We start from the raw sequence: 72,089 nt of genomic DNA on the forward strand, positions 1-72,089 counted from the left end.
TTCACTCCTATTGTACACAATCCCAATGGAACCAAACCCCTTCCCATCCACTCCCATTGTACACAATCCCAATGGACCCAAACCCCTTCTCATTCACTCCCCTTGTACACAATCCCAATGGACACAAACCACTTCCTATTCACTCTCATTGTACACATTCCCAATGGACACAAGACTCTTCCCTTTGACGCCCTTTGAGCACAGATCCAATGGAGCCTATCCCCTTCCCATTCACCCCCATTTTACACAATCCCAATGGATCCAAATCCGTTCCCATTCACTCCCATTGTACACAATCCCAATGGACCCAAAGCCTTTCCCATTCACTCTGATTGTACACAATCACAATGGAACCAAACTCCTTCCCATTCACTACCATTGTACACTATCCCAATGCACCCAAAGCCCTTCCCATTCAATCCCATTGTACACAATCCCAATGGACCCAAACCCCTTCTCATTCACTCTCATTGTACACAATCCCAATGGACCTAAGACCATTCCCATTGACTCCCATTGAGAACACACCTAATGGACCCAAAACCCTACCCATTCACTCTCATTGTACAGAATCCCAATGGGCCCAAACCCCTTCCCATTCACTCTCATTGTACACAATCCCAATGGACACAAGACCTTCCCATTCACTCCCATTGTGTACAAACCCAATGGAGCAAAACCCTTCTCTTTCACTCTCATTGTACACAATCCAAATGGGCCCAAGGCCCTTCCCATTGACACCCATTTTACACCAGCCCAACGGGCCCAAACCCCATCGGAATCACTCCCGTTGTACACAATCCCAATGGACCCAAACCCCTTCCCAATCACTCCCATTGTAAACAATTCCAATGGACCCAAAAACGTTCCCATTCACTCTTACTGTACACAATCCCAATGGAACCAAACCCCTTCCCATCCACTCCCATTGTACACAATCCCAATGGACCCAAACCACTTCCCATTCACTCGCCTTGTGCACAATCCCGATGGATCAAACCCCATCTCATTCACTCCCAATGTACCCAATCCCAGTTGACCCAGGCCCGTTCCCATTCACTCTCGTTGTATACAATCCCAAGAGAAGCAACCCCCTACCCATTCACTCTCATTGTACCCAATCCCAATGGAGCCATACCTCTTCCCTTTCACTCTCATTGTACACAATCCCAATGGAGCCAAACCCCTTCCCATTAACTCCCAGTGTTCCCACTCCCAATGGACCCAATCCCCTTCCCATTCACTCCCATTGTACACAATCCCAATGTACCCAAACCCCTTCCCATTCGCTCTCATGAACACAATCCAAATGGATCAAACCAATTCCCATGGACTCCCATTGTATAAACTCCCAATGAATCAAATCATCATCACATTTCCCATCCATTGTGCACAATCCGAGTGGAATGAAACCCCTTCCCATTCACTGCAGTTTTATACAACCCCTATGGACCAAACCCTTTAGCCTTTTCTGCAGAAGCACAGAATCTCAATGGAGCAAAGCCCTTCCCATTCATTCCCGTTGTACACAATCCCAATGTACCCAAACACCTTCCCAATCACTGCCTTGTAAACAATCCCAATGGACCCAAAAACGTTCCCATTCACTCTTATTGTACACAATCCCAATGGAACCAAACCCCTTCCCATCCACTCCCATTGTACACAATCCCAATGGACCCAAACCCCTTCTCATTCACTCCCCTTGTACACAATCCCAATGGACACAAACCACTTCCTATTCACTCTCAATGTAAACATTCCGAATGGACACAAAACCCTTCCCTTTGATGCCCTTTGAGCACAGATCCAATGGAGCCTATCCCCTTCCCATTCACCCCCATTTTACACAATCCCAATGGATCCAAATCCGTTCCCATTCACTCCCATTGTACACAATCCCAATGGACCCAAAACCATTCCCATTCACTCTGATTGTACGCAATCCCAATGGAACCAAACCCCTTCCCATTCACTACCATTTTACACAATCCCAATGGACCCAAGACCATTCCCATTGACTCCCATTGAGCACACACATAATGGACCCAAAACCCTACCCATTCACTCTCATTGTACAGAATCCCAATGAACCCAAACCCTTTCCCATTCACTCTCATTGTACACAATCCCAATGGACACAAGACCTTCCCATTCACTCCCATTGTGTACAAACCCAATGGAGCCCAACCCTTCCCATTCACTCTCATTGTACAAAATCCAAATGGACCCAAGGCCCTTCCCATTGACACCCATTTTACACCAGCCCAATGGACCCAAACCACTTCCCATTCACTCCCGTTGTACACAATCCCAATGGACCCAAACCCCTTCCCAATCACTCCCATTGTAAACAATTCCAATGGACCCAAAAACGTTCCCATTCACTCTTATTGTACACAATCCCAATGGAACCAAACCAATTCCCATCCACTCCCATTGTACACAATCTAAATGGACCCAAACCCCTTCTCATTCACTCCCATTGCACACAATCCCAATGGACCCAAACCGCTTCCCATTCACTCCCCTTGCACACAATCCCGATGGATCAAACCCCATCTCATTCAATCCCAATGCACCCAATCCCAGTGCACACAGGCCCTTTCCCATTCACTCTCGTTGTATACAATCCCAAGAGAAGCAACCCCCTACCCATTCACTCTCATTGTACCCAATCCCAATGGAGCCATACCTCTTCACATTCACTCTCATTGTACACAATCCCAATGGACCCAAACCCCTTCCCATTAACTCCCAGTGTTCCCACTCCCAATGGACCCAAACCCCTTCCCATTCACTCCCATTGTACACAATACCTTTGTACCCAAACCCCTTCCCATTCGCTCTCATGAACACAATCCAAATGGTTCAAACCAATTCCCATTGACTCCCATTGTATAAACTCCCAATGGATCAAATCATCATCACATTTCCCATCCATTGTGCACAATCCGAGTGGAATGAAACCCCTTCCCATTCACTGCAGTTTTATACAACCCCTATGGACCAAACCCTTTAGCCTTTTCTGCAGAAGCACAGAATCCCAATGGAGCAAAGCCCTTCCCATTCACTCCCGTTGTACACAATCCCAATGGACCCAAACCACTTCCCATTCACTGCCTTGTAAACAATCCCAATGGACCCAAAAACGTTCCCATTCACTCTTATTGTACACAATCCCAATGGAACCAAACCCCTTCCCATCCACTCCCATTGTACACAATGCCAATGGACCCAAACCCCTTCTCATTCACTCCCATTGCACACAATCCCAATGGACCCAAACCGCTTCCCATTCACTCCCATTGTACACAATCCCAATGGATCAAAACCCATCGCATTCACTCCCAATGTACCCAATCCCAATGGACCCAGACGTGTTTCCTTTCACTCTCGTTGTATACAATCCCAAGTGAATCAAACCCCTACCCATTCACTCTCATTGTACCCAATCCCAGTGGAGCCAAACCTGATCCCATTCACTCTCATTGTACACAATCCCATGCACCCAAACCGCTTCCCATTAACTCACATTGTTGCCACTCCCAATGGACCCAATCCTCTTCCCATTCAGTTCCATTGTACACAATCCCAACGGACCCAAGCCGCTTGCCATTCGCTCTCATGTACACAATCCAAATGGATCAAACCAATTGCCATTGACTCCCATTGTATTATCTCCCAATGGATCAAATCATCATCCCATTTCCCATCCACTGTGCACAATCCGAGTGGAATGTAACCCCTTCCCATTCACTGCAGTTTTATACAACCCCAATGTACCAAAGCCTTTATCCTTCACTGCAGAAGTACAGAATCCCAATGGAGCAAAGCCCTTCCCATTCACTCCCGTTGTACACAATCCCAATGGACCCAAACCCCTTCCCAATCACTGCCTTGTAAATAATCCCAATGGACCCAAAAACGTTCCCATTCACTCTTATTGTACACAATCCCAATGGAACCAAACCCCTTCCCATCCACTCCCATTGTACACAATCCCAATGGATCAAACCCCATCTCAGTCACTCCCATTGTACCCCATCCCAATGGACCCAGACCCGTTCCCATTCACTCTCGTTGTATACAATCCCAAGAGAACCAAAGCCCTACCCATTCACTCTCATTGTACCCAATCCCAATGGAGCCAAACCTCTTCCCCTTCACTCCCATTGTACACAATCCCAATGGACCCAAACCCCTTCCCATTCTCTCCATGTGATCCCACAGCCAATGGATCCAAACCCCTTCCCATTCACTACCCTTGTACACAAACGCAATGGAAAAAAAACACTTCCTATTCACTCCGATTGTACACAATCCCAATAGACCATATCCCATTCCATTTCAATCCCATTGTACACAATCTAAATGGATCATACCATGCCTCATTGACACCGATTGTACATAATCCCAATGGAATAAAGCCAACCCCATTCACTCCCATTGTGCACCATCCAAATGGATCAAACTCATTCCCATCTACCCCAATTGCACACAATCACCATGGATCCAAACTCCTCTCCACACACTACCATTGTGCACGATGCCTCAGGGATAGAAGCAGTTCACATTCATTCCCATTGTACAGAACCCCAATGGATCAAACACTTTTCATTTAGCACCATTGTACACAACCCCAAAACAGCCAATACCCTTCCCATTCACTCTCATTGTACGCAATCCCAATTGACCTAAACACCTTCCCATTCACTCCCCTTGTACACAATCCCAATGGAACCAAACCCTTTCTTATTCACTCCGATTGTACACAATCCCAATAGACCAAAGCCCATTCCCATTCACTCTCATTGTACACAATCTAATTGGATCAAACCATGGCCCATTGACTCAGAGTGTACATGATCCCAATGGACCAAACCCAGTCCCATTTGCTCCCATTGTACACAATCCAAATGGAACCAAACCCCTTCCCATTCACTCCCATAGTACACAGACCCAATGTATCTGGACTCCTTCCCATCCACGACCATTGTACACAATCCCAAAGGATCAAATCCCTTCCCATTTACTCCCATTGTGCACAATCCCAATGGATCAAAGACCTTCCCCTTCACTCCCATTGCACACTGTCCCAATAATTCCAAACACATTCCCATTCACTCCCATTGTACACAGTCCCAATGGATCTAAACTCATTCCCATCCACTATCGTTGCAAAAAATCCCAATGGATCCACGCCCTTCCCATTCACTTGCATTGTACACAATCCCAATGGATCCAAACCCCTTCCCATTCACTCCACTTGTACACAATCCCAAAGCACCCAAACCCCTTCCCATTAACTCTCATGTACACAGTCCAAATGGAACAAACCACTTCCCTTTGACTCCCATTGTACACACTCTCATTGTACACACTCCCAATGGATCAGATCCTCATCCCATTTCAAATCCATTGTGCAAAATCCCAGTGGAGCCAAACCCCTTCACATTCACTCCAGTTTTATACAACCCCAATGGATCAATACCCTTTGCCTACACTCCCGAAATACACAATCCCAAAAGAGCCAATGCCCTTCCCATTCACTCCCATGGTGCACAACCCCAATGGACCCAAACCCCTTACCATTTGCTCCCATTGAACAAAATCCAAATGGACCCAAACTCCATTCCCATTCACTCCCATTGTACACAATCCCAATGGAGCTAATCCCTTTCCCATTCACTCCCATTGTGCACAACGCCAATGGACCCAAACCCCTCCCATTCACTCCCATTGTACACAATCCCAATGGACCCAAACCCCTACCCATTAACTCTCATTGTACCCAATCCCAATGGACCCAAACCTCTTCCCTTTCACTCTCATTGTACACAATCCCAATGGACCCAAACCCCTACAAATTACTCCCAGTGTACCCAATCCCAATAGACCCAAACCCCTTCCCATTCAGTCCCCTTGTACACAATCCCAATGGACACAAACCGCTTCCTATTCACTCCCATTGTACACACTCCCAATGGACACAAGACCCTTCCCTTTGACGCCCTTTGAGCACAGATCCAATGGAGCCAATCCCCTTCCCATTCACCCCCATTTTACACAATCCCAATGGATCCAAAACCGTTCCCATTCACTCCCATTGTACACAATCCCAATAGACCCAAAACCATTCCCATTCAATCTGATTGTACACAATCCCAATGGAACCAAACCCCTTCCCATTCACTCCCATTGTACACTATCCCAATGCACCCAAAGCCCTTCCCATTCAATCCCATTGTACACAATCCCAATGGACCCAAACCCCTTCTCATTCACTCTCATTGTACACAATCCCAATGGACCCAAGACCATTCCCATTGACTCCCATTGAGCACACACCTAATGGACCCAAAGCCCTACCCATTCACTCTCATTGTACAGAATCCCAATGTACCCAAACCCCTTCCCATTCACTCTCATTGTACACAATCCCAATGGACACAAGACCTTCCCATTCACTCCCATTGTGTACAAACCCAATGGAGCCAAACCCTTCCCTTTCACTCTCATTGTACACAATCCAAATGGACCCAAGGCCCTTCCCATTGACACCCAAATTACACCAGCCCAATTGGACCCAAACCCCTTCCCATTCACTCCCGCTGTACACAATCCCAATGGACCCAAACCCCTTCCCAATCACTCCCATTGTAAACAATTCCAATGGACCCAAAAACGTTCCCATTCACTCTTATTGTACACAATCCCAATGGAACCAAACCCCGTCCCATCCACTCCCATTGTACACAATCCCAATGGACCCACACCCCTTCTCATTCACTCCCATTGCACACAATCCCAATGGACACAAACCGCTTCCCATTCACTCCCCTTGGACACAATCCCGATGGATCAAACCCCATCTCATTCATTCCCAATGTACCCAATCCCAATGGACCCAGGCCCTTTCCCATTCACTCTCGTTGTATACAATACCAAGAGAACCAAACCCCTACCCATTCACTCTCATTGTACCCAATCCCAATGGAGCCATACCTTTTCCCATTCACTCTCATTGTACACAATCCCAATGGACCCAAACCCCTTCCCATTAACTCCCAGTGTTCCCACTCCCAATGGACCCAAACCCCTTCCCATTCACTCTCATTGTACCCAATCGCAATGGCCAAACCCCTCCAATTTACTCCCAGTGTACCCACTCCCAATAGACCCAAACCCCTTCTCATTCACTCCCCTTGTACACAATCCCAATGGACACAAACCACTTCCTATTCACTCTCATTGTACACATTCCCAATGGACACAAGACTCTTCCCTTTGACGCCCTTTGAGCACAGATCCAATGGAGCCTATCCCCTTCCCATTCACCCCCATTTTACACAATCCCAATGGATCCAAATCCGTTCCCATTCACTCCCATTGTACACAATCCCAATGGACCCAAAACCTTTCCCATTCACTCTGATTGTACACAATCACAATGGAACCAAACTCCTTCCCATTCACTACCATTGTACACTATCCCAATGCACCCAAAGCCCTTCCCATTCAATCCCATTGTACACAATCCCAATGGACCCAAACCCCTTCTCATTCACTCTCATTGTACACAATCCCAATGGACCTAAGACCATTCCCATTGACTCCCATTGAGAACACACCTAATGGACCCAAAACCCTACCCATTCACTCCCATTGTACAGAATCCCAATGGGCCCAAACCCCTTCCCATTCACTCTCATTGTACACAATCCCAATGGACACAAGACCTTCCCATTCACTCCCATTGTGTACAAACCCAATGGAGCAAAACCCTTCTCTTTCACTCTCATTGTACACAATCCAAATGGGCCCAAGGCCCTTCCCATTGACACCCATTTTACACCAGCCCAACGGGCCCAAACCCCATCGGAATCACTCCCGTTGTACACAATCCCAATGGACCCAAACCCCTTCCCAATCACTCCCATTGTAAACAATTCCAATGGACCCAAAAACGTTCCCATTCACTCTTACTGTACACAATCCCAATGGAACCAAACCCCTTCCCATCCACTCCCATTGTACACAATCCCAATGGACCCAAACCACTTCCCATTCACTCGCCTTGTGCACAATCCCGATGGATCAAACCCCATCTCATTCACTCCCAATGTACCCAATCCCAGTTGACCCAGGCCCGTTCCCATTCACTCTCGTTGTATACAATCCCAAGAGAACCAAACCCCTACCCATTCACTCTCATTGTACCCAATCCCAATGGAGCCATACCTCTTCCCTTTCACTCTCATTGTACACAATCCCAATGGAGCCAAACCCCTTCCCATTAACTCCCAGTGTTCCCACTCCCAATGGACCCAATCCCCTTCCCATTCACTCCCATTGTACACAATCCCAATGTACCCAAACCCCTTCCCATTCGCTCTCATGAACACAATCCAAATGGATCAAACCAATTCCCATGGACTCCCATTGTATAAACTCCCAATGAATCAAATCATCATCACATTTCCCATCCATTGTGCACAATCCGAGTGGAATGAAACCCCTTCCCATTCACTGCAGTTTTATACAACCCCTATGGACCAAACCCTTTAGCCTTTTCTGCAGAAGCACAGAATCTCAATGGAGCAAAGCCCTTCCCATTCATTCCCGTTGTACACAATCCCAATGTACCCAAACACCTTCCCAATCACTGCCTTGTAAACAATCCCAATGGACCCAAAAACGTTCCCATTCACTCTTATTGTACACAATCCCAATGGAACCAAACCCCTTCCCATCCACTCCCATTGTACACAATCCCAATGGACCCAAACCCCTTCTCATTCACTCCCCTTGTACACAATCCCAATGGACACAAACCACTTCCTATTCACTCTCAATGTAAACATTCCGAATGGACACAAAACCCTTCCCTTTGATGCCCTTTGAGCACAGATCCAATGGAGCCTATCCCCTTCCCATTCACCCCCATTTTACACAATCCCAATGGATCCAAATCCGTTCCCATTCACTCCCATTGTACACAATCCCAATGGACCCAAAACCATTCCCATTCACTCTGATTGTACGCAATCCCAATGGAACCAAACCCCTTCCCATTCACTACCATTTTACACAATCCCAATGGACCCAAGACCATTCCCATTGACTCCCATTGAGCACACACATAATGGACCCAAAACCCTACTCATTCACTCTCATTGTACAGAATCCCAATGAACCCAAACCCTTTCCCATTCACTCTCATTGTACACAATCCCAATGGACACAAGACCTTCCCATTCACTCCCATTGTGTACAAACCCAATGGAGCCCAACCCTTCCCATTCACTCTCATTGTACAAAATCCAAATGGACCCAAGGCCCTTCCCATTGACACCCATTTTACACCAGCCCAATGGACCCAAACCACTTCCCATTCACTCCCGTTGTACACAATCCCAATGGACCCAAACCCCTTCCCAATCACTCCCATTGTAAACAATTCCAATGGACCCAAAAACGTTCCCATTCACTCTTATTGTACACAATCCCAATGGAACCAAACCAATTCCCATCCACTCCCATTGTACACAATCTAAATGGACCCAAACCCCTTCTCATTCACTCCCATTGCACACAATCCCAATGGACCCAAACCGCTTCCCATTCACTCCCCTTGCACACAATCCCGATGGATCAAACCCCATCTCATTCAATCCCAATGCACCCAATCCCAGTGCACACAGGCCCTTTCCCATTCACTCTCGTTGTATACAATCCCAAGAGAAGCAACCCCCTACCCATTCACTCTCATTGTACCCAATCCCAATGGAGCCATACCTCTTCACATTCACTCTCATTGTACACAATCCCAATGGACCCAAACCCCTTCCCATTAACTCCCAGTGTTCCCACTCCCAATGGACCCAAACCCCTTCCCATTCACTCCCATTGTACACAATACCTTTGTACCCAAACCCCTTCCCATTCGCTCTCATGAACACAATCCAAATGGTTCAAACCAATTCCCATTGACTCCCATTGTATAAACTCCCAATGGATCAAATCATCATCACATTTCCCATCCATTGTGCACAATCCGAGTGGAATGAAACCCCTTCCCATTCACTGCAGTTTTATACAACCCCTATGGACCAAACCCTTTAGCCTTTTCTGCAGAAGCACAGAATCCCAATGGAGCAAAGCCCTTCCCATTCACTCCCGTTGTACACAATCCCAATGGACCCAAACCACTTCCCATTCACTGCCTTGTAAACAATCCCAATGGACCCAAAAACGTTCCCATTCACTCTTATTGTACACAATCCCAATGGAACCAAACCCCTTCCCATCCACTCCCATTGTACACAATGCCAATGGACCCAAACCCCTTCTCATTCACTCCCATTGCACACAATCCCAATGGACCCAAACCGCTTCCCATTCACTCCCATTGTACACAATCCCAATGGATCAAAACCCATCGCATTCACTCCCAATGTACCCAATCCCAATGGACCCAGACGTGTTTCCTTTCACTCTCGTTGTATACAATCCCAAGTGAATCAAACCCCTACCCATTCACTCTCATTGTACCCAATCCCAGTGGAGCCAAACCTGATCCCATTCACTCTCATTGTACACAATCCCATGCACCCAAACCGATTCCCATTAACTCACATTGTTGCCACTCCCAATGGACCCAATCCTCTTCCCATTCAGTTCCATTGTACACAATCCCAACGGACCCAAGCCGCTTGCCATTCGCTCTCATGTACACAATCCAAATGGATCAAACCAATTGCCATTGACTCCCATTGTATTATCTCCCAATGGATCAAATCATCATCCCATTTCCCATCCACTGTGCACAATCCGAGTGGAATGTAACCCCTTCCCATTCACTGCAGTTTTATACAACCCCAATGTACCAAAGCCTTTATCCTTCACTGCAGAAGTACAGAATCCCAATGGAGCAAAGCCCTTCCCATTCACTCCCGTTGTACACAATCCCAATGGACCCAAACCCCTTCCCAATCACTGCCTTGTAAATAATCCCAATGGACCCAAAAACGTTCCCATTCACTCTTATTGTACACAATCCCAATGGAACCAAACCCCTTCCCATCCACTCCCATTGTACACAATCCCAATGGATCAAACCCCATCTCAGTCACTCCCATTGTACCCCATCCCAATGGACCCAGACCCGTTCCCATTCACTCTCGTTGTATACAATCCCAAGAGAACCAAAGCCCTACCCATTCACTCTCATTGTACCCAATCCCAATGGAGCCAAACCTCTTCCCCTTCACTCCCATTGTACACAATCCCAATGGACCCAAACCCCTTCCCATTCTCTCCATGTGATCCCACAGCCAATGGATCCAAACCCCTTCCCATTCACTACCCTTGTACACAAACGCAATGGAAAAAAAACACTTCCTATTCACTCCGATTGTACACAATCCCAATAGACCATATCCCATTCCATTTCAATCCCATTGTACACAATCTAAATGGATCATACCATGCCTCATTGACACCGATTGTACATAATCCCAATGGAATAAAGCCAACCCCATTCACTCCCATTGTGCACCATCCAAATGGATCAAACTCATTCCCATCTACCCCAATTGCACACAATCACCATGGATCCAAACTCCTCTCCACACACTACCATTGTGCACGATGCCTCAGGGATAGAAGCAGTTCACATTCATTCCCATTGTACAGAACCCCAATGGATCAAACACTTTTCATTTAGCACCATTGTACACAACCCCAAAACAGCCAATACCCTTCCCATTCACTCTCATTGTACGCAATCCCAATTGACCTAAACACCTTCCCATTCACTCCCCTTGTACACAATCCCAATGGAACCAAACCCTTTCTTATTCACTCCGATTGTACACAATCCCAATAGACCAAAGCCCATTCCCATTCACTCTCATTGTACACAATCTAATTGGATCAAACCATGGCCCATTGACTCAGAGTGTACATGATCCCAATGGACCAAACCCAGTCCCATTTGCTCCCATTGTACACAATCCAAATGGAACCAAACCCCTTCCCATTCACTCCCATAGTACACAGACCCAATGTATCTGGACTCCTTCCCATCCACGACCATTGTACACAATCCCAAAGGATCAAATCCCTTCCCATTTACTCCCATTGTGCACAATCCCAATGGATCAAAGACCTTCCCCTTCACTCCCATTGCACACTGTCCCAATAATTCCAAACACATTCCCATTCACTCCCATTGTACACAGTCCCAATGGATCTAAACTCATTCCCATCCACTATCGTTGCAAAAAATCCCAATGGATCCACGCCCTTCCCATTCACTTGCATTGTACACAATCCCAATGGATCCAAACCCCTTCCCATTCACTCCACTTGTACACAATCCCAAAGCACCCAAACCCCTTCCCATTAACTCTCATGTACACAGTCCAAATGGAACAAACCACTTCCCTTTGACTCCCATTGTACACACTCTCATTGTACACACTCCCAATGGATCAGATCCTCATCCCATTTCAAATCCATTGTGCAAAATCCCAGTGGAGCCAAACCCCTTCACATTCACTCCAGTTTTATACAACCCCAATGGATCAATACCCTTTGCCTACACTCCCGAAATACACAATCCCAAAAGAGCCAATGCCCTTCCCATTCACTCCCATGGTGCACAACCCCAATGGACCCAAACCCCTTACCATTTGCTCCCATTGAACAAAATCCAAATGGACCCAAACTCCATTCCCATTCACTCCCATTGTACACAATCCCAATGGAGCTAATCCCTTTCCCATTCACTCCCATTGTGCACAACGCCAATGGACCCAAACCCCTCCCATTCACTCCCATTGTACACAATCCCAATGGACCCAAACCCCTACCCATTAACTCTCATTGTACCCAATCCCAATGGACCCAAACCTCTTCCCTTTCACTCTCATTGTACACAATCCCAATGGACCCAAACCCCTACAAATTACTCCCAGTGTACCCAATCCCAATAGACCCAAACCCCTTCCCATTCAGTCCCCTTGTACACAATCCCAATGGACACAAACCGCTTCCTATTCACTCCCATTGTACACACTCCCAATGGACACAAGACCCTTCCCTTTGACGCCCTTTGAGCACAGATCCAATGGAGCCAATCCCCTTCCCATTCACCCCCATTTTACACAATCCCAATGGATCCAAAACCGTTCCCATTCACTCCCATTGTACACAATCCCAATAGACCCAAAACCATTCCCATTCAATCTGATTGTACACAATCCCAATGGAACCAAACCCCTTCCCATTCACTCCCATTGTACACTATCCCAATGCACCCAAAGCCCTTCCCATTCAATCCCATTGTACACAATCCCAATGGACCCAAACCCCTTCTCATTCACTCTCATTGTACACAATCCCAATGGACCCAAGACCATTCCCATTGACTCCCATTGAGCACACACCTAATGGACCCAAAGCCCTACCCATTCACTCTCATTGTACAGAATCCCAATGTACCCAAACCCCTTCCCATTCACTCTCATTGTACACAATCCCAATGGACACAAGACCTTCCCATTCACTCCCATTGTGTACAAACCCAATGGAGCCAAACCCTTCCCTTTCACTCTCATTGTACACAATCCAAATGGACCCAAGGCCCTTCCCATTGACACCCAAATTACACCAGCCCAATTGGACCCAAACCCCTTCCCATTCACTCCCGCTGTACACAATCCCAATGGACCCAAACCCCTTCCCAATCACTCCCATTGTAAACAATTCCAATGGACCCAAAAACGTTCCCATTCACTCTTATTGTACACAATCCCAATGGAACCAAACCCCGTCCCATCCACTCCCATTGTACACAATCCCAATGGACCCACACCCCTTCTCATTCACTCCCATTGCACACAATCCCAATGGACACAAACCGCTTCCCATTCACTCCCCTTGGACACAATCCCGATGGATCAAACCCCATCTCATTCATTCCCAATGTACCCAATCCCAATGGACCCAGGCCCTTTCCCATTCACTCTCGTTGTATACAATACCAAGAGAACCAAACCCCTACCCATTCACTCTCATTGTACCCAATCCCAATGGAGCCATACCTTTTCCCATTCACTCTCATTGTACACAATCCCAATGGACCCAAACCCCTTCCCATTAACTCCCAGTGTTCCCACTCCCAATGGACCCAAACCCCTTCCCATTCACTCTCATTGTACCCAATCGCAATGGCCAAACCCCTCCAATTTACTCCCAGTGTACCCACTCCCAATAGACCCAAACCCCTTCTCATTCACTCCCCTTGTACACAATCCCAATGGACACAAACCACTTCCTATTCACTCTCATTGTACACATTCCCAATGGACACAAGACTCTTCCCTTTGACGCCCTTTGAGCACAGATCCAATGGAGCCTATCCCCTTCCCATTCACCCCCATTTTACACAATCCCAATGGATCCAAATCCGTTCCCATTCACTCCCATTGTACACAATCCCAATGGACCCAAAACCTTTCCCATTCACTCTGATTGTACACAATCACAATGGAACCAAACTCCTTCCCATTCACTACCATTGTACACTATCCCAATGCACCCAAAGCCCTTCCCATTCAATCCCATTGTACACAATCCCAATGGACCCAAACCCCTTCTCATTCACTCTCATTGTACACAATCCCAATGGACCTAAGACCATTCCCATTGACTCCCATTGAGAACACACCTAATGGACCCAAAACCCTACCCATTCACTCTCATTGTACAGAATCCCAATGGGCCCAAACCCCTTCCCATTCACTCTCATTGTACACAATCCCAATGGACACAAGACCTTCCCATTCACTCCCATTGTGTACAAACCCAATGGAGCAAAACCCTTCTCTTTCACTCTCATTGTACACAATCCAAATGGGCCCAAGGCCCTTCCCATTGACACCCATTTTACACCAGCCCAACGGGCCCAAACCCCATCGGAATCACTCCCGTTGTACACAATCCCAATGGACCCAAACCCCTTCCCAATCACTCCCATTGTAAACAATTCCAATGGACCCAAAAACGTTCCCATTCACTCTTACTGTACACAATCCCAATGGAACCAAACCCCTTCCCATCCACTCCCATTGTACACAATCCCAATGGACCCAAACCACTTCCCATTCACTCGCCTTGTGCACAATCCCGATGGATCAAACCCCATCTCATTCACTCCCAATGTACCCAATCCCAGTTGACCCAGGCCCGTTCCCATTCACTCTCGTTGTATACAATCCCAAGAGAACCAAACCCCTACCCATTCACTCTTATTGTACCCAATCCCAATGGAGCCATACCTCTTCCCTTTCACTCTCATTGTACACAATCCCAATGGAGCCAAACCCCTTCCCATTAACTCCCAGTGTTCCCACTCCCAATGGACCCAATCCCCTTCCCATTCACTCCCATTGTACACAATCCCAATGTACCCAAACCCCTTCCCATTCGCTCTCATGAACACAATCCAAATGGATCAAACCAATTCCCATGGACTCCCATTGTATAAACTCCCAATGAATCAAATCATCATCACATTTCCCATCCATTGTGCACAATCCGAGTGGAATGAAACCCCTTCCCATTCACTGCAGTTTTATACAACCCCTATGGACCAAACCCTTTAGCCTTTTCTGCAGAAGCACAGAATCTCAATGGAGCAAAGCCCTTCCCATTCATTCCCGTTGTACACAATCCCAATGTACCCAAACACCTTCCCAATCACTGCCTTGTAAACAATCCCAATGGACCCAAAAACGTTCCCATTCACTCTTATTGTACACAATCCCAATGGAACCAAACCCCTTCCCATCCACTCCCATTGTACACAATCCCAATGGACCCAAACCCCTTCTCATTCACTCCCCTTGTACACAATCCCAATGGACACAAACCACTTCCTATTCACTCTCAATGTAAACATTCCGAATGGACACAAAACCCTTCCCTTTGATGCCCTTTGAGCACAGATCCAATGGAGCCTATCCCCTTCCCATTCACCCCCATTTTACACAATCCCAATGGATCCAAATCCGTTCCCATTCACTCCCATTGTACACAATCCCAATGGACCCAAAACCATTCCCATTCACTCTGATTGTACGCAATCCCAATGGAACCAAACCCCTTCCCATTCACTACCATTTTACACAATCCCAATGGACCCAAGACCATTCCCATTGACTCCCATTGAGCACACACATAATGGACCCAAAACCCTACCCATTCACTCTCATTGTACAGAATCCCAATGAACCCAAACCCTTTCCCATTCACTCTCATTGTACACAATCCCAATGGACACAAGACCTTCCCATTCACTCGCATTGTGTACAAACCCAATGGAGCCAAACCCTTCCCATTCACTCTCATTGTACAAAATCCAAATGGACCCAAGGCCCTTCCCATTGACACCCATTTTACACCAGCCCAATGGACCCAAACCACTTCCCATTCACTCCCGTTGTACACAATCCCAATGGACCCAAACCCCTTCCCAATCACTCCCATTGTAAACAATTCCAATGGACCCAAAAACGTTCCCATTCACTCTTATTGTACACAATCCCAATGGAACCAAACCAATTCCCATCCACTCCCATTGTACACAATCTAAATGGACCCAAACCCCTTCTCATTCACTCCCATTGCACACAATCCCAATGGACCCAAACCGCTTCCCATTCACTCCCCTTGCACACAATCCCGATGGATCAAACCCCATCTCATTCAATCCCAATGCACCCAATCCCAGTGCACACAGGCCCTTTCCCATTCACTCTCGTTGTATACAATCCCAAGAGAAGCAACCCCCTACCCATTCACTCTCATTGTACCCAATCCCAATGGAGCCATACCTCTTCACATTCACTCTCATTGTACACAATCCCAATGGACCCAAACCCCTTCCCATTAACTCCCAGTGTTCCCACTCCCAATGGACCCAAACCCCTTCCCATTCACTCCCATTGTACACAATACCTTTGTACCCAAACCCCTTCCCATTCGCTCTCATGAACACAATCCAAATGGATCAAACCAATTGCCATTGACTCCCATTGTATTATCTCCCAATGGATCAAATCATCATCCCATTTCCCATCCACTGTGCACAATCCGAGTGGAATGTAACCCCTTCCCATTCACTGCAGTTTTATACAACCCCAATGTACCAAAGCCTTTATCCTTCACTGCAGAAGTACAGAATCCCAATGGAGCAAAGCCCTTCCCATTCACTCCCGTTGTACACAATCCCAATGGACCCAAACCCCTTCCCAATCACTGCCTTGTAAATAATCCCAATGGACCCAAAAACGTTCCCATTCACTCTTATTGTACACAATCCCAATGGAACCAAACCCCTTCCCATCCACTCCCATTGTACACAATCCCAATGGATCAAACCCCATCTCAGTCACTCCCATTGTACCCCATCCCAATGGACCCAGACCCGTTCCCATTCACTCTCGTTGTATACAATCCCAAGAGAACCAAAGCCCTACCCATTCACTCTCATTGTACCCAATCCCAATGGAGCCAAACCTCTTCCCCTTCACTCCCATTGTACACAATCCCAATGGACCCAAACCCCTTCCCATTCTCTCCATGTGATCCCACAGCCAATGGATCCAAACCCCTTCCCATTCACTACCCTTGTACACAAACGCAATGGAAAAAAAACACTTCCTATTCACTCCGATTGTACACAATCCCAATAGACCATATCCCATTCCATTTCAATCCCATTGTACACAATCTAAATGGATCATACCATGCCTCATTGACACCGATTGTACATAATCCCAATGGAATAAAGCCAACCCCATTCACTCCCATTGTGCACCATCCAAATGGATCAAACTCATTCCCATCTACCCCAATTGCACACAATCACCATGGATCCAAACTCCTCTCCACACACTACCATTGTGCACGATGCCTCAGGGATAGAAGCAGTTCACATTCATTCCCATTGTACAGAACCCCAATGGATCAAACACTTTTCATTTAGCACCATTGTACACAACCCCAAAACAGCCAATACCCTTCCCATTCACTCTCATTGTACGCAATCCCAATTGACCTAAACACCTTCCCATTCACTCCCCTTGTACACAATCCCAATGGAACCAAACCCTTTCTTATTCACTCCGATTGTACACAATCCCAATAGACCAAAGCCCATTCCCATTCACTCTCATTGTACACAATCTAATTGGATCAAACCATGGCCCATTGACTCAGAGTGTACATGATCCCAATGGACCAAACCCAGTCCCATTTGCTCCCATTGTACACAATCCAAATGGAACCAAACCCCTTCCCATTCACTCCCATAGTACACAGACCCAATGTATCTGGACTCCTTCCCATCCACGACCATTGTACACAATCCCAAAGGATCAAATCCCTTCCCATTTACTCCCATTGTGCACAATCCCAATGGATCAAAGACCTTCCCCTTCACTCCCATTGCACACTGTCCCAATAATTCCAAACACATTCCCATTCACTCCCATTGTACACAGTCCCAATGGATCTAAACTCATTCCCATCCACTATCGTTGCAAAAAAATCCCAATGGATCCACGCCCTTCCCATTCACTTGCATTGTACACAATCCCAATGGATCCAAACCCCTTCCCATTCACTCCACTTGTACACAATCCCAAAGCACCCAAACCCCTTCCCATTAACTCTCATGTACACAGTCCAAATGGAACAAACCACTTCCCTTTGACTCCCATTGTACACACTCTCATTGTACACACTCCCAATGGATCAGATCCTCATCCCATTTCAAATCCATTGTGCAAAATCCCAGTGGAGCCAAACCCCTTCACATTCACTCCAGTTTTATACAACCCCAATGGATCAATACCCTTTGCCTACACTCCCGAAATACACAATCCCAAAAGAGCCAATGCCCTTCCCATTCACTCCCATGGTGCACAACCCCAATGGACCCAAACCCCTTACCATTTGCTCCCATTGAACAAAATCCAAATGGACCCAAACTCCATTCCCATTCACTCCCATTGTACACAATCCCAATGGAGCTAATCCCTTTCCCATTCACTCCCATTGTGCACAACGCCAATGGACCCAAACCCCTCCCATTCACTCCCATTGTACACAATCCCAATGGACCCAAACCCCTACCCATTAACTCTCATTGTACCCAATCCCAATGGACCCAAACCTCTTCCCTTTCACTCTCATTGTACACAATCCCAATGGACCCAAACCCCTACAAATTACTCCCAGTGTACCCAATCCCAATAGACCCAAACCCCTTCCCATTCAGTCCCCTTGTACACAATCCCAATGGACACAAACCGCTTCCTATTCACTCCCATTGTACACACTCCCAATGGACACAAGACCCTTCCCTTTGACGCCCTTTGAGCACAGATCCAATGGAGCCAATCCCCTTCCCATTCACCCCCATTTTACACAATCCCAATGGATCCAAAACCGTTCCCATTCACTCCCATTGTACACAATCCCAATAGACCCAAAACCATTCCCATTCAATCTGATTGTACACAATCCCAATGGAACCAAACCCCTTCCCATTCACTCCATTGTACACTATCCCAATGCACCCAAAGCCCTTCCCATTCAATCCCATTGTACACAATCCCAATGGACCCAAACCCCTTCTCATTCACTCTCATTGTACACAATCCCAATGGACCCAAGACCATTCCCATTGACTCCCATTGAGCACACACCTAATGGACCCAAAGCCCTACCCATTCACTCTCATTGTACAGAATCCCAATGTACCCAAACCCCTTCCCATTCACTCTCATTGTACACAATCCCAATGGACACAAGACCTTCCCATTCACTCCCATTGTGTACAAACCCAATGGAGCCAAACCCTTCCCATTCACTCTCATTGTACACAATCCAAATGGACCCAAGGCCCTTCCCATTGACACCCAAATTACACCAGCCCAATTGGACCCAAACCCCTTCCCATTCACTCCCGCTGTACACAATCCCAATGGACCCAAACCCCTTCCCAATCACTCCCATTGTAAACAATTCCAATGGACCCAAAAACGTTCCCATTCACTCTTATTGTACACAATCCCAATGGAACCAAACCCCGTCCCATCCACTCCCATTGTACACAATCCCAATGGACCCACACCCCTTCTCATTCACTCCCATTGCACACAATCCCAATGGACACAAACCGCTTCCCATTCACTCCCCTTGGACACAATCCCGATGGATCAAACCCCATCTCATTCATTCCCAATGTACCCAATCCCAATGGACCCAGGCCCTTTCCCATTCACTCTCGTTGTATACAATACCAAGAGAACCAAACCCCTACCCATTCACTCTCATTGTACCCAATCCCAATGGAGCCATACCTTTTCCCATTCACTCTCATTGTACACAATCCCAATGGACCCAAACCCCTTCCCATTAACTCCCAGTGTTCCCACTCCCAATGGACCCAAACCCCTTCCCATTCACTCCCATTGTACACAATCCCAATGTCCCCAAACACCTTCCCATTCGCTCTCATGTACACAATCCAAATGGATCAAACCAATTCCCATTGACTCCCATTGTATAAACTCCCAATGGATCAAATCATCATCACATTTCCCATCCATTGTGCACAATCCGAGTGGAATGAAACCCCTTCCCATTCACTGCAGTTTTATACAACCCCTATGGACCAAACCCTTTAGCCTTTTCTGCAGAAGCACAGAAACCTAAAGGAGCAAAGCCCTTCCCATTCACTCCCGTTGTACACCATCCTAATGGACCCAAACACCTTCCCAATCACTGCCTTGTAAATAATCCCAATGGACCCAAAAACGTTCCCATTCACTCTTATTGTACACAATCCCAATGGAACCAAACCCCTTCCTATCCACTCCCATTGTACACAATCCCAATGGACCCATAACCCTTCTCATTCACTCCCCTTGTACACAATCCCAATGCACACAAACCACTTCCTATTCACTCTCATTGTACACATTCCCAATGGACACAAGACCCTTCCCTTTGACGCCCTTTGAGCACAGATCCAATGGAGCCTATCCCCTTCCCATTAACCCCCATTTTACACAATCCCAATGGATCCAAACCACTTCCCATTCACTCCCATTGTACACTATCCCAATGGACACAAAGCCCTTCCCATTCAATCACATTGTACACAATCCCAATGGACCAAAACCCCTTCCCATTCACTCTCATTGTACACAATCCCAATGGACCCAAGACCATTCCCATTGACTCCCATTGAGCTCACACCTAATGGACCCAAATCCCTACCCATTCACTCTCATTGTACAGAATCCCAATGGACCCAAACCCCTTCCCATTCACTCTCATTGTACACAGTCCCAATATACACAGGACCTTCCCATTCACTCCCATTGTGTACAAACCCAATGGAGCCAAACCCTTCCCATTCACTCTCATTGTACACAATACAAATGGACCCAAGGCCCTTACCATTGACACCCATTTTACACCAGCCCAATGGACCCAAACCCCTTCCCATTCACTCCCGTTGTACACAATCCCAATGGACCCATAACCCTTCCCAATCACTCCCATTGTAAACAATTCCAATGGAACCAAAAACGTTCCCATTCACTCTTATTGTACACAATCGCAATGGAACCAAACCCCTTCCCATCCACTCCCATTGTACACAATCCCAATGGACCCAAACCCCTTCTCATTCACTCCCATTGCACACAATCCCAATGGACCCAAACCGCTTCCCATTCACTCCCCTTGTACACAATCCGTATGGATCAAACCCCATCTCATTCACTCCCAATGTACCCAATCCCAATGAACGCAGGCCTTTTCCCATTCACTCTCGTTGTATACAATCCCAAGAGAACCAAACCCCTACCCATTCACTCTCATTGTACCCAATCCCAATGGAGCCATACCTCTTCCCATTCACTCCCATTGTACACAATCCCAATGGACCCAAACCCCTTCCCAATAACTCCCAGTGTTCCCACTCCCAATAGACCCAATCCCCTTCCCATTCACTCCCATTGTACACAATCCCAATGTCCCCAAACCCCTTCCCATTCGCTCTCATGTTCACAATCCAAATTGATCAAACCAATTCCCATTGACTCCAATTGTATAAACTCCCAATGGATCAAATCATCATCACATTTCCCATCCATTGTGCACAATCCGAGTGGAATGAAACCCCTTCCCATTCACTGCAGTTTTATATTTCCCCTATGGACCAAACCCTATAGCCTTTTCTGCAGAAGCACAGAATCCCAATGGAGCAAAGCCCTTCCCATTCACTCCCGTTGTACACAATCCCAATGGACCCAAACACCTTCCCAATCACTGCCTTGTACATAATCCCAATGGAACCAAACCCCTGCCCTTCCACTCCCATTGTACACAATCCCAATGGACCCAAACCCCTTCTCATTCACTCCCCTTGTACACAATCCCAATGGACACAAACCACGTCCTATCCACTCTCATTGTACACATTCCCAATGGATACAAGACCCTTCCCTTTGACGCCCTTTGAGCACAGATCCAATGGAGCCTATCCCCTTCCCATTCACCCCCATTTTAAACAATCCCAATGGATCCAAATCCGTTCCCTTTCACTCGCATTGTACACAATCCCAATGGACCCAAAACCATTCCCATTCACTCTGATTGTACACAATCCCAATGGAACCAAACCCCTTCCCATTCCCTCCCATTGTAAACTATCCCAATGCACCCAAAGCCCTTCCCATTCAATCCCATTGTACACAATACCAATGGACCCAAACCCCTTCTCATTCACTCTCATTGTACAAAATCCCAATGGACCTAAGACCATTCCCATTGACTCCCATTGAGCACACACCTAATGGACCCAAAACCCTACCCATTCAATCTCATCGTACAGAATCCCAATGGACCCAAACCCCTTCCCATTCACTCTCATTGTACACAATCCCAATGGACAAAAGACCTTCCCATTCACTCCCATTGCACACAATCCCAATGGACCCAAACCGCTTCCCATTCACTCCCCTTGTACACAATCCCGATGGATAAAAACCCCATCTCATTCACTCCCAATGTACCCAATCCTAATGGACTCAGGCCCGTTCCCATTCTCTCTCGTTGTATACAATCCCAAGAGAACCAAACCCCTACCCATTCACTCTCATTGTACCCAATCCCAATGGATCCATACCTCTTCCCATTCAATCTCATTGTACACAATCCCAATGGACCCAAACCCCTTCCCATTAACTCCCAGTGTTCCCACTCCCAATGGATCCAATCCCATTCCCATTCACTCCCATTGTACACAATCCCAATGTCCCCAAACCCCTTCCCATTCGCTCTCATGTACACAATCCAAATGGATCAAACCAATTCCCATTGACTCCCATTGTATAAACTCCCAATGGATCATATCATCATCACATTTCCCATCCATTGTGCACAATCCGAGTGGAATGAAACCCCTTACCATTCACTGCAGTTTTATATTTCCCCTATGGACCAAACCCTTTAGCCTTTTCTGCAGAAGCACAGAATCCCAATGGAGCAAAGCCCTTCCCATTCACTCCCGTTGTACACAATCCCAATGGACCCAAACACCTTCCCAATCACTGCCTTGTAAACAATCCCAATGGACCCAAAAACGTTCCCATTCACTCTTATTGTACACAATCCCAATGGAACCAAACCCCTTCCCATCCACTCCCTTTGTACACAATCCCAATGGACCCAAACCCCTTCTCATTCACTCCCCTTGTACACAATCCCAATGGACACAAACCACTTCCTATTCACTCTCATTGTACACATTCCCAATGGACACAGGACCCTTCGCTTTGACGCCCTTTGAGCACAGATCCAATGGAGCCTATCCCCTTCCCTTTCACCCCCATTTTACACAATCCCAATGTATCCAAATCCGTTCCCATTCACTCCCATTGTACACAATCCCAATGGACCCAAAACCATTCCCATTCACTCTGATTGTACACAATCCCAATGGAACCAATCCCCTTCATATTCACTCCCATTGTACACTATCCCAATGCAACCAAAGCAGTTCTCATTCACTCTCATTGTACACAATCCCAATGGACCCAAGACCATTCCCATTGACTCCCATTGAGCACACACCTAATGGACCCAAAACCCTACCCATTCACTCTCATTGTACAGAATCCCAGTGGACCCAAACCCCTTCCCATTCACTCACATTGTACACAATCCCAATGGATAAAGGACCTTCCCATTCACTCCCATTGTGTACAAACCCAATGGAGCCAAACCCTTCCCATTCACTCTCATTGTACACAATCCAAATGGACCCAAGGCCCTTCCTATTGACACCCATTTTACAGCAGCCCAATGGACCCAAACCCCTTCCCATTCACTCCCGTTGTACACAATCCCAATGGACCCAAACCCCTTCCCAATCACTCCCATTGTAAACAATTCCAATGGACCCAAAAACGTTCCCATTCACTCTTATTGTACACAATCCCAATGGAACCAAACCCCTTCCCATCCACTCCCATTGTACACAATCCCAATGGACCCACACCCCTTCTCATTCACTCCCATTGCACACAATCCCAATGGACACAAACCGCTTCCCATTCACTCCCCTTGGACACAATCCCGATGGATCAAACCCCATCTCATTCACTCCCAATGTACCCAATCCCAATGGACCCAGGCCCTTTCCCATTCACTCTCGTTGTATACAATACCAAGAGAACCAAACCCCTACCCATTCACTCTCATTGTACCCAATCCCAATGGAGCCATACCTTTTCCCAGTCACTCTCATTGTACACAATCCCAATGGACACAAACCCCTTCCCATTAACTCCCAGTGTTCCCACTCCCAATGGACCCAAACCCCTTCCCATTCACTCCCATTGTACACAATCCCAATGTCCCCAAACCCCTTCCCATTCGCTCTCATGTACACAATCCAAATGGATCAAACCAATTCCCATTGACTCCCATTGTATAAACTCCCAATGGATCAAATCATCATCACATTTCCCATCCATTGTGCACAATCCGAGTGGAATGAAACCCCTTCCCATTCACTGCAGTTTTATACAACCCCTATGGACCAAAACCTTTAGACTTTTCTGCAGAAGCACAGAAACCTAAAGGAGCAAAGCCCTTCCCATTCACTCCCGTTGTATACCATCCTAATGGACCCAAACACCTTCCCAATCACTGCCTTGTAAATAATCCCAATGCACCCAAAAACGTTCCCATTCACTCTTATTGTACACAATCCCAATGGAACCAAACCCCTTCCTATCCACTCCCATTGTAACCAATCCCAATGGACCCAAAACCCTTCTCATTCACTCCCCTTGTACACAATCCCAATGGACACAAAGCACTTCCTATTCACTCTCATTGTACACATTCCCAATGGACACAAGACCCTTCCCATTGACGCCCTTTGAGCACAAATCCAATGGAGCCTATCCCCTTCCCATTCACCCCCATTTTACACAATCCCAATGGATCCAAACCACTTCCCATTCACTTCCATTGTACACTATCACAATGCACCCAAAGCACTTCCCATTCAATCCCATTGTACACAATCCCAATGGACCAAAACCCCTTCCCATTCACTCTCATTGTACACAATCCCAATGGACCCAAGACCATTCCCATTGACTCCCATTGAGCACACAGCTAATGGACCCAAATCCCTACCCATTCACTCTCATTGTACAGAATCCCAATGGACCCAAACCCCTTCCCATTCACTCTCATTGTACACAGTCCCAATATACACAGGACCTTCCCATTCAATCCCATTGTGTACAAACCCAATGGAGCCAAACCATTCCCATTCACTCTCATTGTACACAATACAAATGGACCCAAGGCCCTTCCCATTGACACCCATTTTACACCAGCCCAATGGACCCAAACCCCTTCCCATTCACTCCCGTTGTACACAATCCCAATGGACCCAAACCCCTTCCCAATCACTCCCATTGTAAACTATTCCAATGGACCCAAAAACGTTCCCATTCACTCTTATTGTACACAATCCGAATGGAACCAAACCCCTTCCCATCCACTCCCATTGTACACAATCCCAATGGACCCAAACCCCTTCTCATTCACTCCCATTGCACACAATCCCAATGGACCCAAACCGCTTCCCATTCACTCCCCTTGTACACAATACGTATGGATCAAACCCCATCTCATTCACTCCCAATGTACCCAATCCCAATGAACCCAGGCCCGTTCCCATTCACTCTCGTTGTATACAATCCCAAGAGAACCAAACCCCTACCCATTCACTCTCATTGTACCCAATCCCAATGGAGACATACCTCTTCCCATTCACTCTCATTGTACACAATCCCAATGGACCCAAACACCTTCCCAATAACTCCCAGTGTTCCCACTCCCAATAGACCCAATCCCCTTCCCATTCACTCCCATTGTACACAATCCCAATGTCCCCAAACCCCTTCCCATTCGCTCTCATGTACACAATCCAAATGGATCAAACCAATTCCCATTGACTCCCATTGTATAAACTCCCAATGGATCAAATCATCATCACATTTCCAATCCATTGTGCACAATCCGAGTGGAATGAAACCCCTTCCCATTCACTGCAGTTTTATATTTCCCCTATGGACCAAACCCTTTAGCCTTTTCTGCAGAAGCACTGAATCCCAATGGAGCAAAGCCCTTCCCATTCACTCCCGTTGTACACAATCCCAATGGACCCAAACACCTTCCCAATCACTGCCTTGTACACAATCCCAATGGACCCAAACCCCTTCTCATTCACTCCCCTTGTACACAATCCCAATGGACACAAACCACGTCCTATTCACTCTCATTGTACACATTCCCAATGGACACAAGACCCTTCGCTTTGACGCCCTTTGAGCACAGATCCAATGGAGCCTATCCCCTTCCCATTCACCCCCATTTTACACAATCCCAATGGATCCAAATCCGTTCCCATTCACTCCCATTGTACACAATCCCAATTAAACCAAAACCATTCCCATTCACTCTGATTGTACACAATCCCAATGGAACCAAACCCCTTCCCATTCACTCCCATTGTACACTATCCCAATGCACCCAAAGCCCTTCCCATTCAATCCCATTTACACAATCAAAATGGACCCAAACCCCTTCTCATTCACTCTCATTGTACACAATCCCAATGGACCTAAGACCATTCCCATTGACTCCCATTGAGCAAGCACCTAATGGACCCAAAACCCTACCCATTCACTCTCATTGTACAGAATCCCAATGGACCCAATCCCCTTCCCATTCACTCCCGTAGTACACAATCCCAATGGACCCAAACCCCTTCTCATTCACTCCCATTGCACAGAATCCCAATGGACCCAAACCGCTTCCCATTCACTCCCCTTGTACACAATCAAGATGGATCAAACCCCGTCTCATTCACTCCCAATGTACCCAATCCCAATGGACTCAGGCCCATTCCCATTCACTCTCGTTGTATACAATACCAAGAGAACCAAACCCTTACCCATTCACTCTCATTGTACCCAATCCCAATGGAGCCATACCTCTTCCCATTCACTCTCATTGTACACAATCCCAATGGACCCAAACCCCTTCCCATTCACTCTCGTTGTATACAATACCAAGAGAACCAAACCCTTACCCATTCACTCTCATTGTACCCAATCCCAATGGAGCCATACCTCTTCCCATTCACTCTCATTGTACACAATCCCAATGGACCCAAACCCCTTCCCATTAACTCCCAGTGTTCCCACTCCCAATGGACCCAAACCCCTTCCCATTCACTCCCATTGTACACAATTCCAATGTACCCAAACCCCTTCCCATTCGCTCTCATGAACACAATCCAAATGGATCAAACCAATTCCCATTGAATCCCATTGTATAAACTCCCAATGGATCAAATCATCATCAGATTTCCCATCCATTGTGCACAATCCGAGTGGAATGAAACCCCTTCCCATTCACTGCAGTTTTATACAACCCCTATGGACCAAACCCTTTAGCCTTTTCTGCAGAAGCACAGAATCCCAATGGAGCAAAGCCCTTCCCATTCACTCCCGTTGTACACATTCCCAATGGACCCAAACACCTTCCCAATCACTGCCTTGTAAACAATCCCAATGGACCCAAAAACGTTCCAATTCACTCTTATTGTACACAATCCCAATGGAACCAAACCCCTTCCCATCCACTCCCATTCTACACAATCCCAATGGACCCAAACCACTTCTCATTCACTCCCCTTGTACACAATCCCAATGGACACAAACCACTTCCTATTCACTCTCATTGTACACATTCCCAATGGACACAAGACTATTCCCTTTGACGCCCTTTGATCACAGATCCAATGAACCCTATCCCCTTCACATTCACCCCCATTTTACACAATCCCAATGCACCCAAAGCCCTTCCCATTCAATCCCATTGTACACAATCCCAATGGACCCAAACCCCTTCTCATTCACTCTGATTGTACACAATCCCAATGGACCCAAGACAATTCCCATTGACTCCCATTGAGCACACACCTAATGGAACCAAAACCCTACCCATTCACTCACATTGTACAGAATCCCAATGGACCCAAACCCCTTCTCATTCACTCTCATTGTACACAATCCCAATGGACCCTAAACCATTCCCATTGACTCCCATTGAGCACACACCTAATGGACCCAAAACCCTACCCATTCATTCTCATTGTACAGAATCCCAATGACCCAAACCCCTTCCCGTTCACTCTCATTGTACACAATCCCAATGGACACAAGACCTTCCCATTCACTCCCATTGTGTACAAAACCAATGGAGCCAAACCCTTCCCATTCACTCTCATTGTACACAATCCAAATGGACCCAAGGCCCTTCCCGTTGACTCCCATTTTACACCAGCCCAATGGACCCAAACCACTTCCCATTCACTCCCGTTGTACACAATCCCAATGGACCCATACCCCTTCCCAATCACTCCCATTGTAAACAACTGCAATGGACCCAAAAACGTTCCCATTCACTCTTATTGTACACAATCCCAATGGAAGCAAACCCCTTCCCATCCACTCCCATTGTACACAATCCCAATGGACCCAAACCACTTCTCATTCACTCCCATTGCACACAATCCCAATGGACCAAACCGCTTCCCATTCACTCCCCTTGTACACAATCCCGATGGATCAAACCCCATCTCATTCACTCCCAATGTACCCATTCCCAATGGACCCAGGCCCGTTCCCATTCACTCTCGTTGAATACAATCACAAGAGATCCAAACCCCTACCCATTCACTCTCATTGTACCCAATCCCAATGGAGCCATACCTCTTCCCATTCACTCTCATTGTACACAATCCCAATGGACCCAAACCCCTTCCCATTAACTCCCAGTGTTCCCACTCCCAATGGACCCAAACCCCTTCCCATTCACTCCCATTGTACACAATTCCAATGTACCCAAACCCCTTCCCATTCGCTCTCATGAACACAATCCAAATGGATCAAACCAATTCCCATTGAATCCCATTGTATAAACTCCCAATGGATCAAATCATCATCAGATTTCCCATCCATTGTGCACAATCCGAGTGGAATGAAACCCCTTCCCATTCACTGCAGTTTTATACAACCCCTATGGACCAAACCCTTTAGCCTTTTCTGCAGAAGCACAGAATCCCAATGGAGCAAAGCCCTTCCCATTCACTCCCGTTGTACACATTCCCAATGGACCCAAACACCTTCCCAATCACTGCCTTGTAAACAATCCCAATGGACCCGAAAACGTTCCAATTCACTCTTATTGTACACAATCCCAATGGAACCAAACCCCTTCCCATCCACTCCCATTCTACACAATCCCAATGGACCCAAACCACTTCTCATTCACTCCCCTTGTACACAATCCCAATGGACACAAACCACTTCCTATTCACTCTCATTGTACACATTCCCAATGGACACAAGACTATTCCCTTTGACGCCCTTTGATCACAGATCCAATGAACCCTATCCCCTTCACATTCACCCCCATTTTACACAATCCCAATGCACCCAAAGCCCTTCCCATTCAATCCCATTGTACACAATCCCAATGGACCCAAACCCCTTCTCATTCACTCTGATTGTACACAATCCCAATGGACCCAAGACAATTCCCATTGACTCCCATTGAGCACACACCTAATGGAACCAAAACCCTACCCATTCACTCACATTGTACAGAATCCCAATGGACCCAAACCCCTTCTCATTCACTCTCATTGTACACAATCCCAATGGACCCAAAACCATTCCCATTGACTCCCATTGAGCACACACCTAATGGACCCAAAACCCTACCCATTCATTCTCATTGTACAGAATCCCAATGAACCCAAACCCCTTCCCGTTCACTCTCATTGTACACAATCCCAATGGACACAAGACCTTCCCATTCACTCCCATTGTGTACAAAACCAATGGAGCCAAACCCTTCCCATTCACTCTCATTGTACACAATCCAAATGGACCCAAGGCCCTTCCCGTTGACTCCCATTTTACACCAGCCCAATGGACCCAAACCACTTCCCATTCACTCCCGTTGTACACAATCCCAATGGACCCATACCCCTTCCCAATCACTCCCATTGTAAACAACTGCAATGGACCCAAAAACGTTCCCATTCACTCTTATTGTACACAATCCCAATGGAACCAAACCCCTTCCCATCCACTCCCATTGTACACAATCCCAATGGACCCAAACCACTTCTCATTCACTCCCATTGCACACAATCCCAATGGACCAAACCGCTTCCCATTCACTCCCCTTGTACACAATCCCGATGGATCAAACCCCATCTCATTCACTCCCAATGTACCCATTCCCAATGGACCCAGGCCCGTTCCCATTCACTCTCGTTGAATACAATCACAAGAGATCCAAACCCCTACCCATTCACTCTCATTGTACCCAATCCCAATGGAGCCATACCTCTTCCCATTAACTCCCAGTGTTCCCACTCCCAATGGACCCAAACCCCTTCCCATTCACTCCCATTGTACACAATCCCAATGTACCCAAACCCCTTCCCATTCGCTCTCATGAACACAATCCAAATGGATCAAACCAATTCCCATTGAGTCCCATTGTATAAACTCCCAATGGATCAAATCATCATCACATTTCCCATCCATTGTGCACAATCCGAGTGGAATGAAACCCCTTCCCATTCACTGCAGTTTTATACAACCCCTATGGACCAAATCCTTTAGCCTTTTCTGCAGAAGCACAGAATCCCAATAGAGCAAAGCCCTTCCCATTCACTCCCGTTGTAAACAATCCCAATGGACCCAAACACCTTCCCAATCACTGCCTTGTAAACAATCCCAATGGACCCAAAAACGTTCCCATTCACTCTTATTGTACACAATCCCAATGGAACCAAACACCTTCCCATTCACTCCCATTGTACACAATCCCAATGGAACCAAACCCCTTCCCATTCACTCCCATTGTACACTATCCCAATGCACCCAAAGCCCTTCCCATTCAATCCCATTTGCACAATCAAAATGGTCCCAAACCCCTTCTCATTCACTCTCATTGTACACAATCCCAATGGACCTAAGACCATTCCCATTGACTCCCATAGAGCACACACCTAATGGACCCAAAACCCTACCCATTCACTCTCATTGTACAGAATCCCAATGGACCCAAACCCCTTCCCATTCACTCTCATTGTACACGATTCCAATGGACACAAGACCTTCCCATTCACTCCCATTGTGTACAAACCCAAAGGAGCCAAACCCTTCCCATTCACTCTCATTGCACACAATCCAAATGGACCCAAGGCCCTTCCCATTGACTCCCATTTTACACCAGCCCAATGGACCCAATCCCCTTCCCATTCACTCCCGTTGTACACAATCCCAATGGACCCAAACCCCTTCTCATTCACTCCCATTGCACAGAATCCCAATGGACCCAAACCGCTTCCCATTCACTCCCCTTTACGCAATCAAGATGGATCAAACCCCGTCTCATTCACTCCCAATGTACCCAATCCCAATGGACCCAGGCCCATTCCCATTCACTCTCGTTGTATACAATACCGAGAGAACCAAACCCCTACCCATTCACTCTCATTGTACCCAATCCCAATGGAGCCATACCTCTTCCCATTCACTCTCATTGTACACAATCCCAATGGACCCAAACCCCTTCCCATTAACTCCCAGTGTTCCCACTCCCAATGGACCCAAACCCCTTCCCATTCACTCCCATTGTACACAATCCCAATGTACCCAAACCCCTTCCCATTCGCTCTCATGAACACAATCCAAATGGATCAAACCAATTCCCATTGAATCCCATTGTATAAACTCCCAATGGATCAAATCATCATCAGATTTCCCATCCATTGTGCACAATCCGAGTGGAATGAAACCCCTTCCCATTCACTGCACTTTTATACAACCCCTATGGACCAAACCCTTTAGCCTTTTCTGCAGAAGCACAGAATCCCAATGGAGCAAAGCCCTTCCCATTCACTCCCGTTGTACACAATCCCAATGGACCCAAACACCTTCCCAATCACTGCCTTGTAAACAATCCCAATGGACCCAAAAACGTTCCCATTCACTCTTATTGTACACAATCCCAATGGAACCAAACCCCTTCTCATCCACTCCCATTGTACACAATCCCAATGGACCCAAACCACTTCTCATTCACTCCCCTTGTACACAATCCCAATGAACACAAACCACTTCCTATTCACTCTCATTGTACACATTCCCAATGGACACAAGACTATTCCCTTTGACGCCCTTTGATCACAGATCCAATGGAGCCTATCCCCTTCACATTCACCCCCATTTTACACAATCCCAATGCACCCAAAGCCCTTTCCATTCAATCCCATTGTACACAATCCCAATGGACCCAAACCCCTTCTCATTCACTCTCATTGTACACAATCCCAATGGACCCAAGACCATTCCCATTGACTCCCATTGAGCACACACCTAATGGAACCAAAACCCTACCCATTCACTCACATTGTACAGAATCCCAATGGACCCAAACCCCTTCCCATTCACTCTCATTGTACACAATCCCAATGGACCCAAGACCATTCCCACTGACTCCCATTGAGCACACACCTCATGGACCCAAAACCCTACCCATTCACTCTCATTGTAGACAATCCCAATGGACCCAAGACCATTCCCACTGACTCCCATTGAGCACACACCTCATGGACCCAAAACCCTACCCATTCACTCTCATTGTAAACAATCCCAATGGACACAAGACCTTCCCATTCAGTCCCATTGTGTACAAACCCAATGCAGCCAAACCCTTCCCATTCACTCTCATTGTACACAATCCAAATCGACCCAAGGCCCTTCCCATTGACACCCATTTTACACCAGCCCAATGGACGCAAACCCCTCCCCATTCATTCCGTTGTACACAATCCCAATGGACCCAAACCCCTTCCCAATCACTCCCATTGTAAACAATTCCCATGGACCCAAAAACGTTCCCATTCACTCTTATTGTACACAATCCCAATGGAACCAAGACCATTCCCACTGACTCCCATTGATAACACACCTCATGGACCCAAAACCCTACCCATTCACACTCATTGTACAGAATCCCAATGGACCCAAACCCCTTCCCATTCACTCGCATTGTAAACAATCCCAATGGACACAAGACCTTCCCATTCAGTCCCATTGTGTACAAACCCAATGGAGCCAAACCCTTCCCATTCACTCTCATTGTACACAATCCAAATCGACCCAAGGCCCTTCCCATTGACACCCATTTTACACCAGCCCAATGGACGCAAACCCCTTCCCATTCATTCCGTTGTACACAATCCCAATGGACCCAAACCCCTTCCCAATCACTCCCATTGTAAACAATTCCAATGGACCCAAAATCTTTCCCATTCACTCTTATTGTATACAATCCCAATGCAACCAAACCCCTTCCCATTCACTCCCGTTGTACACATTCCCAATGGACCCAAACCCCTTCTCATTCACTCCCATTGCACAGAATCCCAATGGACCCAAACCGCTTCCCATTCACTCCCCTTTACACAATCAAGATGGATCAAACTCCGTCTCATTCACTCCCAATGTACCCAATCCCAATGGACGCAGGCCCGTTCCCATTCACTCTCGTTGTATACAATCCGAAGAGAACCAAACCCCTACCCATTCACTCTCATTGTACCCAATCCCAATGGAGCCATACCTCTTCCCATTCACTCTCATTGTACACAATCCCAATGGACCCAAACCCCTTCCCATTAACTCCCAGTGTTCCCACTCCCAATGGACCCAAACCTCTTCCCATTCACTCCCCTTGTACAATATCCCAATGTACCCAAACCCCTTCCCATTCGCTCTCATGAACACAATCCAAATGGATCAAACCAATTCCCATGGACTCCCATTGTATAAACTCCCAATGGATCAAATCATCATCACATTTCCCATCCATTGTGCCCAATCCGAGTGGAATGAAACCCCTTCCCATTCACTGCAGTTTTATACAACCCCTTTGGACCAAACCCTTTAGCCTTTTCTGCAGAAGCACAGAATCCCAATGGAGCAAAGCCCTTCCCTTTCACTCCCGTTGTACACAATCCCAATGGACATAAACACCTTCCCAATCACTGCCTTGTAAACAATCCCAATGGACCCAAAAACGTTCCCATTCACTCTTATTGTACACAATCCCAATGAAACCAAACCCCTTCCCATCCACTCCCATTGTACACAATCCCAATGGACCCAAACCACTTCTCATTCACTCCCCTTGTACATAATCCCAATGGACACAAACCACTTCCTATTCACTCTCATTGTACACATTCCCAATGGACACAAGACCCTTCCCTTTGACGCCCTTTGAGCACAGATCCAATGGAGCCTATCCCCTTCCCATTCACCCCCATTTTACACAATCCCAATGGATCCAAATCCGTTCCCTTTCACTCCCATTGTACGCAATCCCAATGGACCCAAAACCATTCCCATTCACTCTGATTGTACACAATCCCAATGGAACCAAACCCCTTCTCATTCACTCCCATTGTACACTATCCCAATGCACCCAAAGCCCTTCCAATTCAATCCCTTTGTACACAACCCCAATGGACCCAAACCCCTTCTCATTCACTCTCATTGTAAACAATCCCAATGGACCCAAAACCATTCCCATTGACTCCCATTGAGCACACACCTAATGGACCCAAAACCCTACCCATTCACTGTCATTGTACAAAATCCCAATGAACCCAAACCCCTTCCCATTCACTCTCATTGTACACAATCCCAATGGACACAAGACCTTCCCATTCACTCCCATTGTGTACAAACCCAATGGAGCCAAACCCTTCCCATTCACTCTCATTGTACACAATCCAAATGGACCCAAGGCCCTTCCCATTGACTCCCATTTTACACCAGCCCAATGGACCCAAACCCCTTCCCATTCACTCCCGTTGTACACAATCCCAATGGACCCAAACCCCTTCCCAATCACTCCCATTGTAAACAATTGCAATGGACCCAAAAACGTTCCCATTCACTCTTATTGTACACAATCCCAATGGAACCAAACCCCTTCCCTTCCACTCCCATTGTACACAATCCCAATGGACCCAAACCCCTTCTCATTCACTTCCATTGCACTCAATCCGAATGGACCAAACCGCTTCCCATTCACTCCCCTTGTACACAATCCCGATGGATCAAACCCCATCTCATTCACTCCCAATGTACCCAATCCCAATGGACCCAGGCCCGTTCCCATTCACTCTCATTGAATACAATCCCAAGAGAACCAAACCCCTACCCATTCACTCTCATTGTACCCAATCCCAATGGAGCCATACCTCTTCCCATTAACTCCCAGTGTTCCCACTCCCAATGGACCCAAACCCCTACCCATTCACTCTCATTGTACCCAATCCCAATGGAGCCAAACCTCTTCCCCTTCACTCTCATTGTAAACAATCCCAATGGACCCAAACCCCTTCCCATTCACTGCCCTTGTACACAAACCCAATGGACACAAACCACTTCCTGTTCACTCCGATTGTACACAATCCCAATAGACCAAATGCCATTCAATTTCAATCCCATTGTACACAATCTAAATGGATCATACCATGCCTCATTGACTCCGATTGTACATAATCCCAATGGAATAAAGCCAACCCCATTCACTCCCATTGTACACAATCCCAATGGATCAAAAACTTCCCATTTCACTCCCATTGTACACAATCCAAATGGATCAAACTCCTTCACATCTACCCCAATTGCTCACAATCACAATGGATCCAAACACCTCTCCACACACTCCCATTGTGCACGATGCCTCAGGGATAGAACCAGTTCACATTCATTCCCATTGTACAGAACCCCAATGGATCAAACACTTTTCATTTAGCACCATTGTACACAACCCCAATACAGCCAATACCCTTCCCATTCACTCTCATTTTTCGCAATCCCAATGGACCTAAACCCCTTCCCATTCACTCCCCTTGTACACAATCCCAATGAAACCAAACCCTTTCTTATTCACTCCGATTGTACACAATCCCAATAGACCAAATCCCATTCCCATTCACTCTCATTGTACACAATTTAATTGGATCAAACCATGGCCCATTGACACAGATTGTACATAATCCCAAAGGACCAAACCCAATCTCATTTGCTCCCATTGTACACAGTCCAAAAGGAACCAAACCCCTTCCCATTCACTCCCATTGTACACAGACCCAATGTATCTTGACTCCTTCCCATCCACGACCATTGTACACAATCCCAATGGATCAAATCCCTTCCCATTTACTCCCATTGTACACAATCCCAATGGATCAAAGACCTTCCCATTCACTCCCATTGCACACTGTCCCAATAATTCCAAACACATTCCCATTCTCTCCCATTGTACACAGTCTCTTTGGATCTAAACTCATTCCCATCCACTATCATTGCATACAATCCCAATGGATCCAACCCCTTCCGTTTCACTTGCATTGTATACAGTCCCAATGGATCCAAAGCCCTTCCCATTCACTCCCCTTGTACAGAATCCCAATGCACCCAAACCCCTTCGCATTAACTCTCATGTACACAATCCAAATGGATCAAACCACTTCCCATTGACTCCCATTGTACTCACTCTCATTGTACACACTCCCAATGGATCAGATCCTCATCCCGTTTCAAATCCATTGTGCACAATCCCAGTGGAACCAAACCCCTTCACATTCACTCCAGTTTTATACAACCCCAATGGATCAATCCGCTTTGCCTAAACTCCCGAAGTACACAACCAAAAAGAGCCAATGTCCTTCCCATTCACTCCCATGGTGCACAACCCCAAAGCAGCCAAACTCCTTACCATTTGCTCCCATTGAACAAAATCCAAATGGACCCAGCTCCATTCCCATTCACTCCCATTGTACACAATCCCAATGGAGCTAAACCCTTTCCCATTCACTCCCATTGTGCACAACGCCAATGGACCCAAACCGCTTCCCATTCACTCCCATTGTACACAATCCCAATGGACCCAAACCCCTTCCCATTAACTCCCAGTGTTCCCACTCCCAATGTACCCAAACCCCTTCCCATTCGCTCTCATGAACACAATCCAAATGGATCAAACCAATTCCCATTGAATCCCATTGTATAAACTCCCAATGGATCAAATCATCATCAGATTTCCCATCCATTGTGCACAATCCGAGTGGAATGAAACCCCTTCCCATTCACTGCAGTTTTATACAACCCCTATGGAAAAAACCCTTTAGCCTTTTCTGCAGAAGCACAGAATCCCAATGGAGCAATGCCCTTCCCATTCACTCCCGTTGTACACAATCCCAATGGACGCAAACACCTTCCCAATCACTGCCTTGTAAACAATCCCAATGGACCCAAAAACGTTCCCATTCACTCTTATTGTACACAATCCCAATGGAACTAAACCCCTTCTCATCCACTCCCAATGTACACAATCCCAATGGACCCAAACCACTTCTCATTCACTCCCCTTGTACACAATCCCAATGGACACAAACCACTTCCTATTCACTCTCATTGTACACATTCCCAATGGACACAAGACCCTTCTAATTGACGCCCTTTGATCACAGATCCAATGGAGCCTATCCCCTTAACATTCACCCTCATTTTACACAATCCCAATGCACCCAAAGCCCTTCCCATTAAATCCCATTGTACACAATCCCAATGGACCCAAACCCCTTCTCATTCACTCTCATTGTACACAATCCCAATGGACCCAAGACCATTCCCATTGACTCCCATTGAGCACACACCTAATGGAACCAAAACCCTACCCATTCACTCACATTGTACAGAATCCCAATGGACCCAAACCCCTTCCCATTCACTCTCATTGTACACAATCCCAATGGACCCAAGACCATTCCCATTGACTCCCATTGAGCGCACACCTAATGGAACCAAAACCCTACCCATTCACTCTCATTGTACAGAATCCCAATGGACCCAAACCCCTTCCCATTCACTCTCATTGTACACAATCCCAATGGACACAAGACCTTCCCATTCAGTCCCATTGTGTACAAACCCAATGGACCCAAACCCTTCCCATTCACTCTCATTGTACACCATCCAAATGGCCCCAAGGCCCTTCAATTGACACCCATTTTACACCAGCCCAATGGACCCAAACCCCTTCCCATTCATTCCGTTGTACACAATCCCAATGGACCCAAACCCCTTCCCAATAACTCCCATTGTAAACAATTCCAATGGACCCAAAAACGTTCCCATTCACTCTTATTGTACACAATCCCAATGGAACCAAACCCCTTCCCATCCACTCCCATTGTACACAATCCCAATGGACCCAAACCCCTTCTCATTCACTCCCATTGCACACAATCCCAATGGACCCAAACCGCTTCCCATTCACTACCCTTGTACACAATCCCGATGGATCAAACCCCATCGCATTCACTCCCAATGTACCCAATCCCAATGGACCCAGGCCCGTTCCCATTCACTCTCGTTGTATACAATCCCAAGAGAAGCAAACCCCTACCCATTCACTCTCATTGTACCCAGTCCCAATGGAGCCATACCTCTTCCCATTCACTCTCATTGTACACAATCCCAATGGACCCAAACCCCTTCCCATTAACTCCCAGTGTTCCCACTCCCAATGGACCCAAACCTCTTCCCATTCACTCCCCTTGTACAATATCCCAATGTACCCAAACCCCTTCCCATTCGCTCTCATGAACACAATCCAAATGGATCAAACCAATTCCCATGGACTCCCATTGTATAAACTCCCAATGGATCAAATCATCATCACATTTCCCATCCATTGTGCCCAATCCGAGTGGAATGAAACCCCTTCCCATTCACTGCAGTTTTATACAACCCCTTTGGACCAAACCCTTTAGCCTTTTCTGCAGAAGCACAGAATCCCAATGGAGCAAAGCCCTTCCCTTTCACTCCCGTTGTACACAATCCCAATGGACATAAACACCTTCCCAATCACTGCCTTGTAAACAATCCCAATGGACCCAAAAACGTTCCCATTCACTCTTATTGTACACAATCCCAATGAAACCAAACCCCTTCCCATCCACTCCCATTGTACACAATCCCAATGGACCCAAACCACTTCTCATTCACTCCCCTTGTACATAATCCCAATGGACACAAACCACTTCCTATTCACTCTCATTGTACACATTCCCAATGGACACAAGACCCTTCCCTTTGACGCCCTTTGAGCACAGATCCAATGGAGCCTATCCCCTTCCCATTCACCCCCATTTTACACAATCCCAATGGATCCAAATCCGTTCCCTTTCACTCCCATTGTACGCAATCCCAATGGACCCAAAACCATTCCCATTCACTCTGATTGTACACAATCCCAATGGAACCAAACCCCTTCTCATTCACTCCCATTGTACACTATCCCAATGCACCCAAAGCCCTTCCAATTCAATCCCTTTGTACACAACCCCAATGGACCCAAACCCCTTCTCATTCACTCTCATTGTAAACAATCCCAATGGACCCAAAACCATTCCCATTGACTCCCATTGAGCACACACCTAATGGACCCAAAACCCTACCCATTCACTGTCATTGTACAAAATCCCAATGAACCCAAACCCCTTCCCATTCACTCTCATTGTACACAATCCCAATGGACACAAGACCTTCCCATTCACTCCCATTGTGTACAAACCCAATGGAGCCAAACCCTTCCCATTCACTCTCATTGTACACAATCCAAATGGACCCAAGGCCCTTCCCATTGACTCCCATTTTACACCAGCCCAATGGACCCAAACCCCTTCCCATTCACTCCCGTTGTACACAATCCCAATGGACCCAAACCCCTTCCCAATCACTCCCATTGTAAACAATTGCAATGGACCCAAAAACGTTCCCATTCACTCTTATTGTACACAATCCCAATGGAACCAAACCCCTTCCCTTCCACTCCCATTGTACACAATCCCAATGGACCCAAACCCCTTCTCATTCACTTCCATTGCACTCAATCCGAATGGACCAAACCGCTTCCCATTCACTCCCCTTGTACACAATCCCGATGGATCAAACCCCATCTCATTCACTCCCAATGTACCCAATCCCAATGGACCCAGGCCCGTTCCCATTCACTCTCATTGAATACAATCCCAAGAGAACCAAACCCCTACCCATTCACTCTCATTGTACCCAATCCCAATGGAGCCATACCTCTTCCCATTAACTCCCAGTGTTCCCACTCCCAATGGACCCAAACCCCTACCCATTCACTCTCATTGTACCCAATCCCAATGGAGCCAAACCTCTTCCCCTTCACTCTCATTGTAAACAATCCCAATGGACCCAAACCCCTTCCCATTCACTGCCCTTGTACACAAACCCAATGGACACAAACCACTTCCTGTTCACTCCGATTGTACACAATCCCAATAGACCAAATGCCATTCAATTTCAATCCCATTGTACACAATCTAAATGGATCATACCATGCCTCATTGACTCCGATTGTACATAATCCCAATGGAATAAAGCCAACCCCATTCACTCCCATTGTACACAATCCCAATGGATCAAAAACTTCCCATTTCACTCCCATTGTACACAATCCAAATGGATCAAACTCCTTCACATCTACCCCAATTGCTCACAATCACAATGGATCCAAACACCTCTCCACACACTCCCATTGTGCACGATGCCTCAGGGATAGAACCAGTTCACATTCATTCCCATTGTACAGAACCCCAATGGATCAAACACTTTTCATTTAGCACCATTGTACACAACCCCAATACAGCCAATACCCTTCCCATTCACTCTCATTTTTCGCAATCCCAATGGACCTAAACCCCTTCCCATTCACTCCCCTTGTACACAATCCCAATGAAACCAAACCCTTTCTTATTCACTCCGATTGTACACAATCCCAATAGACCAAATCCCATTCCCATTCACTCTCATTGTACACAATTTAATTGGATCAAACCATGGCCCATTGACACAGATTGTACATAATCCCAAAGGACCAAACCCAATCTCATTTGCTCCCATTGTACACAGTCCAAAAGGAACCAAACCCCTTCCCATTCACTCCCATTGTACACAGACCCAATGTATCTTGACTCCTTCCCATCCACGACCATTGTACACAATCCCAATGGATCAAATCCCTTCCCATTTACTCCCATTGTACACAATCCCAATGGATCAAAGACCTTCCCATTCACTCCCATTGCACACTGTCCCAATAATTCCAAACACATTCCCATTCTCTCCCATTGTACACAGTCTCTTTGGATCTAAACTCATTCCCATCCACTATCATTGCATACAATCCCAATGGATCCAACCCCTTCCGTTTCACTTGCATTGTATACAGTCCCAATGGATCCAAAGCCCTTCCCATTCACTCCCCTTGTACAGAATCCCAATGCACCCAAACCCCTTCGCATTAACTCTCATGTACACAATCCAAATGGATCAAACCACTTCCCATTGACTCCCATTGTACTCACTCTCATTGTACACACTCCCAATGGATCAGATCCTCATCCCGTTTCAAATCCATTGTGCACAATCCCAGTGGAACCAAACCCCTTCACATTCACTCCAGTTTTATACAACCCCAATGGATCAATCCGCTTTGCCTAAACTCCCGAAGTACACAACCAAAAAGAGCCAATGTCCTTCCCATTCACTCCCATGGTGCACAACCCCAAAGCAGCCAAACTCCTTACCATTTGCTCCCATTGAACAAAATCCAAATGGACCCAGCTCCATTCCCATTCACTCCCATTGTACACAATCCCAATGGAGCTAAACCCTTTCCCATTCACTCCCATTGTGCACAACGCCAATGGACCCAAACCGCTTCCCATTCACTCCCATTGTACACAATCCCAATGGACCCAAACCCCTTCCCATTAACTCCCAGTGTTCCCACTCCCAATGGACCCAAACCCCTTCCCATTCACTCCCATTGTACACAATCCCAATGTACCCAAACCCCTTCCCATTCGCTCTCATGAACACAATCCAAATGGATCAAACCAATTCCCATTGAATCCCATTGTATAAACTCCCAATGGATCAAATCATCATCAGATTTCCCATCCATTGTGCACAATCCGAGTGGAATGAAACCCCTTCCCATTCACTGCAGTTTTATACAACCCCTATGGAAAAAACCCTTTAGCCTTTTCTGCAGAAGCACAGAATCCCAATGGAGCAATGCCCTTCCCATTCACTCCCGTTGTACACAATCCCAATGGACGCAAACACCTTCCCAATCACTGCCTTGTAAACAATCCCAATGGACCCAAAAACGTTCCCATTCACTCTTATTGTACACAATCCCAATGGAACTAAACCCCTTCTCATCCACTCCCAATGTACACAATCCCAATGGACCCAAACCACTTCTCATTCACTCCCCTTGTACACAATCCCAATGGACACAAACCACTTCCTATTCACTCTCATTGTACACATTCCCAATGGACACAAGACCCTTCTAATTGACGCCCTTTGATCACAGATCCAATGGAGCCTATCCCCTTAACATTCACCCTCATTTTACACAATCCCAATGCACCCAAAGCCCTTCCCATTAAATCCCATTGTACACAATCCCAATGGACCCAAACCCCTTCTCATTCACTCTCATTGTACACAATCCCAATGGACCCAAGACCATTCCCATTGACTCCCATTGAGCACACACCTAATGGAACCAAAACCCTACCCATTCACTCACATTGTACAGAATCCCAATGGACCCAAACCCCTTCCCATTCACTCTCATTGTACACAATCCCAATGGACCCAAGACCATTCCCATTGACTCCCATTGAGCGCACACCTAATGGAACCAAAACCCTACCCATTCACTCTCATTGTACAGAATCCCAATGGACGCAAACCCCTTCCCATTCACTCTCATTGTACACAATCCCAATGGACACAAGACCTTCCCATTCAGTCCCATTGTGTACAAACCCAATGGACCCAAACCCTTCCCATTCACTCTCATTGTACACCATCCAAATGGCCCCAAGGCCCTTCAATTGACACCCATTTTACACCAGCCCAATGGACCCAAACCCCTTCCCATTCATTCCGTTGTACACAATCCCAATGGACCCAAACCCCTTCCCAATAACTCCCATTGTAAACAATTCCAATGGACCCAAAAACGTTCCCATTCACTCTTATTGTACACAATCCCAATGGAACCAAACCCCTTCCCATCCACTCCCATTGTACACAATCCCAATGGACCCAAACCCCTTCTCATTCACTCCCATTGCACACAATCCCAATGGACCCAAACCGCTTCCCATTCACTACCCTTGTACACAATCCCGATGGATCAAACCCCATCGCATTCACTCCCAATGTACCCAATCCCAATGGACCCAGGCCCGTTCCCATTCACTCTCGTTGTATACAATCCCAAGAGAAGCAAACCCCTACCCATTCACTCTCATTGTACCCAGTCCCAATGGAGCCATACCTCTTCCCATTCACTCTCATTGTACACAATCCCAATGGACCCAAACCCCTTCCCATTAACTCCCAGTGTTCCCACTCCCAATGAACCCAAACCCCTTCCCATTCACTCCCATTGTACACAATCCCAATGTCCCCAAACCCCTTCCCATTCGCTCTCATGAACACAATCCAAATGGATCAAACCAATTCCCATGGACTCCCATTTTATAAACTCCCAATGGATCAAATCATCATCACAATTCCCATCCATTGTGCACAATCCGAGTGGAATGAAACCCCTTCCCATTCACTGCAGTCTTATACAGCCCCTATGGACCAAACCCTTTAGCCTTTTCTGCAGAAGCACAGAATCCCAATGGAGCAATGCCCTTCACATTCACTCCCGTTGTACACAATCCCAATGGACCCAAACACCTTCCCAATCACTGCCTTGTAAACAATCCCAATGGACCCAAAAACGTTCCCATTCACTCTTATTGTACACAATCCCAATGGAACCAAACCCCTTCCCATCCACTCCCATTGTATACAATCCCAATGGACCCAAACCCCTTCTCATTCACTCCCCTTGTACACAATCCCAATGGACACAAACCACTTCCTATTCACTCTCATTGTACAAATTCCTAATGGACACAAGACCCTTTCCTTTGACGCCCTTTGAGCACAGAACCAATGGAGCCTATCCACTTCCCATTCACCCCCATTTTACACAATCCCAAAGGATCCAAATCCGTTCCCTTTCACTGCCATTGTACACAATCCCAATGGACCCAAAACCATTCCCATTCACTCTGATTGTACACAATCCCAATGGAACCAAACCCCTTCCCATTCACTCACATTGTACACTATCCCAATGCACCCAAAGCCCTTCCCATTCAATCCCATTGTACACAATCCCAATGGACCCAAACCCCTTCTCATTCACTCTCATTGTACACAATCCCAATGGACCCAAATTCATTCCCATTGACTCCCATTGAGCACACACCTAATGGACACAAAACCCTACCCATTCACTCTCATTGTACACAATCCCAATGGACACAAGACCTTCCCATTCACTCCCATTGTGTACAAACCCAATGGAGCCAAACCCTTCCCATTCACTCTCATTGTACACAATCCAAATGGACCCAAGGCCCTTCCCAATGACTCCCATTTTACACCAGCCCAAGGTACCCAAACCCCTTCCCATTCACTCCCGTTGTACACAATCCCAATGGACCCAAACACCTTCCCAATCACTCCCATTGTAAACAATTCCAATGGACCCAAAAACGTTCCCATTCACTCTTATTGTACACAATCCCAATGGAACCAAACCCCTTCCCATCCACTCCCATTGTAAACAATCCCAATGGACCCAAACCCCTTCTCATTCACTCCCCTTGTACACAATCCCAAAGGACCCAAACCCCTTCCCATTAACTCCCAGTGTTCCCACTCCCAATGGACCCAAACCCCTTCCCATTCACTCCCATTGTACACAAACCCAATGTACCCAAACCCCTTGCCATTCGCTCTCATGAACACAATCCAAATGGATCAAACCAATTCCCATGGACTCCCATTGTATAAACTCCCAATGGATCAAATCATCATCACAGTTCCCGTCCATTGTGCACAATCCGAGTGGAATGAAACCCCTTCCCATTCACTGCAGTTTTATAGAACCCCTATGGACCAAACCCTTTTGCCTTTTCTGCAGAAGCACAGAATCCCAATGGAGCAATGCCCTTCCCATTCACTCCCGTTGTACACAATCCCAATGGACCCAAACACCTTCCCAATCACTGCCTGGTAAACAATCCCAATTGTCCCAAAAACGTTCCCATTCACTCTTATTGTACACAATCCCAATGGAACCAAACCCCTTCCCATCCACTCCCATTGTACACAATCCCAATGGACCCAAACCCCTTCTCATTCACTCCCCTTGTACACAATCCCAATGGACACAAACCACTTCCTATTCACTCTCATTGTACACATTCCCAATGGACACAACACCCTTCCCTTTGATGCCCCTTGAGCACAGAACCAATGGAGCCTATCCCCTTCCCATTCACCCCCATTTTACACAATCCCAATGGATCCAAATCCGTTCCCTTTCACTCCCATTGTACACAATCCCAAAAGACCCAAAACCATTCTCATTCACTCTGATTGTACACAATCCCAATGGAACCAAACCCCTTCCCATTCACTGCCATTGTACACTATCCCAATGCACCCAAAGCCCTTCCCATTCAATCCCATTGTACACAATCCCAATGGACCCAAACCCCTTCTCATTCACTCTCATTGTACACAATCCCAATGGACCCAAAACCATCCCATTGAATCCCATTGAGCACACACCTAATGGACACAAAACCCTACCCATTCACTCTCATTGTACAGAATCCAATGAACCCAAACCCCTTCCCATTCACTCTCATTGTGCACAATCCCAATGGACACAAGACCTTCCCTTTCACTCCCATTGTGTACAAACCCAATGGAGCCAAACCCTTCCCATGCACTCTCATTGTACACAATCCAAATGGACCCAAGGCCCTTCCCTTTGACTCCCATTTTACACCAGCCCAATGGACCCAAACCCCTTCTCATTCACTCCCGTTGTACACAATCCCAATGGACCCAAACCCCTTCCCAATCACTCCAAATGTAAACAATTCCAATGGACCCAAAAACGTTCCCATTCACTCTTATTGTACACAATCCCAATGGACCCAAACCCCTTCTCATTCACTCCCCTTGTACACAATCCCAATGGACACAAACCACTTCCTGTTCACTCTCATTGTACACAATCCCAATGGACCCAAACCCCTTCCCATTAACTCCCAGTGTTCCCACTCCCAATGGACCCAAACCCCTTCCCATTCACTCCCATTGTACACAATCCCAATGTACCCAAACCCCTTCCCATTCGCTCTCATGAACACAATCCAAATGGATCAAACCATTTCCCATTGGATCCCATTGTATAAACTCCCAATGGATCAAATCATCATCAGATTTCCCATCCATTGTGCACAATCCGAGTGGAATGAAACCCCTTCCCATTCACTGCAGTTTTATACAACCCCTATGGACCAAACCCTTTAGCCTTTTCTGCAGAAGCACAGAATCCCAATGGAGCAATGCCCTTCCCATTCACTCCCGTTGTACACAATCCCAATGGACCCAAACACCTTCCCAATCACTGCCTTGTAAACAATCCCAATGGACCCAAAAACGTTCCCATTCACTCTTATTGTACACAATCCCAATGGAACTAAACCCCTTCTCATCCACTCCCAATGTACACAATCCCAATGGACCCAAACCACTTCTCATTCAATCCCCTTGTACACAATCCCAATGGACACAAAGCACTTCCTATTCACTCTCATTGTACACATTCCCAATGGACACAAGACCCTTCTAATTGACGCCCTTTGATCACAGATCCAATGGAGCCTATCCCCTTAACATTCACCCTCATTTTACACAATCCCAATGCACCCAAAGCCCTTCCCATTAAATCCCATTGTACACAATCCCAATGGACCAAAACCCCTTCTCATTCACTCTCATTGTACACAATCCCAATGGACCCAAGACCATTCCCATTGACTCCCATTGAGCACACACCTAATGGAACCAAAACCCTACCCATTCACTCACATTGTACAGAATCCCAATGGATCCAAACCCCTTCCCATTCACTCTCATTGTACACAATCCCAATGGACCCAAGACCATTCCCATTGACTCCCATTGAGCGCACACCTAATGGACCCAAAACCCTACCCATTCACTCTCATTGTACAGAATCCCAATGGACCCAAACCCCTTCCCATTCACTCTCATTGTACACAATCCCAATGGACACAAGACCTTCCCATTCAGTCCCATTGTGTACAAACCCAATGGACCCAAACCCTTCCCATTCACTCTCATTGTACACAATCCAAATGGACCCAAGGCCCTTCAATTGACATCCATTTTACACCAGCCCAATGGACCCAAACCCTTTCCCATCCACTCCCATTGTACACAATCCCAATGGACCCAAACCCCTTCTCATTCACTCCCCTTGTACACAATCCCAATGGACACAAACCACTTCCTATTCACTCTCATTGTACAAATTCCTAATGGACACAAGACCCTTCCCTTTGACGCCCTTTGAGCACAGAACCAATGGAGCCTATCCACTTCCCATTCACCCCCATTTTACACAATCCCAAAGGATCCAAATCCGTTCCCTTTCACTGCCATTGTACACAATCCCAATGGACCCAAAACCATTCCCATTCACTCTGATTGTACACAATCCCAATGGAACCAAACCCCTTCCCATTCACTCCCATTGTGCACTATCCCAAAACACCCAAAGCCCTTCCCATTCAATCCCATTGTACACAATCCCAATGGACCCAAACCCCTTCTCTTTCACTCTCATTGTACACAATCCCAATGGACCCAAAACCATTCCCATTGACTCCCATTGAGCAAACACCTAATGGACACAAAACCCTACCCATTCACTCTCATTGTACACAATCTCAATGGACACAAGACCTTCCCATTCACTCCCCATTGTGTACAAACCCAATGGAGCCAAACCCTTCCCATTCACTCTCATTGTACACAATCCAAATGGACCCAAGGCCCTTCCCAATGACTCCCATTTTAAACCAGCCCAATGGACCCAAACCCCTTCCCGTTCACTCCCGTTGTACACAAACCCAATGGACCCAAACACCTTCCCAATCACTCCCATTGTAAACAATTCCAATGGACCCAAAAACGTTCCCATTCACTCTTATTGTACACAATCCCAATGGAACCAAACCCCTTCCCAACCACTCCCATTGTACACAATCCCAATGGACCCAAACCCCTTCTCATTCACTCCCCTTGTACACAATCCCAATGGACACAAACCACTTCCTATTCACTCTCATTGTACACAATCCCAATGGACCCAAACCCCTTCCCATTAACTCCCAGTGTTCCCACTCCCAATGGACCCAAACCCCTTCCCATTCACTCCCATTGTACACAATCCCAATGTACCCAAACCCCTTCCCATTCGCTCTCATGAACACAATCCAAATGGATCAAACCAATTCCCATTGAATCCCTTTATATAAACTCCCAAAGGATCAAATCATCATCAGATTTCCCATCCAAAGTGCACAATCGGAGTGGAATGAAACCACTTCCCATTCACTGCAGTTTTATACAACCCCTATGGACAAAACCCTTTAGCCTTTTCTGCAGAAGCACAGAATCCCAATGGAGCAAAGCCCTTCCCATTCACTCCCGTTGTACACAATCCCAATGGACCCAAACACCTTCCCAATCACTGCCTTGTAAACAATCCCAATGGACCCAAAAACGTTCCCATTCACTCTTATTGTACACAATCCCAATGGAACTAAACCCCTTCTCATCCACTCCCAATGTACACAATCCCAATGGACCCAAACCACTTCTCATTCACTCCCCTTGTACACAATCCCAATGGACACAAACCACTTCCTATTCACTCTCATTGTACACATTCCCAATGGACACAAGACCCTTCTAATTGACGCCCTTTGATCACAGATCCAATGGAGCCTATCCCCTTAACATTCACCCTCATTTTACACAATCCCAATGCACCCAAAGCCCTTCCCATTAAATCCCATTGTACACAATCCCAATGGACCCAAACCCCTTCTCATTCACTCTCATTGTACACAATCCCAATGGACCCAAGACCATTCCCATTGACTCCCATTGAGCACACACCTAATGGAACCAAAACCCTACCCATTCACTCACATTGTACAGAATCCCAATGGACCCAAACCCCTTCCCATTCACTCTCATTGTACACAATCCCAATGGACCCAAGACCATTCCCATTGACTCCCATTGAGCGCACACCTAATGGAACCAAAACCCTACCCATTCACTCTCATTGTACAGAATCCCAATGGACCCAAACCCCTTCCCATTCACTCTCATTGTACACAATCCCAATGGACACAAGACCTTACCATTCAGTCCCATTGTGTACAAACCCAATGGACCCAAACCCTTCCCATTCACTCTCATTGTACACCATCCAAATGGCCCCAAGGCCCTTCAATTGACACCCATTTTACACCAGCCCAATGGACCCAAACCCCTTCCCATTCATTCCGTTGTACACAATCCCAATGGACCCAAACCCCTTCCCAATAACTCCCATTGTAAACAATTCCAATGGACCCAAAAACGTTCCCATTCACTCTTATTGTACACAATCCCAATGGAACCAAACCCCTTCCCATCCACTCCCATTGTACACAATCCCAATGGACCCAAACCCCTTCTCATTCACTCCCATTGCACACAATCCCAATGGACCCAAACCGCTTCCCATTCACTACCCTTGTACACAATCCCGATGGATCAAACCCCATCTCATTCACTCCCAATGTACCCAATCCCAATGGACCCAGGCCCGTTCCCATTCACTCTCGTTGTATACAATCCCAAGAGAAGCAAACCCCTACCCATTCACTCTCATTGTACCCAGTCCCAATGGAGCCATACCTCTTCCCTTTCACTCTCATTGTACACAATCCCAATGGACCCAAACCCCTTCCCATTAACTCCCAGTGTTCCCACTCCCAATGGACCCAAACCCCTTCCCATTCACTCCCATTGTACACAATCCCAATGTCCCCAAACCCCTTCCCATTCGCTCTCATGAACACAATCCAAATGGATCAAACCAATTCCCATGGACTCCCATTTTATAAACTCCCAATGCATCAAATCATCATCACAATTCCCATCCATTGTGCACAATCCGAGTGGAATGAAACCCCTTCCCATTCACTGCAGTCTTATACAGCCCCTATGGACCAAACCCTTTAGCCTTTTCTGCAGAAGCACAGAATCCCAAAGGAGCAATGCCCTTCACATTCACTCCCGTTGTACACAATCCCAATGGACCCAAACACCTTCCCAATCACTGCCTTGTAAACAATCCCAATGGACCCAAAAACGTTCCCATTCACTCTTATTGTACACAATCCCAATGGAACCAAACCCCTTCCCATCCACTCCCATTGTACACAATCCCAATGGACCCAAACCCCTTCTCAAACACTCCCCTTGTACACAATCCCAATGGACACAAACCACTTCCTATTCACTCTCATTGTACAAATTCCTAATGGACACAAGACCCTTTCCTTTGACGCCCTTTGAGCACAGAACCAATGGAGCCTATCCACTTCCCATTCACCCCCATTTTACACAATCCCAAAGGATCCAAATCCGTTCCCTTTCACTGCCATTGTACACAATCCCAATGGACCCAAAACCATTCCCATTCACTCTGATTGTACACAATCCCAATGGAACCAAACCCCTTCCCATTCACTCCCATTGTACACTATCCCAATGCACCCAAAGCCCTTCCCATTCAATCCCATTGTACACAATCCCAATGGACCCAAACCCCTTCTCATTCACTCTCATTGTACACAATCCCAATGGACCCAAATCCATTCCCATTGACTCCCATTGAGCACACACCTAATGGACACAAAACCCTACCCATTCACTCTCATTGTACACAATCCCAATGGACACAAGACCTTCCCATTCACTCCCATTGTGTACAAACCCAATGGAGCCAAACCCTTCCCATTCACTCTCTTTGTACACAATCCAAATGGACCCAAGGCCCTTCCCAATGACTCCCATTTTACACCAGCCCAAGGGACCCAAACCCCTTCCCATTCACTCCCGTTGTACACAATCCCAATGGACCCAAACACCTTCCCAATCACTCCCATTGTAAACAATTCCAATGGACCCAAAAACGTTCCCATTCACTCTTATTGTACACAATCCCAATGGAACCAAACCCCTTCCCATCCACTCCCATTGTAAACAATCCCAATGGACCCAAACCCCTTCTCATTCACTCCCCTTGTACACAATCCCAAAGGACCCAAACCCCTTCCCATTAACTCCCAGTGTTCCCACTCCCAATGGACCCAAACCCCTTCCCATTCACTCCCATTGTACACAAACCCAATGTACCCAAACCCCTTCCCATTCACTCCCATTGTACACAAACCCAATGTACCCAAAGCCCTTCCCATTCGCTCTCATGAACACAATCCAAATGGATCAAACCAATTCCCATGGACTCCCATTGTATAAACTCCCAATGGATCAAATCATCATCAGATTTCCCATCCATTGTGCACAATCCGAGTGGAATGAAACCCCTTCCCATTCACTGCAGTTTTATACAACCCCTATGGACCAAACCCTTTAGCCTTTTCTGCAGAAGCACAGAATCCCAATGGAGCAATGCCCTTCCCATTCACTCCCGTTGTACACAATCCCAATGGACCCAAACACCTTCCCAATCACTGCCTTGTAAACAATCCCAATGGACCCAAAAACGTTCCCATTCACTCTTATTGTACACAATCCCAATGGAACTAAACCCCTTCTCATCCACTCCCAATGTACACAATCCCAATGGACCCAAACCACTTCTCATTCAATCCCCTTGTACACAATCCCAATGGACACAAAGCACTTCCTATTCACTCTCATTGTACACATTCCCAATGGACACAAGACCCTTCTAATTGACGCCCTTTGATCACAGATCCAATGGAGCCTATCCCCTTAACATTCACCCTCATTTTACACAATCCCAATGCACCCAAAGCCCTTCCCATTAAATCCCATTGTACACAATCCCAATGGACCAAAACCCCTTCTAATTCACTCTCATTGTACACAATCCCAATGGACCCAAGACCATTCCCATTGACTCCCATTGAGCGCACACCTAATGGAACCAAAACCCTACCCATTCACTCTCATTGTACAGAATCCCAATGGACCCAAACCCCTTCCCATTCACTCTCATTGTACACAATCCCAATGGACACAAGACCTTACCATTCAGTCCCATTGTGTACAAACCCAATGGACCCAAACCCTTCCCATTCACTCTCATTGTACACCATCCAAATGGCCCCAAGGCCCTTCAATTGACACCCATTTTACACCAGCCCAATGGACCCAAACCCCTTCCCATTCATTCCGTTGTACACAATCCCAATGGACCCAAACCCCTTCCCAATAACTCCCATTGTAAACAATTCCAATGGACCCAAAAACGTTCCCATTCACTCTTATTGTACACAATCCCAATGGAACCAAACCCCTTCCCATCCACTCCCATTGTACACAATCCCAATGGACCCAAACCCCTTCTCATTCACTCCCATTGCACACAATCCCAATGGACCCAAACCGCTTCCCATTCACTACCCTTGTACACAATCCCGATGGATCAAACCCCATCTCATTCACTCCCAATGTACCCAATCCCAATGGACCCAGGCCCGTTCCCATTCACTCTCGTTGTATACAATCCCAAGAGAAGCAAACCCCTACCCATTCACTCTCATTGTACCCAGTCCCAATGGAGCCATACCTCTTCCCTTTCACTCTCATTGTACACAATCCCAATGGACCCAAACCCCTTCCCATTAACTCCCAGTGTTCCCACTCCCAATGGACCCAAACCCCTTCCCATTCACTCCCATTGTACACAATCCCAATGTCCCCAAACCCCTTCCCATTCGCTCTCATGAACACAATCCAAATGGATCAAACCAATTCCCATGGACTCCCATTTTATAAACTCCCAATGGATCAAATCATCATCACAATTCCCATCCATTGTGCACAATCCGAGTGGAATGAAACCCCTTCCCATTCACTGCAGTCTTATACAGCCCCTATGGACCAAACCCTTTAGCCTTTTCTGCAGAAGCACAGAATCCCAAAGGAGCAATGCCCTTCACATTCACTCCCGTTGTACACAATCCCAATGGACCCAAACACCTTCCCAATCACTGCCTTGTAAACAATCCCAATGGACCCAAAAACGTTCCCATTCACTCTTATTGTACACAATCCCAATGGAACCAAACCCCTTCCCATCCACTCCCCTTGTACACAATCCCAATGGACACAAACCACTTCCTATTCACTCTCATTGTACAAATTCCTAATGGACACAAGACCCTTTCCTTTGACGCCCTTTGAGCACAGAACCAATGGAGCCTATCCACTTCCCATTCACCCCCATTTTACACAATCCCAAAGGATCCAAATCCGTTCCCTTTCACTGCCATTGTACACAATCCCAATGGACCCAAAACCATTCCCATTCACTCTGATTGTACACAATCCCAATGGAACCAAACCCCTTCCCATTCACTCCCATTGTACACTATCCCAATGCACCCAAAGCCCTTCCCATTCAATCCCATTGTACACAATCCCAATGGACCCAAACCCCTTCTCATTCACTCTCATTGTACACAATCCCAATGGACCCAAATCCATTCCCATTGACTCCCATTGAGCACACACCTAATGGACACAAAACCCTACCCATTCACTCTCATTGTACACAATCCCAATGGACACAAGACCTTCCCATTCACTCCCATTGTGTACAAACCCAATGGAGCCAAACCCTTCCCATTCACTCTCTTTGTACACAATCCAAATGGACCCAAGGCCCTTCCCAATGACTCCCATTTTACACCAGCCCAAGGGACCCAAACCCCTTCCCATTCACTCCCGTTGTACACAATCCCAATGGACCCAAACACCTTCCCAATCACTCCCATTGTAAACAATTCCAATGGACCCAAAAAAGTTCCCATTCACTCTTATTGTACACAATCCCAATGGAACCAAACCCCTTCCCATCCACTCCCATTGTAAACAATCCCAATGGACCCAAACCCCTTCTCATTCACTCCCCTTGTACACAATCCCAAAGGACCCAAACCCCTTCCCATTAACTCCCAGTGTTCCCACTCCCAATGGACCCAAACCCCTTCCCATTCACTCCCATTGTACACAAACCCAATGTACCCAAACCCCTTCCCATTCGCTCTCATGAACACAATCCAAATGGATCAAACCAATTCCCATGGACTCCCATTGTATAAACTCCCAATGGATCAAATCATCATCACAGTTCCCGTCCATTGTGCACAATCCGAGTGGAATGAAACCCCTTCCCATTCACCGCAGTTTTATAGAACCCCTATGGACCAAACCCTTTTGCCTTTTCTGCAGAAGCACAGAATCCCAATGGAGCAATGCCCTTCCCATTCACTCCCGTTGTACACAATCCCAATGGACCCAAACACCTTCCCAATCACTGACTGGTAAACAATCCCAATTGTCCCAAAAACGTTCCCATTCACTCTTATTGTACACAATCCCAATGGAACCAAACCCCTTCCCATCCACTCCCATTGTACACAATCCCAATGGACCCAAACCCCTTCTCATTCACTCCCCTTGTACACAATCCCAATGGACACAAACCACTTCCTATTCACTCTCATTGTACACATTCCCAATGGACACAACACCCTTCCCTTTGATGCCCCTTGAGCACAGAACCAATGGAGCCTATCCCCTTCCCATTCACCCCCATTTTACACAATCCCAATGGATCCAAATCCGTTCCCTTTCACTCCCATTGTACACAATCCCAAAAGACCCAAAACCATTCTCATTCACTCTGATTGTACACAATCCCAATGGAACCAAACCCCTTCCCATTCACTGCCATTGTACACAATCCCAATGCACCCAAAGCCCTTCCCATTCAATCCCATTGTACACAATCCCAATGGACCCAAACCCCTTCTCATTCACTCTCATTGTACACAATCCCAATGGACCCAAAACCATCCCATTGAATCCCATTGAGCACACACCTAATGGACACAAAACCCTACCCATTCACTCTCATTGTACAGAATCCCAATGAACCCAAACCCCTTCCCATTCACTCTCATTGTGCACAATCCCAATGGACACAAGACCTTCCCTTTCACTCCCATTGTGTACAAACCCAATGGAGCCAAACCCTTCCCATTCACTCTCATTGTACACAATCCAAATGGACCCAAGGCCCTTCCCTTTGACTCCCATTTTACACCAGCCCAATGGACCCAAACCCCTTCTCATTCACTCCCGTTGTACACAATCCCAATGGACCCAAACCCCTTCCCAATCACTCCAATTGTAAACAATTCCAATGGACCCAAAAACGTTCCCATTCACTCTTATTGTACACAATCCCAATGGACCCAAACCCCTTCTCATTCACTCCCCTTGTACACAATCCCAATGGACACAAACCACTTCCTATTCACTCTCATTGTACACAATCCCAATGGACCCAAACCCCTTCCCATTAACTCCCAGTGTTCCCACTCCCAATGGACCCAAACCCCTTCCCATTCACTCCCATTGTACACAATCCCAATGTACCCAAACCCCTTCCCATTCGCTCTCATGAACACAATCCAAATGGATCAAACCATTTCCCATTGGATCCCATTGTATAAACTCCCAATGGATCAAATCATCATCAGATTTCCCATCCATTGTGCACAATCCGAGTGGAATGAAACCCCTTCCCATTCACTGCAGTTTTATACAACCCCTATGGACCAAACCCTTTAGCCTTTTCTGCAGAAGCACAGAATCCCAATGGAGCATTGCCCTTCCCATTCACTCCCGTTGTACACAATCCCAATGGACCCAAACACCTTCCCAATCACTGCCTTGTAAACAATCCCAATGGACCCAAAAACGTTCCCATTCACTCTTATTGTACACAATCCCAATGGAACTAAACCCCTTCTCATCCAATCCCAATGTACACAATCCCAATGGACCCAAACCACTTCTCATTCAATCCCCTTGTACACAATCCCAATGGACACAAAGCACTTCCTATTCACTCTCATTGTACACATTCCCAATGGACACAAGACTCTTCTAATTGACGCCCTTTGATCACAGATCCAATGGAGCCTATCCCCTTAACATTCACCCTCATTTTACACAATCCCAATGCACCCAAAGCCCTTCACATTAAATCCCATTGTACACAATCCCAATGGACCAAAACCCCTTCTCATTCACTCTCATTGTACACAATCCCAATGGACCCAAGACCATTCCCATTGACTCCCATTGAGCACACACCTAATGGAACCAAAACCCTACCCATTCACTCACATTGTACAGAATCCCAATGGACCCAAACCCCTTCCCATTCACTCTCATTGTACACAATCCCAATGGACCCAAGACCATTCCCATTGACTCCCATTGAGCGCACACCTAATGGACCCAAAACCCTACCCATTCACTCTCATTGTACAGAATCCCAATGGACCCAAACCCCTTCCCATTCACTCTCATTGTACACAATCCAATGGACACAAGACCTTCCCATTCAGTCCCATTGTGTACAAACCCAATGGACCCAAACCCTTCCCATTCACTCTCATTGTACACAATCCAAATGGACCCAAGGCCCTTCAATTGACACCCATTTTACACCAGCCCAATGGACCCAAACCCTTTCCCATCCACTCCCATTGTACACAATCCCAATGGACCCAAACCCCTTCTCATTCACTCCCCTTGTACACAATCCCAATGGACACAAACCACTTCCTATTCACTCTCATTGTACAAATTCCTAATGGACACAAGACCCTTCCCTTTGACGCCCTTTGAGCACAGAACCAATGGAGCCTATCCACTTCCCATTCACCCCCATTTTACACAATCCCAAAGGATCCAAATCCGTTCCCTTTCACTGCCATTGTACACAATCCCAATGGACCCAAAACCATTCCCATTCACTCTGATTGTACACAATCCCAATGGAACCAAACCCCTTCCCATTCACTCCCATTGTACAATATCCCAAAACAACCAAAGCCCTTCCCATTCAATCCCATTGTACACAATCCCAATGGACCCAAACCCCTTCTCTTTCACTCTCATTGTACACAATCCCAATGGACCCAAAACCATTCCCATTGACTCCCATTGAGCAAACACCTAATGGACACAAAACCCTACCCATTCACTCTCATTGTACACAATCCCAATGGACACAAGACCTTCCCATTCACTCCCCATTGTGTACAAACCCAATGGAGCCAAACCCTTCCCATTCAGTCTCATTGTACACAATCCAAATGGGCCCAAGGCCCTTCCCAATGACTCCCATTTTAAACCAGCCCAATGGACCCAAACCCCTTCCCGTTCACTCCCGTTGTACACAAACCCAATGGACCCAAACACCTTCCCAATCACTCCCATTGTAAACAATTCCAATGGACCCAAAAACGTTCCCATTCACTCTTATTGTACACAATCCCAATGGAACCAAACCCCTTCCCAACCACTCCCATTGTACACAATCCCAATGGACCCAAACCCCTTCTCATTCACTCCCCTTGTACACAATCCCAATGGACACAAACCACTTCCTATTCACTCTCATTGTACACAATCCCAATGGACCCAAACCCCTTCCCATTAACTCCCAGTGTTCCCACTCCCAATGGACCCAAACCCCTTCCCATTCACTCCCATTGTACACAATCCCAATGTACCCAAACCCCTTCCCATTCGCTCTCATGAACACAATCCAAATGGATCAAACCAATTCCCATTGAATCCCTTTATATAAACTCCCAATGGATCAAATCATCATCAGATTTCCCATCCAAAGTGCACAATCGGAGTGGAATGAAACCACTTCCCATTCACTGCAGTTTTATACAACCCCTATGGACCAAACCCTTTAGCCTTTTCTGCAGAAGCACAGAATCCCAATGGAGCAAAGCCCTTCCCATTCACTCCCGTTGTACACAATCCCAATGGACCCAAACACCTTCCCAATCACTGCCTTGTAAACAATCCCAATGGACCCAAAAACGTTCCCATTCACTCTTATTGTACACAATCCCAATGGAACCAAACCCCTTCTCATCCACTCCCATTGTACACAATCCCAATGGACCCAAACCACTTCTCATTCACTCCCCTTGTACACAATCCCAATGGACACAAACCACTTCCTATTCACTCTCATTGTACACATTCCCAATGGACACAAGACCCTTCCCTTTGACGCCCTTTGATCAAAGATCCAATGGAGCCTATCCCCTTCACATTCACCCCCATTTTACACAATCCCAATGCACCCAAAGCCCTTCCCATTCAATCCCATTGTACACAATCCCAATGGACCCAAACCCCTTCTCATTCACTCTCATTGTACACAATCCCAATGGACCCAAGACCATTCCCATTGACTCCCATTGAGCACACACCTAATGGAACCAAAACCCTACCCATTCACTCACATTGTACAGAATCCCAATGGACCCAAAACCCCTTCCCATTCACTCTCATTGTACACAATCCCAATGGACCCAAGACCATTCCCATTGACTCCCATTGAGAACACACCTCATGGACCCAAAACCCTACCCATTCACTCTCATTGTACAGAATCCCAATGGACCCAAACCCCTTCCCATTCACTCTCATTGTACACAATCCCAATGGACACAAGACCTTCCCATTCAGTCCCATCGTGTACAAACCCAATCGAGCCAAACCCTTCCCATTCACTCTCATTGTACACAATCCAAATGGACCCAAGGCCCTTCCCATTGACACCCATTTTACAGCAGCCCAATGGACCCAAACCCCTTCCCATTCATTCCGTTGTACACAATCCCAATGGACCCAAACCCCTTCCCAATCACTCCCATTGTAAACAATTCCAATGGACCCAAAAACGTTCCCATTCACTCTTATTGTACACAATTCTAATGGAACCAAACCCCTTCCCATCCACTCCCATTGTACACAATCCCAATGGACCCAAACCCCTTCCCAATCACTCCCATTGTAAACAATTCCAATGGACCCAAAAACGTTCCCATTCACTCTTATTGTACACAATTCTAATGGAACCAAACCCCTTCCCATCCACTCCCATTGTACACAATCCCAATGGACCCAAACCCCTTCCCTTCCACTCCCATTGTACACAATCCCAATGGACCCAAACCGCTTCCCATTCACTCCCCTTGTACACAATCCCGATGGATCAAACCCCATCTCATTCACTCCCAATGTACCCAATCCCTATGGACCCAGGCCCGTTCCCATTCACTCTCGTTGTATACAATCCCAAGAGAACCAAACCCCTACCCATTCACTCTCATTGTACCCAATCCCAATGGAGCCATACCTCTTCCCATTCATTCTCATTGTACACAATCCCAATGGACCCAAACCCCTTCCCATTAATTCCCAGTGTTCCCACTCCCAATGGACCCAAACCCCTTCCCATTCACTCCCATTGTACACAATCCCAATGTACCCAAACCCCTTCCCATTCGCTCTCATGAACACAATCCAAATGGATCAAACCAATTCCCATTGAATCCCTTTATATAAACTCCCAATGGATCAAATCATCATCAGATTTCCCATCCAAAGTGCACAATCTGAGTGGAATGAAACTACTTCCCATTCACTGCAGTTTTATACAACCCCTATGGACCAAACCCTTTAGCCTTTTCTGCAGAAGCACAGAATCCCAATGGAGCAAAGCCCTTCCCATTCACTCCCGTTGTACACAATCCCAATGGACCCAAACACCTTCCCAATCACTGCCTTGTAAACAATCCCAATGGACCCAAAAACGTTCCCATTCACTCTTATTGTACACAATCCCAATGGAACCAAACCCCTTCTCATCCACTCCCATTGTACACAATCCCAATGGACCCAAACCACTTCTCATTCACTCCCCTTGTACACAATCCCAATGGACACAAACCACTTCCTATTCACTCTCATTGTACACATTCCCAATGGACACAAGACCCTTCCCTTTGACGCCCTTTGATCAAAGATCCAATGGAGCCTCTCCCCTTCACATTCACCCCCATTTTACACAATCCCAATGCACCCAAAGCCCTTCCCATTCAATCCCATTGTACACAATCCCAATGGACCCAAATCCCTTCTCATTCACTCTCATTGTACACAATCCCAATGGACCCAAGACCATTCCCATTGACTCCCATTGAGCACACACCTAATGGAACCAAAACCCTACCCATTCACTCACATTGTACAGAATCCCAATGGACCCAAAACCCCTTCCCATTCACTCTCATTGTACACAATCCCAATGGACCCAAGACCATTCCCATTGACTCCCATTGAGCACACAGCTCATGGACCCAAAACCCTACCCATTCACTCTCATCGTACAGAATCCCAATGGACCCAAACCCCTTCCCATTCACTCTCATTGTACACAATCCCAATGGACACAAGACCTTCCCATTCAGTCCCATTGTGTACAAAACCAATCGAGCCAAACCCTTCCCATTCACTCTCATTGTACACAATCCAAATGGACCCAAGGCCCTTCCCATTGACACCCATTTTACACCAGCCCAATGGACCCAAACCCCTTCCCATTCATTCCGTTGTACACAATCCCAATGGACCCAAACCCCTTCCCAATCACTCCCATTGTAAACAATTCCAATGGACCCAAAAACGTTCCCATTCACTCTTATTGTACACAATCCTAATGGAACCAAACCCCTTCCCATCCACTCCCATTGTACACAATCCCAATGGACCCAAACCCCTTCCCAATCACTCCCATTGTAAACAATTCCAATGGACCCAAAAACGTTCCCATTCACTCTTATTGTACACAATTCTAATGGAACCAAACCCCTTCCCATCCACTCCCATTGTACACAATCCCAATGGACCCAAACCCCTTCCCTTCCACTCCCATTGTACACAATCCCAATGGACCCAAACCGCTTCCCATTCACTCCCCTTGTACACAATCCGATGGATCAAACCCCATCTCATTCACTCCCAATGTACCCAATCCCTATGGACCCAGGCCCGTTCCCATTCACTCTCGTTGTATACAATCCCAAGAGAACCAAACCCCTACCCATTCACTCTCATTGTACCCAATCCCAATGGAGCCATACCTCTTCCCATTCATTCTCATTGTACACAATCCCAATGGACCCAAACCCCTTCCCATTAATTCCCAGTGTTCCCACTCCCAATGGACCCAAACCCCTTCCCATTCACTCCCATTGTACACAATCCCAATGTACCCAAACCCCTTCCCATTCGCTCTCATGAACACAATCCAAATGGATCAAACCAATTCCCATTGAATCCCTTTATATAAACTCCCAATGGATCAAATCATCATCAGATTTCCCATCCAAAGTGCACAATCCGAGTGGAATGAAACCACTTCCCATTCACTGCAGTTTTATACAACCCCTATGGACCAAACCCTTTAGCCTTTTCTGCAGAAGCACAGAATCCCAATGGAGCAAAGCCCTTCCCATTCACTCCCGTTGTACACAATCCCAATGGACCCAAACACCTTCCCAATCACTGCCTTGTAAACAATCCCAATGGACCCAAAAACGTTCCCATTCACTCTTATTGTACACAATCCCAATGGAACCAAACCCCTTCTCATCCACTCCCATTGTACACAATCCCAATGGACCCAAACCACTTCTCATTCACTCCCCTTGTACACAATCCCAATGGACACAAACCACTTCCTATTCACTCTCATTGTACACATTCCCAATGGACACAAGACCCTTCCCTTTGACGCCCTTTGATCAAAGATCCAATGGAGCCTATCCCCTTCACATTCACCCCCATTTTACACAATCCCAATGCACCCAAAGCCCTTCTCATTCAATCCCATTGTACACAATCCCAATGGACCCAAACCCCTTCTCATTCACTCTCATTGTACACAATCCCAATGGACCCAAGACCATTCCATTGACTCCCATTGAGCACACACCTAATGGAACCAAAACCCTACCCATTCACTCACATTGTACAGAATCCCAATGGACCCAAAACCCCTTCCCATTCACTCTCATTGTACACAATCCCAATGGACCCAAGACCATTCCCATTGACTCCCATTGAGCACACACCTCATGGACCCAAAACCCTACCCATTCACTCTCATTGTACAGAATCCCAATGGACCCAAACCCCTTCCCATTCACTCTCATTGTACACAATCCCAATGGACACAAGACCTTCCCATTCAGTCCCATTGTGTACAAACCCAATCGAGCCAAACCCTTCCCATTCACTCTCATTGTACACAATCCAAATGGACCCAAGGCCCTTCCCATTGACACCCATTTTACACCAGCCCAATGGACCCAAACCCCTTCCCATTCATTCCGTTGTACACAATCCCAATGGACCCAAACACCTTCCCAATCACTCCCATTGTAAACAATTCCAATGGACCCAAAAACGTTCCCATTCACTCTTATTGTACACAATTCTAATGGAACCAAACCCCTTCCCATCCACTCCCATTGTACACAATCCCAATGGACCCAAACCCCTTCCCAATCACTCCCATTGTAAACAATCCCAATGGACCCAAAAACGTTCCCATTCACTCTTATTGTACACATTCCCAATGGAACCAAACCCCTTCCCATCCACTCCCATTGTACACAATCCCAATGGACCCAAACCCCTTCTCATTCACTCCCCTTGTACACAATCCCAATGGACACAAACCACTTCCTATTCACTCTCATTGTACACATTCCCAATGGACACAAGACCCTTCCCTTTGACGCCCTTTGAGCACAGATCCAATGGAGCCTATCCCCTTCCCATTCATGCCCATTTTACACAATCCCAATGGATCCAAATCCGTTCCCTTTCACTCCCATTGTACACAATCCCAATGGACCCAAAACCCCTTCCCATTCACTCTCATTGTACGCAATCCCAATGGACCCAAGACCATTCCCTTGACTCCCATTGAGCACACACCTCATGGACCCAAAACCCTACCCATTCACTCTCATTGTACAGAATCCCAATGGACCCAAACCCCTTCCCATTCACTCTCATTGTACACAATCCCAATGGACACAAGACCTTCCCATTCACTCCCATTGTGTACAAACCCAATGGAGCCAAACCCTTCCCATTCACTCTCATTGTGCACAATCCAAATGGACCCAAGGCCCTTCCAATTGACACCCATTTTACACCGGCCCAATGGACCCAAACCCCTTCCCATTCATTCCGTTGTACACAATCCCAATGGACCCAAACCCCTTCCCAATCACTCCCATTGTAAACAATTCCAATGGACCCAAAAACGTTTCCATTCACTCTTATTGTACACAATCCCAATGGAACCAAACCCCTTCCCATCCACTCCCATTGTACACAATCCCAATGGACCCAAACCACTTCTCATTCACTCCCATTGCACACAATCCCAATGGACCCAAACCGCTTCCCATTCACTCCCATTGTACACAATCCCGATGGATCAAACCCCATCTCATTCACTCCCAATGTACCCAATCCCAATGGACCCAGGGCCGTTCCCATTCACTCTCGTTGTATACAATCCCAAGAGAACCAAACCCCTACCCATTCACTCTCATTGTACCCAATCCCAATGGAGCCATACCTCTTCCCATTCACTCTCATTGTACACAATCCCAATGGACCCAAACCCCTTCCCATTAATTCCCAGTGTTCCCACTCCCAATGGACCCAAACCCCTTCCCTTTCACTCCCATTGTACACAATCCCAATGTACCCAAACCCCTTCCCATTCGCTCTCATGAACACAATCCAAATGGATCAAACCATTTCCCATTGCATCCCATTGTATAAACTCCCAATGGATCAAATCATCATCACATTTCCCATCCATTGTGCACAATCCGAGTGGAATGAAACCCCTTCCCATTCACTGCACTTTTATACAACCCCTATGGACCAAACCCTTTAGCCTTTTCTGCAGAAGCACAGAATCCCAATGGAGCAAAGCCCTTCCCTTTCACTCCCATTGTACACAATCCCTTTGGACCCAAACACCTTCCCAATCACTGCCTTGTAAACAATCCCAATGGACCCAAAAACCTTCCCATTCACTCTTATTGTACACAATCCCAATGGAACCAAACCCCTTCCCATCCACTCCCATTATACACAATCCCAATGGACCCAAACCCCTTCTCATTCACTCCCCTTGTACACAATCCCAATGGACACAAACCACTTCCTATTCACTCTCATTGTACACATTCCCAATGGACACAAGACCCTTCCCTTTGACGCCCTTTGAGCACAGATCCAATGGAGCCTATCCCCTTCCCATTCACGCCCATTTTACACAATCCCAATGGATCCAAATCCGTTCCCTTTCACTCCCATTGTACGCAATCCCAATGGACCCAAAACCATTCCCATTCACTCTGATTGTACACCATCCCAATGGAACCAAACCCCTCCCATTCACTCCCATTGTACACTATCCCAATGCACCCAAAGCCCTTCCCATTCAATCCCTTTGTACACAATCCCATTGGACCCAAACCCCTTCTCATTCGCTCTCATTGTACACAATCCCAATGGACCCAAAACCATTCCCATTGACTCCCATTGAGCACACACCTAATGGACCCAAAACCCTACCCATTCACTCTCATTGTACAGAATCCCAATGAACCCAAACCCCTTCCCATTCACTCTCATTGTACACAATCCCAATGGACACAAGACCTTCCCATTCACTCCCATTTTGTACAAACCCAATGGAGCCAAACCCTTCCCATTCACTATCATTGTACACAATCCAAATGGACCCAAGGCCCTTCCCATTGACTCCCATTTTACACCAGCCCTTTGGACCCAAACCCCTTCCCATTCACTCCCGTTGTACACAATCCCAATGGACCCAAACCCCTTCCCAATCACTCCCATTGTAAACAATTCCAATGGTCCCAAGAACGTTCCCTTTCACCCCATCTCATTCACTCCCAATGTACCCAATTCAATGGACCCAGGCCCGTTCCAATTCACTCTCGTTGAATAAAATCCCAAGAGAACCAAACCCCTACCCATTCACTCTCATTGTACCCAATCCCAAGGAGCCTTACCTCTTCCCATTAACTCCCAGTGTTCCCACTCCCAATGGACCAAAACCCCTTCCCATTCACTCCCATTGTACACAATCCCAATGGACCCAAACCCCTTCCCATTCGCTCTCATGAACACAATCCAAATGGATCAAACCAATTCCCATTGACTCCCATTGTATAAACTCCCAATGGATCAAATCATCATCATATTTCCCATCCATTGTATACAATCCGAGTGGAATGAAACCCTTTCCCATTCACTGCAGTTTTATACAACCCCTATGGACCAAATCCTTTAGCCTTTTCTGCAGAAGCACAGAATCCCAATGGAGCAAAGCCCTTCCCATTCACTCCCGTTGTACACAATCCCAATGGACCCAAACACCTTCCCAATCACTGCCTTGTAAACAATCCCAATGGGCCCAAAAACGTTCCCATTCACTCTTATTGTACACAATCCCAATGGAATCAAACCCCTTCCCATTCACTCCCATTGTACACAATCCCAATGGACCCAAACCCCTTCCCATTCGCTCTCATGTACACAATCCAAATGGATCAAACCAATTGCCATTGACTCCCATTGTATTATCTCCCAATGGATCAAAACATCATCACATTTCCCATCCATTGTGCACAATCCGAGTGGAATGAAACCCCTTCCCATTCACTGCAGTTTTATACAACCCCTATGGACCAAACCCTTTAGCCTTTTCTGCAGAAGCACAGAATCCCAATGGAGCAATGCCCTTCCCATTCACTCCCGTTGTACACAATCCCAATGGACCCAAACACCTTCCCAATCACTGCCTTGTAAACAATCCCAATGGACCCAAAAACCTTCCCATTCACTCTTATTGTACACAATCCCAATGGAACCAAACCCCTTCCCATCCACTCCCATTGTACACAATCCCAATGGACCCAAACCCCTTCTCATTCACTCCCCTTGTACACAATCCCAATGGACACAAACCACTTCCTATTCACTCTCATTGTACACATTCCTAATGGACACAAGACCCTTCCGTTTGACGCCCTTTGAGCACAGAACCAATGGAGCCTATCCCCTTCCCATTCACGCCCATTTTACACAATCCCAATGTTTCCAAATCCGTTCCCTTTCACTCCCATTGTACACAATCCCAATGGACCCAAAACCATTCCCATTCACTCTGATTGTACACAATCCCAATGGAACCAAACACCTTCCCATTCACTCCCAATGTACACTATCCCAATGCACCCAAAGCCCTTCCCATTCAATCCCATTGTACGCAATCCCAATGGACCCAAACCCCTTCTCTTTCACTCTCATTGTACACAATCCCAATGGACCCAAAACCATTCCCATTGACTCCCATTGAGCACACACCTAATGGACACAAAACCCTATCCATTCACTCTCATTGTACAGAATCCCAATGAACCCAAACCCCTTCCCATTCACTCTCATTGTACACAATCCCAATGGACACAAGACCTTCCCATTCACTCCCATTGTGTACAAACCCAATGGCTCCAAACCCTTCCCTTTCACTCTCATTGTACACAATCCAAATGGACCCAAGGCCCTTCCCAATGACTCCCATTTTACAACAGCCCAATGGACCCAAACCGCTTCCCATTCACTCCCATTGTACACAATCCCGATGGATCAAACCCCATCTCAGTCACTCCCATTGTACCCAATCCCAAAGGTCCCAGAACCGTTCCCATTCACTATCGTTGTATACAATCCCAAGAGAACCAAAGCCCTACCCCTTCACTCTCATTGTACACAATCCCAATGGCCCCAAACCCCTACCCTTTCACTCTCATTGTACACAATCCCAATGGACACAAACCACTTCCTATTCACTCTCATTATACACAATCCCAATGGGCACAAGACGCTTCCCTTTGACGAGCTTTGAGCACAGTTCCAATGGAGCCAAACCTCTACCCATTCACCCCCATTTTACACAATCCCAAAGAAACCAAATCCGTTCCCATTCACTCCCAATGTACACAATCCCAATGGACCCTAAACCATTCCCATTCACTCCGATTGTACACAATCCCAATGGAACCAAACCCCTTCTCATTCACTCCCATTGTAGACTATCCCAATGGACCCAAACACCTTCCCATTCAATCCATTGTACACAATCCCAATGTACCCAAACCCCTTCTCATTCACTCTCATCGTACACAATCCCAATGGACCCAAGACCCTTCCCATTGACTCCCATTGAGCACACACCTACTGGACCCAAAACCCTTCCCATTCACTCTCATTGTACAGAATCCCAATGGACCCAAACCCCTTCCCATTCACTCTCAATGTACACAATCAAAATGGACACAGGACCCTTCCCATTCACTCCCATTGAGTACGAACCCAATGGTTCCAAACCCTTCCCATTGACTCTCATTGTACGCAATCCAAATGGACCCAAGACCCTCCCCATTGACACCCATTTTACACAAGCCCAATGGACCCAAACCCCTTCCCATTCACTCCCATTGTACACAATCCAAATGGACCCAAACCCCTTCCCATTCGCTCTCATGTACACAATCCAAATGGATCAAACCAATTCCCATTGACTCCCATTGTATAAATTCCCAATGGATCAAATCATCATCCCATTTCCCATCCATTGTGCACAATCCGAGTGGAATGAAACCCCTTCCCATTCACTGCAGTTTTATGCAACCCCAATGGACCAATCCCTTTAGACTTGTCTGCTGAAGTACAGAATCCCAATGGAGAAAAGCCCTTCCCATTCACTCCCGTTGTGCACAATACCAATGGACCTAAACCCCTTCCCATTCACTCCCATTGTAAACAATGCCAAGGGACCCAAAAACGTTCCCATTCACTCCCAATGTACACAATCCCAATGGACCCAAACCACTTCTCATTCACTCCCATTGCACACAATCCCAATGGACCCAAACCGCTTCCCATTCACTCCCATTGTACACAATCCCGATGGATCAAACCCCATCACTTCACTCCCATTGTACCCAATCCCAATGGACCCAGACCCATTCCCATTCACTCTCGTTGTATCCAATCATAAGAGGACCAAACCCCTACCCATTCACTCTCATTGTAGACAATCCCAATGGACCATAACCCCTTCCGATTAACTCCCAGTGTTCCCACTCCGAATGGACCCAAACAGATTCCCATTCACTCCCATTGTACACAATCCCAATGTACCCAAACCCCTTCCCATTCGCTGTCATGTACACAATCCAAATGGATCAAACCAATAACCATTGAATCCCATTGTATAAACTCCCAATGGATCAAATCCTGATCCCATTTCCCATCCATTGTGCACAATCCGCGTGGAAAGAAAACCCCTTCCCATTCACTGCAGTTTTATACAACCCCAATGGACCAAACCCTTTAGCCTTCACTGCTGAAGTACAGAATCCCAAAGGAGCAAAGCCCTTCCCAATCACTCCCGTTGAACACAATCCCAATGGACCCAAACCCATTCCAATTCACTCCCATTATAAACAATCCCAATGGAGCCAAAAACGTTCCCATTCACTCTTATTGTACACAATCCCAATGGAACCAAACCCCTTCCCATCCACTCCCATTGTACACAATCCCAATGGACCCAAACCTCTTCCCATTCACTCCCATTGCACACAATCCCAATGGACTCAAACCGCTTCCCATTCACTCCCATTGTACACAATCCCAATGGATCAAAGCCCTTCCGTTTCACTTGCATTGTACACAATCCCAATGGACCCAAAGCCCTCCAATTTACTCCCAGTGTACCCACTCCCAATAGACCCAAACCCCTTCCCATTCACTCCCCTTGTACACAATCCCAATGGACACAAACCACTTCCTACTCACTCTCATTATACACAATCCCAATGGACACAAGACCCTTCCCTTTGACAAGCTTTGAGCACAGATCCAAAGGGGCCAAACCCCTTCCCATTCACCCCCATTTTACACAATCCCAATGGATCCACATCAGTTCCCATTCACTCCCATTGTACACAATCCCAATGGACCCTAAACCATTCCCATTGACTCCGATTGTACACAATCCCAATGGAACCAAACCCCTTCCCATTCACTCTCATTGTGCACAATCCCAATGGAACCAAACCCCTTCCCATCCACTCACATTGTACACAATCCCAATGGACCCAAACCTCTTCCCATTCACTCCCATTGCACACAATCCCAATGGACTCAAACCGCTTCCCATTCACTCCCATTGCACACAATCCCAATGGACTCAAACCGCTTCCCATTCACTCCCATTGTACACAATCCCAATGGATCAAAGCCCTTCTCATTCACTCCCATTGTACCCAATCACAATGGATCCAGACCCGTTCCCATTCACTCTCGTTGTATACAATCCCAAGAGAACCAAACCCTGAACCATTCACTCTCATTGTACCCAATCCCATTGGACCCAAACCTCTTCCCATTCACTCTCATTGTACACAATCCCAATGACCCAAAACCCTTCCCATTCACTCCCAGTGTTCCCACTCCCAATGGACCCAAACCCCTTCCCATTCACTGCCCTTGTACACAAACCCAATGGACACAAAACACTTCCTATTCACTCCGATTGTACACAATCCCAATAGACCAAATGCCATTCCATTTCAATCCCAATGTACACAATCTAAATGGATCATACCATGCCTCATTGACTCCGATTGTACATAATCCCAATGGAATAAAGCCAACCCCATTCACTCCCACTGTACACAATCCCAATGGATCAAAAACTTCCCATTTCACTCCCATTGTACACAATCCAAATGGATCAAACTCCTTCCCATCTACCCCAATTGCACACAATCACAATGGATCCAAACACCTCTCCACACACTCCCATTGTGCACGATGCCTCAGGGATAGAAGCAGTTCACATTCATTCCCATTGTACAGAACCCCAATGGATCAAACACTTTTCATTTAGCACCATTGTACACAACCCCAATACAGCCAATACCCTTCCCATTCACTCTCATTTTTCGCAATCCCAATGGACCTAAACCCCTTCCCATTCACTCCCCTTGTACACAATCCCAATGGAACCAAACCCTTTCTTATTCACTCCGATTGTACACAATCCCAATAGACCAAATCCCATTCCCATTCACTCTCACTGTACAAAATCTAATTGGATCAAACCATGGCCCATTGACTCAGATTGTACATAATCCCAATGGACCAAACCCAATCCCATTTGCTCCCATTGTACACAGTCCAAATGGAACCAAACCCCTTCCCATTCACTCCCATTGTACACAGACCCAATGTATCTGGACTCCTTCCCATCCACGACCATTGTACACAATCCCAATGGATCAAATTCCTTCCCATTTACTCCCATTGTACACAATCCCAATGGATCAAAGACCTTCCCATTCACTCCCATTGCACACTGTCCAATAATTCCAAACACATTACCATTCTCTCCCATTGTACACAGTCCCATTGGCTTTAAACGCATTGCCATCCACTATCATTGCATACAATCCCAATGGATCCAACCCCTTCCGTTTCACTTGCATTGTACACAGTCCCAATGGATCCAAAGCCCTTCCCATTCACTCCCCTTGTACAGAATCCCAATGCACCCAAACGCCTTCACATTAACTCTCATGTACACAATCCAAATGGATCAAAACACTTCCCATTGACTCCCATTGTACACACTCTCATTGTACGCACTCCCAATCGATCAGATCCTCATCCCGTTTCAAATCCATTGTGCACAATCCCAGTGGAACCAAACCCCTTCACATTCACTCCAGTTTTATACAACCCCAATGGATCAATCCGCTTTGCCTACACTCC

The sequence above is a fragment of the Carcharodon carcharias genome, chromosome 8 (assembly GCF_017639515.1).
Source record: "Carcharodon carcharias isolate sCarCar2 chromosome 8, sCarCar2.pri, whole genome shotgun sequence".
Classification (NCBI taxonomy): domain Eukaryota; kingdom Metazoa; phylum Chordata; class Chondrichthyes; order Lamniformes; family Lamnidae; genus Carcharodon; species Carcharodon carcharias.